Source organism: Sorex araneus, chromosome 6, assembly GCF_027595985.1.
Source record: "Sorex araneus isolate mSorAra2 chromosome 6, mSorAra2.pri, whole genome shotgun sequence".
Taxonomy (NCBI): Eukaryota; Metazoa; Chordata; class Mammalia; order Eulipotyphla; family Soricidae; genus Sorex; species Sorex araneus.
The window spans coordinates 150,425,858-150,497,946 of NC_073307.1; the positions used below are offsets into that span (position 1 = coordinate 150,425,858).

The 72,089-nt window shown below is 37.8% G+C and overlaps 4 protein-coding genes across 4 annotated transcripts; all 4 read left to right on the forward strand.

Annotated features, from left to right (window-relative positions):
* Nucleotides 1-8,874: 8,874 nt before the first annotated feature.
* On the forward strand, nt 8,875-9,804 carry LOC129405725 (olfactory receptor 4C15-like). The gene has a single exon (XM_055142909.1). The coding sequence runs from the start codon at nt 8,875-8,877 to the stop codon at nt 9,802-9,804; it is 930 nt and encodes a 309-aa protein (XP_054998884.1).
* Nucleotides 9,805-31,876: 22,072 nt separating this feature from the next.
* On the forward strand, nt 31,877-32,812 carry LOC101537431 (olfactory receptor 4C15-like). Its single transcript, XM_012935862.2, has one exon. The coding sequence runs from the start codon at nt 31,877-31,879 to the stop codon at nt 32,810-32,812; it is 936 nt and encodes a 311-aa protein (XP_012791316.2).
* Nucleotides 32,813-46,126: 13,314 nt separating this feature from the next.
* Nucleotides 46,127-47,062, forward strand: LOC101547555 (olfactory receptor 4C15-like). The gene has a single exon (XM_004622034.3). The coding sequence runs from the start codon at nt 46,127-46,129 to the stop codon at nt 47,060-47,062; it is 936 nt and encodes a 311-aa protein (XP_004622091.3).
* Nucleotides 47,063-65,013: 17,951 nt separating this feature from the next.
* On the forward strand, nt 65,014-65,949 carry LOC101547286 (olfactory receptor 4C15-like). The gene has a single exon (XM_004622033.2). It carries the CDS (start codon nt 65,014-65,016, stop codon nt 65,947-65,949), a length of 936 nt encoding a protein of 311 aa, XP_004622090.2.
* The last annotated feature ends 6,140 nt before the right edge of the window (nt 65,950-72,089 follow it).

Genomic DNA, 72,089 nt, shown 5'->3' on the forward strand with positions numbered 1-72,089 from the left:
AGCCCCACAAAGTGCTCAATATTATTGATGATTAAGGAAACATAACTTAAAACAACTATGAGTTATCACCACACACCACTGATAATTGTTGTAATAAGGACTCCAAAAACCATAAATTGTGGGGAGGTTAGAGAATGAAATTTCATTTACTGTGGAATGCATTGTGTGAAGTTCAGTCTTTATGGAAACAGTATACAGACTTCAGAGAAAACAAAATTAAGACTTTTATATGATTCAGTGATCCTACTCCAAGGTATCTATCCAAGTATCACAAAAACTTTATTGATAAAGATACACATAGAAATAGTTAATGATTACTGTTCAAACAGCTGAAACCTGGAAACAAATCTGAGTATTCAACCATAGATAGTTGGAAAAAAATTTGTAATCTATACATGCAACTGAATACTACTCATTTCTGAGTGAAGGAGATATCATACATATTATTGAACAAAAATGGAACTGGAGGTTGTCATTGCAAATGAATAGAGTCAGAAGGAGGAATACAAATACCAGACAATCTTGTCATGGGTGGAATCTAAACAAGCAAAGCAAGGGAATAGACAATGGCCAGTAGAAGCAAACACTTAGGTATTGCCAATGGACTTGAAAACAGAGTCTGTCAAATAAGGGGCAGTAGGATATAGGGACAGTGGTGGAGGGAATTTGACACTCTGGTGCTGTGTGTCATCCAGTAGCATTGCAAACATAAAACCATAATATTAATGCAGTTATAAATAATTAGATAGCACTGTAGCACTGTCGTCCCATTGTTCATGGATTTGCTCGAGTGGGCACCAGTAATATCTCCATTGTGAGACTTGTTAATGTTTTTGGCATATCGAATACACCATGGGTGACTTGCCAGGCTCTGCCATGTGGGTGGGATACTTTCAGTAGCTTGCTGGGCTCTCCAAGAGAGACAGAGGAATCAAACTCGTTTTGGCCGAATGCAAGGCAAATGCCTTACCCACTGTGCTATTGCTAGATATCATTTAAAATTTATTGATGAAAAAATTATATAGAAGCACTTGTATAAAATTTTAAAAGTACATAGATTATATCTTGAGACATCACTCAAATGTGATATATAAAGGAAAGTGAACGGAGAAAAGGGAGGCAATGGTCAATTAAAATCAGCACTGGAACTGTGAGAACAGGAGTGAGGTTACCCTGTCAGCATGGAGATAACTGGAGGCAGATCTGGCAGACTGGAAGTGAAATAAAGACAGTGGGTGAGGGGCTTCGATTACTTGGTGATGGAGGTGCTGTATTTTGTACACCTAAAGAAAACATATTGATGCCATTTCTAATGATGTTTCCTTAACAATAATGAACTATACAATTCTACAAAAGTCTCCCAAGTGGCTGTAACACATATATTTTCATAGGAAAGGTAAAAACACGTAGATCATGAGTTAGAGATACTACAGCAGGCAAGGTGCCTGCCTTGCATCTGGGCATACAGATTCAGTGCCCTGCACACAATGCTTCTCACAGTCCCACTAAGGAGTATTCCCTGAGTACAGAGCCAAGAGTAATCATGGAACACTGTCAGTGTTCCTCAAAAACAAAGCAGCAGAAATAATTAGGCTGTAGAAATAAGTATTACTCAGACTATTTCAAATGCCTTTTTACTGGAACACTAGTAGGGCTTTTAAGTTATTGGGACTAGAGCAAAAGCACAGTGGGTAGTGCATGTATCACTTGCTCATGGTGAACATGGGTTCCATTCCTCTGTCCCTCTTTGAGAGCCCGGCAAGCAACTGAGAGTATCCTGCCTGCCTGGCAGAGCCTGGCAAGCTATCGTGGCATATTTGATATACCAAAAAGAGGAACAAATGTCACAATGGAAACATTACTGGTGCCCGCTCGAGCAAATCGATGACAGTGCTACAGTAGTATCTTCCATGGATTCTGTCAGGCAAGTGTGATATTTCTATATTTTTAGGGTACCTTCTGAAAAACAGAGTATACTCTCCTGTAAAAAAACTAAACACGCTGAAGGGTGTGTACGCACGGGCTCTCTGGGCCGTTCTGTCTCACCGGCCCTGTTGGTGCCCTGGAGCCGCTGTGTATGGGCTGGATCTGACGGCGGTTGGCCAGGACCAGCGAGGGAAGAATGAGGACCAAGCTGGTTGCTGATTAGTTACCGTTTATTCAATTCACTCCTGTTTCTCACTGCTTCTTCTCTCCTGGCTCTTGATCTCTCCCCCTTCACTCTCTGTAGTCTCCTTCTTCCCTAGTCTCTTCCCCCTTCTTGTCTCTCTCCACCTTGCCCTCTAGGCTACACAGTCAGGTAGCAAAATCAACATAAGAAAGCCCTTCCTGGGGACTGGAGTGATAGCACAGCGGGTAGGGCGTCTGCTTTGCATGCGGCCGACCTGAGTTCAAATCCCAGCATCCCATATGGTCCCCTGAGCACCGCCAGGGGTGATTCCTGAGTGCACGAGCCAGGAGTGACCCCTGTGCATTGCTGGGTGTGACCCAAAAAGCAAAAAAAAAAAAAAAAAAAGAAAGAAAGAAAGCCCTTCCTGAGGGCTGGGCATTTCAATGTACCTCTTAAGGTTTTTCTCCTTTCCTTAGTCCAAGAACTCATTAACATCTTAATACTAGTTATTTTTGTATGGACACAGTAAGAAATACATTGAGGCTTGTAAGGCAGCTCTCCTGGGACCATCTTGCCACAGACTCAGACTGAAACACTCAGGCCACATTAAGCATTCCTAACCCTAGCAGGGTCCGGATCTAGTTATTACTTTTGGGGTCATGATAGCATTTGTCCATGACCAAGCTCTTAACTTGTAGTTAAGCATTAGGCACTTTGGCCAGGCCCATCTCGATGCCAGGGTAGCACACAATTCACCACTTGCCCTGGGTCTGTCCATTCCCTCATTGGGACTCTGCTTTTGGGGGTGCTAGGATGTAAGGGAAGCTGAGGCTTAGGTCCAGAGAACAGATGCCCAGAAGATAATTATCATGTAGAGTCAAAGGTCTCTCAGGTATAGCATTTGCTACTGTCTTCTTGTGTTCATACAAAAGGACGTGGCTCTGAATAAACTATTTAAAGGACTCAAGGAGAAGAGAAAAACAATGTTTATAAGTCAACAGAACACTAAGAAGGAAGTTACAAATAAACACAGAGGAAAGTTCTCAATAAACCTAAACTACCTGAGGCTGTTATCCTACACTTTCCCAACAATTAATAAGCTCTCCCAATAATTAGTTATCAAAATTCAGCTTTCTTATGCCTTCATTAGCTTCAGCATAAAGTTCTTTTGTGCTTAACCAAAGATTTATTATGTTAATGGAAATTACTTGTTCCTAATTGCTTAGGACACTGACATTAAATATTTCCTGGATTTCAGTCTAAGGAGTCATTCCACTCTTCTCCTATTATGGAAAATGTAAAAATAGATACCTTTTGTACAAAAAATTAGTTATAAACTCATTAGAATGTTCATTTAATGAAATGAATTGGTGTGCTAATGCAAGTTTTTCATTTAGTTGCACCACACATTCCATTAGAGTAAACAAACCAAGCACCATTCATTTCAAAACATTGAAAAGAGAAAAAAATATTTTATTGCCATGAAATTGTATCTTAGCATCAAATTTGTTGACTATAAAGGTGTGGGATTAAGAAAATAAGCATAATTATTTAAAATGCATTGTAGTACTGTAGCACTGGTTGTCCTGTTGTTCATCGATTTGCTCAAGTGGGCTCCAGTAATGTCTCCATTGTGATGATGTAGGCAGGTAGATAGGGAAAGGCCCTTGGCAATGAAAATTGAGATTTAACACTCTCTGGGAAGGGGACTCTTAAGATGTGCAGATTCAAGAAAACAAAAGACCCAGAAGAAACCATCAGCAGACCCTGAGGACAATAGACCCCTCCCCAGGGGGTTCCCCAAAGAAGGCCATCACCACTCCCAACCTCCCTGGTAACCTCCTTAGCAACGGACTTTTACCTGGGAAGAAGCCCCACGTGGGGGCAGGTTGGAGAAACCCTATAAAGGCCACCTTCAACAAAGGAAGTGCGCGCATATGCTGCCTGAGCCCATGTGCTGCTTGTGCCATGTGGCCGAGCACATGTGTCGCCCGCATCTCCCCCCTTGAGATGTGTACTTTCATGCTTTCGTGTCCAGTGCTAGGGTGTGTGTAGAGCTCTCTCCATCTTTGGAGGAGCCCGCGTTCTTTCTTGAGCGCGTTACTCCTACTGGTTTTCCTTTTCCACTTATCCCTTCCTCCTTCCCTAAGACCTTCTAAATAAAGTCTGTTACTTCACTGCTTGTCTACTCCTGAAATTCTTTTCCGCGAGCGAGACAAGAACCCAGTAACCCTGGGTCCCGGGCGTTTGAGGCGGTTGGAGAGAAAGTGACTGTCTTTCTCCTCCCCGCTTCACGAAAGTCACCCGTGGGGCCCACCGACATCAGTGAGACTTGTTACTGATTTTGGCATAACAAATATGCCACGGGTAGCTTGCCAGAATCTGCTGTGCAGTTGGGATACTCTCGGTAGCTTGCTGGGCTCTCTGAGATGGACGGAGGAATCAAACCTGGGTCGGTTGCATGCAAGGCAAATGCCCTACCCACTGTGTTATCGCTCCAGTCCAAAATACACATATTATATATTTATAACTCTATTATTCTTTCATTTACATAGATTAACACACTAAAACCTATTTTTCAGATTACAGTTGGATGCTAGGTCTTGTCCCAGAACTCTGCTCTGGCATTCTAAGTACCCAGATATTTTAGCCTTCACTGCACAGAGGCAAAATTCCATCTCTGGATGGCATATGTATTTCTATGTTCATTGCAGCACTGTTTACAATAGCCAGAATCTGGAAAAAACCAGAGTGCCCCAAAACAGATGACTGGTTAAAGAAACTCTGGTACATCTACACAATGGAATACTATGTAGCTGTCAGAAAACATGAAGTCATGAAATTTGCATATAAATGGATCAACATGGAAAGTATCATGTTGAGTGAAATGAGTCAGAAAGAAAGAGACAGACATAGAAAGATTGCACTCATATGTGGAATATAATGTAACTGAGAAGTACAAGTTGGCAATGATGCAACTTTTGGCAGATATCTCTCTGGACTTAGTTACTAAAATACTAAATTACAGAAACCCAAAACTGAGAGGCCGCTAAGTGTGGTCACTTGACCTCATACCTCTTCATCCTCAGCAATGGAAAACAAATTATCTAATGCTTCCTTTTCAGCAGGTCTGACTGTAGGGGAGAGACTCTCCAAACAATAATAGTGAGTTTTGTTGAAATATTGTATGCAATCAAAGTGAAAGTAAAGTGAAATTTATTAGTTACACAGGCGGGGGGGGCTAACGGTGGGGGGACTAGGGGTGTGGGGGGGTTAGCGGTGTGGGGGGGGCAGGGTGGAGCTATACTGGGATTCTTGGTGGTGGAATATGAGCACTGGTGAAGGGATGGGTATTCGAGCATTGTATAACTGAGATTTAAACCTGAAAACTTTGTAACTTTCCACATGGAGACTCAATAAAAAAAAATTAAAAAATAAAAAATAAATAAACTAAAAAAACAAAAAACAACAACAACAACAAAAAACAAAATTCCATCTCTGTATACTTAGTATTCTATTCCTGAAGGGGATAGAAGGATCTTCCAATAATACATAGGAACAAATACAAAAAGAATATAAAACAATCTAATTGGTGAGGGACATAAATATTTGGCAAACACTTAAGAGAACTAAAACAGAACTAACAGTCTTAGTTAGAGAACCATACTTCTGGGAAATTTCCAACCCTTGGGAAAACTAAAAGGCAATTCTATAGGTTACCAATGTCTCAGGGAAGTATCCTCTAATTCAAATGGGAACTCAATCAATGAGAAAACTGATTTCTTATTTCCTCCTTACCCAAACCATATTCAAAACAGTCCTGCACAAGCTGTAGGAAATATTGTCAGCTAGAGCGCCTCTTGCTCTGTCTCTGAGATGCAGAAAAAGACTTGGAAACAGCCTTCAGTTGTCACCCAATCTCTGAATATGTTTATTCACAGAGAGTAAGAGATTGCCAGCACAAGAACTTTCCATAAACTGACACATGGTAAGATCTGTGATTTGCACTCTTTCTTTTTTAAGGAAGATTTTCAAATTGCAAGTTAGATTTAAAAGTATAAATGATACAATGCAACTCTCATGTTTAATAGAATTTTATGTCTATCACTTAATTGTGAACAATTGGGCAAATCAAGTGAAATCTGTCTCAGGACTCTTCACTTTAAATAGGGATTATAATATTTACAAACTGAATAAAAGTGGAAATGTTACAAAAATTGTGCATCAGTATCAATAAGACTACCTTTAATTTACTTAAAACATTCAATAAATATCATGTACATTAAAAAATGTATTTGGAAGAGTGATTGAAATACTCCCTGTTTCAAAATATAAACCTACCTTTCTGATAATTTTCAGGTTTTAGTTAAATAATATGATGTGAAATCTATCATTTACACTATCTTGCCTTTGTGTTCATTAGTAATTTATTTGTTCTTTGCAATTCTTTCACTTTGCAGGCACCTAAGAAATCTTTCCCCACCATGGTGTTATATATTTCTGAGTCTGTATAATAAAGAATACTCATGTAGGGGCTTTTGATTCCATGTTTTAATTAAAACAGGCTTTGATATAGTGCATTCCACTTGTCATTCCCATGAAAACACTTGGCAAATGAAGCAAGAAGTGCATAAAACACATTAATAAGTTATATAACTCACAGAGCGGTATTTTCAATTAAAAATAATTTTAGGTCACTTTCTTTGAATTTATTTGATAATACAAATAGCTTTATAGATAATCTTCAGAGTTGATTAGGCATTTTATTTTTAATTTTCTTTTTTGCATTTTGGGTGACACCCGGAGATGCACAGGGGTCACTTTGGCTTTGCACTCAGGATTTACCCCTGGCGGTGCTCAGAGGACCATATGGGATGCTGGGAATCAAACCCGGGTTGGCCACATGCAAGGCAAACACCCTACCCACTGTGCTACTGCACCAGCCCCTGATCAGGCATTTTTACATGGCAGAATCTGAGATGTTTTTGTATTAGTTGAGTCTGTATCTCAATCTTAAAAAAAAATAAATGTGAAGTGAAACACAAAATAAGGGCTATGCATTTATCAAAATTTTATACGTGAATGTACTTTTCACATTCCATTGATAATAAGAACATTATTATTGAATGTTCAGTTATATTCTGAGAAAAAATATTCTGGAATCATAAATGAATAGAGACAATTTTCAGATGGTCAAATCAAGGATTAAGTCTAGTTTGGCATGAACATAAAAAAGACTTTGTTGATGCAAGTTATGATTTCTAGTTCTAGAAACAGGAGATTTATGGAGCATATTTTGGGAGTATACATTCCTTTGAAAGTCACTGATTTAATGTGACTGATATGAGTATTAGAGTACATGTAAATGCACTTAAAATGTCAGCATTCCTGTCATCCTATTGTTCATCGATTTACTCGAGCAGGCACTGATAATGTGTCTATTCCTCACAGACCTGAGATTTTAGCAGCCTCTCTTTATTCATCTTTCCCAAAGATTGGAGGCTTTCAGGGTCAGGGGAATGAGACCTATCGTTACTGTTTTTGGCATATCAAATACACCACGGGTAGCTTGCCAGGCTTTGCCCGTGCAGGTGGGATACTCTTGGTAGCTTGCCAGGCTCTCCAAGAAGTATGTATATATATAATGTACTGATACAAAATAGCAAAATACTTGTAATGAACATATTTTTTCCTATAACTTTGAATATTATGTAAACTTAAAATTAATATGTAAATTTCTTACATTTTTATTATTTAAACTCTTAGAATTAGTCCCTTTTTTGTATGTGAAAAGAGATAAGAAAATTGTGAAGCTAGTAGAGAAACAAGCATTCCAAGTTCACACCATAAGATAGGACTGAAGTCCAGAAAGTATGGGTGCAGGGAGCCCTGAGGCACCCTTAAAGCACCCAAGCAAGTTAAAAAGCTATATTTTCAAGACAGGAAAGTTCAAAACATCTTTTGGGACAAGCATGAACAGAATTAGAATTATACTTCCTCTAGGAGTGTACATAATCACAACTGATGTCAAAGAGAGTATAATGAATGGTTAGTTCTGGAGTCACGGCAATACTTCTTGTGGAAAGCTTACAACATTTTAAAACCATAGTATGATATTTTATATTATACAGGTACATTAATTGCATATATACAAAGTGATTGTAAGCTATATTTCATACTTCATAAATCCTATCTTCATAATCTGAAAGTTTAGTTAATGAAAAATATGAAGAATAGGTCAATAATCTGATTAAGAAAACGGGGGTTGCCTGTGATTTTAAAGAGCCTCTGAAACCTTTTCCCTTTCTTGATAAGACATCTCCTCATCAGGGACGTCATGAGACATGAGACATGTTTCTGCTGTCTGCTTTTATAAGGTGGTGCTCATCAAGACAAATTACTGCCTTTGATTCCTCAGAGCTCAAATATTGCTTCAGAATCCCTTTTAACATCTTACTCTAGGAACGATGACCAGGTGATCCGGGTTGGCAACTGAGATGAAATGACCTCCCCACTGTATCACATGTAGGTTTGTAACTACAGTAGCTCTGTATAATCCCACACTGTTTTATTACTCATTAAATACATTTTCCCTGAACTCATTACTATCACCTTTAACAAAATTCTATTGTGATTTCATTCATGAGGAAAAAAGTATCATATGAATGAAAAAAATCTTGAGTATGTCTATCATAATAAACTTGCCTATGTGACCTTTTTATTTTTATAATTGCAGATTCTAATGCGCATCAATATAGCTCTGAATGTGTTCCCTAGAAATCATGCAAAACCAAAGCTTTGTAACTGAGTTTGTCTTCCTGGGACTTTCACAGAATCCACATATTGGGAGAATTGTGTTCATTATATTTCTGTTCCTCTACATTGCAACAGTCTGTGGCAATCTGCTGATAGTGGTGACGGTCGTCAACTGTCCAGCACTCCTGGGCTCCCCAATGTACTTCTTCCTGGCTTATCTGTGCTTTTTGGAGGCATGTGTCACTTCTGTCAGTGCCCCCAAAATGATTATAGACTGTCTCTATGAGAAGAAAACCATCTCCTTTGGAGGGTGTATGACCCAGATCTTTGCTGCACACTTCTTTTCAGGGGCAGAGTTGCTTGTGCTCACAGCTATGGCCTTTGACAGGTATGTGGCCATCTGTAAACCCTTGCACTACACTACTATCATGAACCCAAGACTCTGTGGCATCCTGATTGGAGTAGCCTGGACAGGGGGCTTTCTGCATTCCATTATACAAATTCTCTTTACTTTTCAACTTCCTTTCTGTGGACCTAATGTCATTGATCACTTTATGTGTGACTTGTTCCCATTACTGAAGCTTGCCTGCACTGACTCACATGTCTTTGGCCTTTTTGTGGTGGCCAACAGTGGATTCTTCTGCATCCTGATCTTCTCTATGTTGCTTGTGTCATATGGGGTCATCCTGTTCTCCCTGAGAAACCACAGCACTGAAGGACAGAGGAAAGCCCTCTCCACCTGTGGGTCTCACATTACAGTTGTAATTTTGTTCTTTGTCCCTTGTATATTCGAATATGCACGGCCTCCAACTTCCTTCTCCTATGATAAACTAGTAGAGATGTTCTATACAGTGCTAACTCCCTTTCTCAATCCTTTGATTTATGCTTTCCGAAATAAGGAAGTGAAAAATGCCATGAGGAAACTGTGGAATAAATGAATGATTGCTTCTGTTGAAAAATAAAGTCTTAGAGCTTGAAAAAAATAAGAGTAAAGTATATTGGAAGGAAACTTTATGTGGAAAAACTATTTTAAAGAAGGCTTCGTAATGCAATTATGACAAAAAAGAGATTGAGAAAGTCTATTTTCAGATTTTGATTTTCTTAGATATCCAGATAAGCAACTCTTATCATTATAGTCAAAAGAAGAAACAATTTGCACTCTTCATTTAAATAAAATAATCAAAATAAAAGAGAAATACAGCTACTGCTATTCATATATTTATTTTGTTATATTTTGGCAAATTTATTTCTAATACTTGCATGGCAATCCTTTAGAAACACAATGATAATCGCCGTGCCACCATCAGGACACCAACCTCCATCAGGCCCACACTCAATTCCTTGTTTTTATCCTTCCCACCTGCCCCCTTAACAAACTCAATCCTACAGGTAGAGTTTTAGGCTCAATTATTATTGATCATTTTTTAAATCTCATTATATTTTTGCTCCCACATATGAGAGATTGGTTCTTCTATCCCTGTTTTCTCAGAGATTTTTCCTTTGCTAAATTTTGTGAGTACTATATAAATCTAGTGACACTAGCCCACACTCAGTGTATGCCGGATCTCTTGTGCAGATTTCTGCCACAAAGTAGCAGAATAGTCTCATGCTGGGAATTTCGAATCATAGGTTTTCTTTCTCTGCTGGAATCTTGGAGGACTTGCCCTCCAGTGTTGCTGCCACCTAGTGTTAACAGCTGCAGGTATAGGACCACTGTTGTGGTATCAGAGTACGTATGAGGTGTTCCTGTACTGGTGAATCGAGGAGTGCTCAACCACTGAAAGCTGACTCAGTATCTCTGACAGTGTCTGCGTACCTTTACTCTCAACTGTCTCCTGGAGAAAGATGACTTTGAAACAAACAATCTAATGTTCCAGAATCTGAAAAGACCTGGGCTTTGTCCATTGTTTTCTTGCACTGGAGTATGTGGTCTATGAATGAATGCAAAAACCACATGGTTGTTTCAGACTTGCTTTACATCATAGTACTTGTATATTCTTAGTTCTCTGCTTCTCTCCATATTTTTCTTCTTCTCTTACTGATGCTTGTATGGGATATCTGACTTAGATGCTGAAAACAAATAATGGGAAGGGGTCAGTTTTCAAATTTCTCTATCCTTCAACCATTGATAACAATCTGGCCTTCTTCATAGCTCTGATCTCAGGCAGATGGTTGTGAAATATCTGCAAGGGACAGGGGTTGATTCTTGATTTGTTACAAATCAGAACTCCGATAATTCTCCTTCAGTTTCCATGTTGTCTTTTAAAAAGATGGCTTCTTTGATTTTGCAATGGAATGTGCATGGTGGAGATGGGTGACTTTGAGCATTTTTGGCAGTAAAGAAATACTAAATTACCTAACTCTTTTCTATTCCCAGGTTGGACTGTCATTCCAGTTTTCATGGTCTCTGTCATTTAGCAGAGGGGCCTTGTTTCTACCTCTGCCTAGTCTCAACAAATTGTGTACCTTTATAGCTAATCTGGGGCAACATTTGGTTCTTGCTCTACAATTGACTCCATTTTCTATACCATACCATGTTTTTTTTTTTCATACAAGCCATTTTGTAGTACTTTTGATTTCTTATTTTTTTAAATTTTTATTTTATCACCATGTTGAAAGTTACAAAGTTCTCAGGTTTATGTCTCAGTTATACAATATTCAAACACCATCCCTTCACCAGTGCCCATATTCCACCACCCAAATCCCCAGTATACCCCCAGCCCCCGCCCGCCACCCCCAACTGTATAATTGATTAATTTCACTTCATTTTCCCTTTACCTTGATTACGTTCCATATTTCAACACAAAACTCACTATTGTTGTGGGAGTTTTACCCCCAAACTAGACAGCCCTACTAAGGAAGCATTTGATAATTAGTTTTCCATTAAAAGATTGTATGTTTTCAGTTTTTAGAAAAGGTCGCGCGGCCGCATTAGCGGCTGCGTGGTTCGGATGTGTCCCAGTCCCGCATCCCGGAGCCGTGTTAGTTGCTGCTCAGTGTCGCCAGGGCTCCATCTGGAGAAGGTGTGGTGGCTGCACCTCCTCCGTCCGGATCCCCGGTGTTGCTGGCCCCGATTCAGGTCCGGAGCATTCTCCGGGCTGCATTGCTCAGCAGAATGCCTGGCTGCTTCTCTGTTAGATGTGGCAAGATGGCCGTAATTTTGATTTCTAATAAATATTGTTATTGAAATATTACAGGAATAAACTAAAGTATATATTTTAAATGTCAATTTTTAATTAATTGGAGTAGATTTAAGTTTGCAAAAAAATGGAATAGATTCCAAGGAATGGCATCACGTTACCCAAAAAGTTAATAACCCAAACAGCACATTATAGTAACAAAGTTGTAGAAGAGATATAAATAAAATCTCAGATCACTTTATGATCATGTCAGATTAATGACATGCCTATTAAATACTGATCTAAAGAAGAAAAATACTTACTGTTAAAAAATCAATTATTATTAAACTAATTATGGAAGATATAGGGCATGTAAATATAAGCCTCCTTCCTGAATATTAAGAATTAATATGACTATTTTTTTCTTTCTGGGTCACACCTGGTGATGCACAGGGGTTATTCTTAGCTCTGCAGTCAGGAATTACTCTTGCCAGTGCTTGGGGGTCCATATGGGATCCTGGGAATCAAACCTGGGTTGGTTGATAGCAAATGCCCTACCCTCTGTGCTAACGCTCCAGCCCCAGATTAATATGACTTAAGTGACTGTTCTATCCAAAGTACGAAACAGATCCAGTGACTGTCCAGTAAACTCCCATGACATTCTTCAAAGACATGAATCTAAAATTTCTAAAATTTGTACAGAGCTATCAAGTATGGGAGGCATTATATAACTTAAATTTCATCTATACTATAAAGGTGCAATAAGCATAATTATCTTATACTGGATAAATACAGACTCTCAAGCCAATTCAGTAGCCAAAAGATAAATCTTCAGATGTGTGTACATTTAATTTATTTAAAAAATTTAAATATATTTTGATTGAGGTAACACTATGGTTGACAAAATGGGATAGTATGATCAGGTTACTAGAATTATTTGTTCTGTGAAATTGGTATTTATGTATTCTTTGAATAAGGACAAAACTATGTCTTTGGGGGCCAGAGTGATAGCACAGTGGGTAGGGCAGCAGGTAGGGCATTTGCCTTGCACTCAGTCAACCCGGACTCGATTCCCAGCATCCCATATGCCCCCCCCCAGCACCGCTAGGGGTAATTCCTAAGTGCAGAGCCAGGAATAAGCCCTGTGCAACACCAGGTGTGACCCTCGCCCCCACCCCCCATAAAAAATATGTCTTTGTGTGACTTTCCTGGCTTTTGCATAGTTCCTTTTGCCTTAGAGTAATTTACTACATGCTCTTTTGCTGTCATAGCAACATCCTGGGATCTGGGTAAAGAGAAAGGCTGTGTCCTCTGCACATTAAGAAACAGAAGCACAAAAAGTGCTCGTGATCTGCTTTAGGTCACCATCTTGGTAATGATATAACTGGAAAAAATACTGAAAACTCGCAACTTTTCACCTAATCCTGCTATTTTAAAAACTATTCTGTTTAAAAATAATTTAAGGCACTTGATAATGATGATAGCACAGAGGATAGGGCATTTGCCTTGCATGCGGCCAACCCGGGTTTGATTCCTTTCTCTCTCTCGGAGAACCTGGCAAGCTACCGAGAGTATTCTGCCTGTACAGCAGAGCCTGGCAAGCTGCCATGGCATATTCGATATGCCAAAAACAGTAACAACAAGTCTCACAATGAAGATGTTACTGGTGCCCGCTCGGGCAAATCTATGAACAACAGGATGACAATGCTACAGTGCTTTGAGGTACTGTTATTTACAATACCATAAATGACAGTTTCATGTGTACAGCATTCCAACACCACACCCTCACCATAGTACCTATTCTCCTGCCCAAAGTTCCCAATGTCTCCTCCTTTCTAGCACTCTCTTAATACACATAATCAGTTCTGTGCACCAACTTCCAGTTCCCTTGGCTTTGGACTTTTGTTGCTACATCACCATGTATGTTTATGTCACACAAAGGAGAGAGATCATTTGTATCATGATCTGACTCCTTTACTCAGAATGATATACACTAGTCTACCTACATTGCAGAAAACTGCATAATTTTGATCTTTCTTAGAGCTGCATGATACCTCATTGAGTAAAGATGCCACTGCATCTTGATCCACTTCAGTGGTTCATTTGTGCTGTCCCCATATCTTGACTATTGTACTAAGCAGTGTAATGAACACAGTTGTGCATATATCCTTTTACGTGTTTTTGTGCTTGGAGACGAAAATGGAACTTCTATGTTGCTTGGGAGTCATTGTTGGGAGAAAAGCCCCTTTTGGTCTGCTTTGAAGTGTAACACCAATCCTTGGGCTCAGCCACACCTTTTGGTCTGCTTTGAAGGGAAGCCTCTTGCAACACTTACTTATCTCAGGTCGACCTTACCTGGGACAGGATGTTTCTAGCAATTGTGGGTGAAAATGTGACCCTATATATAGAAAACATGCTTGTTCTGATCACCCTGTGTACGTGACCAGTTTCACTCTCCCACCACCCTCCTCAATCTATATAAAAGTTTGATCTCTCTCAATAAAGTAGAACTGCTTCACAGGACCCACACTGTGCCTGTGTGCTTATTTCTCATTTCTCTGTGTAGGAGGTGGTGGCCAGGTTTTCTCAGACCCCTGCCCTTAGCTGGAGGGAAGCTCAACCCTGCCCTCAGGACCCTGAGCAGTGGCCACTTGCTGGACGAGAGAGCGTGCTGAACAGAGGGCAGGAGAAGCCCTCAAGATCTGGTGCCCAACGTGGGGCTGGGGCCACCTATCATCTTCTATCATCTTCTTGATTGGGCACACTTACAGAAATACCTCATGGATTTCCTATTTCTGCAATGGATCATAAGCTTCTTCCAGGGAATAATCGGTTTCTCAAGGCATTCCTTAAGTGTCTCGAGGACACAAATTACTTTTCTGTCATCTCTGATGTATGTTTTTCATTCTTTGCTCCTATTATCTGGACTATTTTGATGATCTTCCTTTTAATTGCTATTATCTACAAATCTTTCACTGGTCTTCCCTTTTTCTCTTTCTGGAGTCAACCCCACAACACTGACCCCTAATAAGTGGGCATGGGTCAAGCACTTAAAAGCCACTAGGGTGTTCACCTCGAGAAGTCTCCCGTGATAACATGAGGGGGTCTCAGAAGTGTCTCCCAGTTAAAGACCCTGCCCCTGCAGAGGACAAACTGCACATCGATTAGGTCACTTGTCTCTAAGCACCACATACTTCCCCTACATTTTGGCCTTTGATTGTGGAAGGGTGACCTTCTTCTCCTTGACACTTGCACCTATACTCTGTTCTGTCTTCATCATGGGAAATTCTCTCCATGGGGTTAGACACTCTGCCCTTAAGGCGTTTAGATAACTCTTACAAAGTCAGGGCCTTGATCTCTCTGATGAGCAGGTTATTGAGGTCTGGGAAGTCCTGTGTGTCCCAGTAGGAGACCTCTTTGCACGGAAAAGAAAAAAAAATACTAAAAGGCAGGTAATAAGTGTGTCACTAAGGCAGCCTATCTCCATGTCTGATAAGAAATACTAGCTCCCTGCCTCAAAACTAGCCCTAATCAATAAAAACGGTAGCATCTGACCATCTTAGCTTTCAACAACTTTGTCATAGTTTATTTTGCCGGCTTATGTCAACAAAAGTGCTTTCTTGATGCATTTTTTTTTATAACAAGCAGGAAGCTGGCTGGTTAGATTGGGAAACAAAGGGGCCAACTCCCATAAATAGCTTGGCCCTGGGGACTGCCCCTTCCATTCTAAGTCCATATTAGTTTTCTTCCTGCCATTTTTGAAGGGTCAGATCGATTGATCAACTGTATACATGTGCATATTTACGTGTGGCGCTTTTGGCCAGTCTTTTGTCTGTCTGCCTGTCTGTCTGTTTCTGTGGAATACTTGAGTGTTAGAGTCAGTTTGAAGTCAGTCGTAAAAATTCTTAGACCTGGGCAAGCAAAATCATCAAAAAAGGTCAGAATGACATGCAGCCCAGCAATTTAAAAGATCTAGGCATTTTTGGAACTTGTTAGACCAGGTTTAAACAAAGATTTCTAATAATAATGTGACTCCTACAGAGAAATTTAAATTATCAATCTAAATTTATTATTGGAAGAATATTAATAGTTATTAACAGCTGTAAATTTTTAGAATTTCAAGATTTCTACTATCTAGGAAAAGCTACAGAACTAGAGCCAGAAACTAAAGTGAGAGAAGAGTTCAGAGAAGGCAAGGCTTTATCTTACTAGCCTCAGACAATTTTAATGAAAACTTAAGGTCACTTAACAAACAACATAGGTACAGAAGCCTATGAAATAAAGTTTCCTTATGCTTTCATAAATTTTGACACTATCGCAGCAATATGGGGAGATGCCATCGTTGACAACATCGACAAGGAATATGGTCGACTGGTTCAGCACCTCCATGATTGTGCGAGGAATACCGAGAGAAAGTCACAAAAAGACGCCCGTCTTCAGAAACTCTTGAGCTCATTCACCAATGTAGTTTGGCATGAGCCTCAGGCAATCACAAGCTAATGTCCGAGCTCACAAAGCTGTGCAGAGACGCTATAAAGGAGATATAAAACTCTTCTCTTCTCAAAGAGAGAAGAGCAGCAGTGTTGGTCAAAGTGGCAGAAGCCAGGAAAAGTATTTGCAATGCCCTCCTGACCTTTGCCAACTATAAGACCAAGATGACTACACTCTGACATCCTGATGGATCTATCACATCTTCCAGATGGGCAATTGAAAAGGTTATCCATAACTTCTACTTGGAATTCTTTGATAGCCACGTCCACCTGCCCACATACCAAATTCCACAGGATGATATGTCCTTCCCAGCGTTCTCCCTTCTGAAATCTGATGTGCCATTTCATTGGTAAAGAAGTATGCAGCACCTGGTCCAAACAACGTCAGACCTGAACACCTAAAGAATCTGCCGCCAGTACTCATCAACACACTGGTTCAGCTCTTCACATGCTACCTGTCTGAAGGCAAGGTTCTGTCCCAATGGAAAACCAGCAGGACCATTGGGAAGGGAGATTCCCACTACAAGAAGGGAGATATCATGACATCTGCAACTATCACCCAATCTGCCTGTTGTTCATCGTCTACAAGCTATTCCCTCAAGTTATCCAGAATAGGATTGGCAGAATACTAGATGAAGGACAACCATGCAAGCAAGCTAGGTTCCAAAAAGGATTCAGCATGATTGACCATATCCAACATGATGACTAAGCTCCTTGAGGTCTTGTGAGAGTTCAAGATGCCGCTCTGTCTAACTTTCATTGATTTAAAGAGGGCCTTTGATTCTGTTGAGACTGAAGTAGTCATCAAAGCCCTAGTCAAACAAACTCAGTACATCAGGATACTCCATGATCTGTATTACAAATTCACCACCAGGATCTCATCATTCTACAAGGAAGTGATCATCGACATAAAGGCAGTACCATTTCACCAAAACTCTTCAGTGCAAACCTTGAGAACGTCATACGGTGACTGGAATGGGAAGGAATAGGAGTGAAGGTACATGGTCTGCAACTATAAACACCTCTGCTTCACTGATGAAATCATTCTAATGACACCAAACAGTAGCCAAGCAGCACGAATGCTGGCTGACTTAGACCGTGAGTGTGGAAAGGTCAGACTACAGCTGAACCTCACAAAGATAATGTTCATGAGAAATGACTAGTTTCTGACGTTCCATTTGCTGTCAATGGAATGAACGTCTTCGAATGCAGCAGTTATGTATACCTGGGTCGAGAACGCAATATGACAAAGGACTGGCACCTGAGCTGCGCAGGAGGAAGAGAGCAGCGTGGAATGCCTTCAAAAGCATCGAAGATGTAGTAAAGAGCATGAAGAACCTCCAGCTCCGGGCACATCCTTTTGATTACATTGTTTTTCCTGCACTAACATATGCCTCAGAGACCTGGACCCCACAAAAACAGGATAAAAATGCTATTGGGGTTTCCCAAAGAGAAATCAAAAGAGCCATGTTTGGAATATCATGTTTCATTCAAGTGAGAGAAGGAATCTAAAGTTTCGAACTTCATCGATGATCGAGAATCAGGGACGCTGTCTCATTTGCTAAGGTGTCAAAAATCAGATGGACTGGACACATAATGTGATTTGGAGATGACTGCTGGACTAGAGCTGTTACCAACCGGATTCCAAGGGATGTCAAAAGACCGAGTGGCCAGGGCCAGAGAGATAGCACAGTGGGTAGGGAGTTTGCCTTGCATGTGGCCAACCTGGGTTCAATCCCCAGCACCCCATATGGTCCCTCGAGCACTGCCAGGAGTAATTTCTGAGCGCAGAGCCAGGAGTAACCCCTGAGCATCACTGGGTGTGACCGAAAAAGCAAAAAAAAATAAAAATAAAAAATAAAAGAACGTGTGGCCGCCCACCTACTAGATGGTCAGACTTCTTTCTCAAGACATGAAAGAACTGTTTCAGGCTCTCTGTGTTCCTGGAGCAAGTAAACACTATTGGGCTACACTAGCACGTGGCAGGGATGAATGGAGATGTTACCGGTGCCCGCTCGAGTAAATTGATAAGCAACAGAATGACAAGTGATACAAGTTATATCCTTCTGAAATTGTTAAAGGTTTTCTCATGTTTCTTAGAAATTGATGGTTCAAAGGTCAGCAAAACCCTTCAGGATATTGAAGCTAATGGTATCTTCAAAGAGGACACAGAACTAAGCAATCAAGTAGAAACAGAGATAAACTAAGAAGCTTCTGCTCTGCAAAAGACACAGTGACCAGAATACAAAGGCAATCTACAGAATGGGAAAGGATATTCACCCAATACCCATCTGATAAAGAGTTGATATCAAGGGTATATAAAGCACTGGTTGAACTCTACAAGAAGAAAACATCCAACCCCATCAGAAAATGGGCAGGATAAATGAACAGAAACTTTTCCAAGGAATAGATGCAAATGGATAAAAGGTACATGAAAAAATGCTCTGCATCACTGATCATCAGGGAGGTGCAGATCAAAACAACCAGGAGATACCACCTCACACCACAGAGAACAGCACACATCCAAAAGAACAAAAGCAACCGCTGTTGGAGAGGATGTGGGGAGAAAGGGACCTTCCTGCACTGCTGGTGGGAATACCGACTGGTCCAGCCCCTTTGGAAACCAATATGGACGCTTTTCAAAAAATTAGAAATTGAGCTTCCATTTGATCCAGCAATACCACTTCTGCAATATATCCTGGAGAAACAAAAAAGTATAGTTGAAATGACATCTGTACTTATATGTTCATCGAAGCACTGTTTACAATGGCCAGAACCTGGATAAAACCCCAGTGCCCAAGAACAGGTGACTGGTTAAAGAAACTTTGGTACATCTATACAATGGAATACTATGCAGCTGTTAGAAAAGATGAAGTCATGAAATTTGCATGTAAGTGAATCAACATGGAAAGTATCATGCTAAGTGAAATGAGCCAGAAAGAGAGGAACAGACATAGAAAGATTGCACTCATTTGTGGAATATAAAATAACAGAGTAGGAGACTAATACCCAAGAATAGTAGTATATAATACCAGGAGGTTGACTCCATAGCTTGGAACTTGGCCTCACATGCTGGGGGAAAGTCATACTCAAATGGAGAAGGGAACACCAAATAAAATGTGATTGGAAATCCCTTTTGGTAAAGGAAATGTGTGCTAAAAGTGGACTAGTGACCGAACATGATGGCCACTCAATACCCCTATTGCAGACCACAACAGCCAGAAGGACAGAGAGAGAGAGAGAACAAATTGGAATGCCCTGCCACAGAGGTGGGGTGGGGTTGGGGGGATGGGACTGGGGGGTGGGAGGGATAGTGCATTCATTGGTAGTGGAGAATGGACACTGGTGGAGGGATGGGCTCCCGAACACTTCATGAGAGAAAAATAAGCACGAAATGTATGAATCTGTAGCTATACCCTCACTGTGACTCACTAAATAAAAATAACAATAAAAAGAATGTTATCATACAAATATAAAAAAAATTGAATGCCTTTTGAATTAAGTATATCCATACAACAAAATATGTATTTGTGGTAAAAGGAATTTCGAGGTTAAAGCATTCTTGCAGAAGAGTTTTGTCTCAAGAATTATGAAAGGAAATGGGAGATAAAATAGAAAACTAGAAGGTACTTCATACTGAGACAAATTCAGACAATCTAAAACTTTACTCCTCCTTTGGTTTTATTGTTTGACTTTTCATGATTGTTTAAAATTCAAGTTTGAACTGCACATATGATTATTTGAGTTGTATTCTGGAGAGGAAAATAATATTGAGATTAAATTCATTTAATAATAAAATGAAATCAAATACAAAATGCAGTCCACTGAAAGTAATGAAGTGAGCAAAGATTGAAGAGAAACATAGGTAAGTAAAATGTATAAATCTTGAGAATATATTAACCCTCTTTTATCTATGTTTTCTTACAGTTTGGGATTTTATGTTTTAAAATCTTTAATAGTGAGCATTGTTAACCTTTTGAATATCAACATGGAACTAAATGTATTAGACATCTTGTTAAATTGTACATTCGATCTCTACAGATCTTAGTTTCTTTGGACTAGGACCCACAGCAAATGGTTGTATTGTATCTCATTGTGAGTAATGTGAAATGTTTGCTTTTCTCTTCTTTGGCTCCCAGTATGCTTGATGTTTTATGGCACTATGTTGGTTTGCATAAATCCAGATAAGTCTTTCTTCTCTGTAATTGGGTCTATCCCCCATGCAGACAGAAAGATCAGCTATGGGACCCCAAAGCCCTCTTCCAGGAAAATGGTCAAGGGGTTGGTCTAAACAACAGTAACATGTATTTAACAGGTACTGTTTCAAGTACCCTACAAACCTCAGGGGGTTGCTAGAGGCAAGTAAGATCAAGGAAATACTGGAAATCATCTCTGAAAATCTGGAAATCTGCAATGACTGACTGAGCTTGGGCCCTATTATTAGAGTCAAACAAAACAAAACAAAACAAAACAAAAACAGCAACAATGAATAACTGGGAAGCAGGATCTCTCCTAACCCTGAAGAAGGGATGGGATGGACTTCTTTCGGCCTCTCTGGAAAATGAGACCCAAGGCCACATCCAGTTCAACCTGAAAGGCTCGAGGCCATGTCCAGTTCATCTTGGGTCCTGATCATTGCATCTCATTGCTAAGCCTGGGTTACTCTGACGTGCCAGATAAAAATTAATTCCATTATTGGTGTGTCTCCAGTCTTTAGTTAACTCCTAGGACTTCTCAGTAATGGGGTACCCCAAGTGGAGAGTTCTCCGATTTTGCTATATTTGTGTAAATGAATGAGCCAGGTTTGTTAAGCCATCTGGCAATTTTAAAATGAAGGTGGAGAGAAAACCATGTTTCTGTAACTTTCTTTTTACAAGAATCAGATTCTAATTCTACAGAGGTGATTGAATAAGTGTATTCTACTCTTGACTTAAAAGGTATCCACTTTGGGTAGCACTGTCTGTAGCACTGTCCTCCCATGTTTCATCGATTTGCTCGAGCAGGCACCAGTAATGTCTCCATTGTGTGACTTGAGTTACTGCTTTTGGCATATTGAATATGCTATGGGGAGCTTGCCCGGCTCTGCCGTGTTGGTGGGATACTCTTGGTAGCTTGCTGGGCTCTCCTAGAGGGACTGAGGAATCAAACCCAGGTAGGCCGCGTACAAGGCAAACGCCCTACCTGCTATCACTCTAGCCCTTTGGGTAATTTGGGGGTACCCCTTTGGGTAATTCAGATAGAACCTGTTTCGCTGACTGTAAAGTTAGCAGCCTAGTCGTTGGGACTCAATGTTGTACATGCTATCACTAGCCTGACCAGGGAACTGAGAGCCAGAGCTTTACTAGGGTGGTAACCTAAGACAGGCCTGACCCCTGTTTTGGGACCTGAGGCTGCTGGATATGTCCTCCACAGCCTTGCATTCCCACCTCCTATAAAACAAAAAGGGGAGAAGTTTCAAGAAAAGCCCCTTTTGGTCTGCTTTGAAGTGTAACACTAATCCCTGGGCTCAGCAACACCTTTAGGTCTGCTTTCAAGAGAAGCCTCTTGCAAAGCCTACTTATCTCAGGTCGACCTTACCTGGGGACAGGATGTTTCTGGCGAGTGTGTGGTGAAGGTGTGACCCTATCGATAGAAAGCATGTTTGTTCTGATCACCCTGTGTACGTGACCAGTTGTACTCTCCCACCACCCTCTTCAACCTATATAAAGGATTGATGTCTCTCAAAAATGTGGAACTGCTTTACAGGACCCCCACAGTGCTTATTTCTCATTTCTCTGTGGAGGAGGCAGTGGCAAGATTTGCTCAGACCCCTCCCCTTAGCTGGAGGGAAGCTCAGCCCTGTCCTCAGGATCCTGTGTGGTGACCACTTGCTAGATGAGGGAGCGTGCTGAACAGAGGCCAGGAGAAGACCTCAGCAAGTTATATTCTTCCTCTTTAAGGTAAGCTCTCCATACTGCTTTCATTAGGGATTGAAACAGATTACATTCTCACCAACAGTGATTGAGGATGCTTCTCTCAACTCAACACAGTCAATCATTATTGCTTCCAGACCATTTTTTTCTTTTTAGGTCCCACCCAGCGATGCATAGGGGTTACTCCTGGCTTTGTACTCATGAATTACTCCTGTCAATGCTCAGAGGACCATATGGGATGCTGGGAATCGAACCTGGGTCGGGCAGTGTGCAAGGCAAATGCCCTACCCGCTGTGCTATTGCTCCAGTTCCTGTTTCCAGACTTTTTAATGAGAGAATGGTATGCAGATTGGCTTGAGAGGTTTCTTATTGTTGTACTGTTTTGCATTTCCATATTCTTAAGTTATAATGAGCATTTGAAAATACTTTTTGGCCATCTGACTGTCTACTTTTGGGTGTGTCTTCATCCAATTTTGGGTGGCAATTTTTGTTGTTGAGCTTGTGAGTGCAGAATAGATCTCGGATGTTAGTCCTTTATGAATGTATTGTGTGTTCTCCCATTAATTAAGCCTTTTTCTTGTAGCTTGAGTTTCAACTGTTGTGAAAAACCTTTCATTTGATGTAGTGTCATTTGTTTTTGTTTTGTTTTGTTTTTTTGCTTTTTGGGTCACACCTGGCGATGCACAGGGGTTACTCCTGGCTATGCACTCAGGAATCACCCCTGGCCGTGCTCAGGGGACCATATGGGATGCTGGGATTTGAACCCGGGTCGGCCGCGTGCAAGGCAAACGCCCTACCCGCTGTGCTATCTCTCCAGCCCCGTGTCATTTGTTTTTATTGTCTTTGCTTCTGTAGCCACTCGCTGAAGACATTTTGAGTTTATTTCTTGGAGACTTTTAGGTTAACTGTCTATGAAAAAGTGAGTTGCATTAAGTGGAACAAGGATTGTTGTCCAGTGAATGTTGCTGGAAGAGAACCTTAGCTTCGCATGAAAGGAAAGACAGGACCACTTTCTCCACCATATATGATAACTGAAAATGAATTAAAGTTCAATACAAAATTTTGGTAGGACTCACAAAATGTAACACCAAAAAGCAGATAAACACAAATGTTGAAGGAGGAGCTTAACAGACAATTTTCTCCAAAGAGGCATACAGATGTCTAATAATCATATGTAAGAAGTGTGTCCTACCATGATGAGAGATAGTACAGTGGATAGAACACATGGCTGGCCTGTTCCTGACTGTTTAATCCCTAGCAACACATGACCTCCTGAGCATCACTAGGTTTAGCCCCGCTGCTCGTAGAACCACTGAATAACCCCCAGAAGGCAGGGAATGAGAAGTGTACACCCTCAGCCCCTAGAAGGGAACCAATTGTTCATTTGTGCAAGTATTGCAGAAAGTTTCCTCCAGAATCTCTGAGATCTGCCTACTCTTCTCCTACTAACATTTTAATTATCATTTGTGATCAAGGAAAGAAACTGAAATGGAGTTATTGCCTCAAACCAGTAAGAATGGTTATATAAAAATATCTGGAAACCACAGTGTTGGTCAAAGTATAGTGAGAATGAACATTCATTTGCTGTTGATGGCACTGTATATGGCTTAGTCTTTAGAGAAAAAGCATGCAGACTTCTCAATAAATAGAAATAGAACTTCAGTATAATCCAGTGAGCTCACTCTTAGCTGTCTATAAAGAAATTAAAAAAACCATTATGCATACATGCACACACATATATCTATATAAACACAAAGATGTTCTTTGAGTACTATTTATGATAAACTAAACCTGGAATCAATCCAAGTGCCCAACCACAGATATATGGTTAAAAATGTGTATATATTGTAATATATACACAAAATTGAATACTACTTAACTATGAGAAAAGATGAAATCAAACTTTAATGGTACTGCAGGCTGTCAATGCAAGTGAAGTTAGAAAAAGAAAGACAAATATCAGTCTTGCTCATGTGTATAGTCTGAACAAGCAAAGGAAGAGAATAGACAATGGCAAATGGAAGCAAATGCTTAGATATTGCCAATAGAACTTAAACTAAGTCTGAAATTATATCTTAGCTTTAAAGTTTTATGAGGGTGGGGAGGAGTGATAGTATAGCAGATAGGGCATTTGCTTTACATGTGGCTGACCTGGGTTCTATCCGAAGCATCCCATATAGTTCCCCAGAAATCAGGAATAATTCCTGAGTGCATGCTAAGAATAACTCCTGAGCATCACTGGATGTAACCCAAAAAACAAAAATTATATATAAGTAAAATAAAGATAAAGTTGATGATGAGTCATGAACCGAGAATTACAAAGGATATTTACTTAATACATACTCCTTATACTTATAACTTTTACTATTATTTAATAAACACAAATGAGCACATTAATCCCCATATTTTACATTGCAGAACACTGCTCTGACATTATTTTAAAATGCAGATATTAGATTATTTATCACAAAGAGATTATATTCCACCTCTGTATATCCAATATTCTTTCATTAAGGAAATAAAATAATTTTCAAACAGAAGCAAAGAGCAGATCCAAACATGATTAAAAAACTTTAATTGAACAAGTATGTATGGAGTTTGCTAACAATTGAGAAAATAAATGCACAGTTAAAGATCTTAGAAAATCATGCAAATGGGCAATTTCCAACCCTCGGCAGGTTGACAGACAGCGGGTAGGGCGTTTGCTTTGCATGTGACTGACCTGGGTTCATTTTCTCCATCCCTCTCGGAGAGTTCAGCAAGCTATCAAGAGTATCCTGCCATCACAGCAGAGCCTGGCAAGTTCCCTGTTGCGTATCTGATATGGCAAACACAGTAACAACAAGTCTCACAATGGAGATGATACTGGTGCCTGCTCAAGCAAATTGATGAACAGTGGTATGATGGTGCTACAGTGCTGCATGGTATCTCAGGGAAGCATCATTGAATTCCAGTAGGAACTCAGCTAAGAAGAAAACTTTGATATCTTATTTTCCTCTTCTCCAAACTATGCTCAGTAAATGCTGCACAAGCATTAAGATACATTCTTTGCATCATCACCTAAAGATGTGCTTCCTTTTTTTCTCTGAGATATAGAAACAGGACATGGGAAAAATCTTTCCTTCATGGCCAGCCTCTAGATATACATTTACTCACAGAGAATCTGTCAGCACCAAACAGTTCAGTATACTGACTCATGGTAAGAATCATATTAATCCTTTTGTATTTTAAGAATTTTAAGCTGTATTTAAAACTATCAGTGTTATAACCCAGACCTCAAGTTTAATAGATTAGGTCTATCACTTAACTATGAATACTTGGGTTGATTACATAACCTTTCTCACTCAGCTTCTTTATTTATTATAAAATTGTATGTATAGTGTCAATAAGATATTTGAAATACATGAAACCCTTAACAAATATGAGGAACTAGAAGAAAGTCATTTGTTTGAGTATTTAAAATACTTGTTATTTCAAAAGCTAAACCTACGTGTGTGTAGTTATGTTTATTTTCTAGTTAAATAAAATTTAGGTGGGGCTGGAGCAATAGCACAGCGGGTAGGGCGTTTGCCTTGCACGCGGCCGACCCGGGTTCGATTCCCAGCATCCCATATGGTCCCCTGAGCACTGCCAGGAGTAATTCCTGAATGCAGAGCCAGGAGTCACCCCTGTGCATCGCCAGGTGTGACCCAAAAAGCAAAAAATAATAATTAAATTAAATTAAATTTAAAAAAAAATAATAAAATAAAATTTAGGTAAAAATGTCGCATATGTACCACTTTGTCTTTGTCTTCATCAGTACTTATTTATCCTGATCTTATTCTGACTTATAATCAATTGTTTTGCAAATAAATTCTAAGAAATAAAAATGGGAGGCATCACATTCCCTAACATTAAAATATATTGTAAAGTTTTATTATCAAAACAGTGTGGCACTATAATAAAAATAGAGAGACTAGTGGAATAGAATCGAAATACAAGAGGTAAATTCTCAGATGTATGGATAGTTAACTTTCAGGAGAGGGTATAATTGCATTAAGTTTTGATTCCACCATATATTACATCAGTGTAAACAGATAAGGAATTTTTTTGTTACAAAACATTGAAAAACATAAAAGTATTTTATTGTGTAGAAAATGTTAGCTTTCAAGATCTGTAGTTTGATGATCAGAACTGAGAATAGCAGTATATTCAATAAATACATACATCTTATAAAAATTTACAACTTTCAATATACTTTAGTCAACATGGTTTAGTGCACTAATAACAACATTTTCATATTACATATTGATGCTGGATCTAATATAAGAACTTTGGTATGACATTTGTACAAGTACACAAAAGTTTCATGCTTTACCACACAGAGAAAAAACTATCTTACATCTCTGTATACCCAGTATTCTATTCCTGAAGATAATGAAAGTATCTTTTCAGAAACACAGGTGCATATACAAACATGATAAAAAAATAATATAATTGATCAGGGACAAAATATTTTGCAAACACTTGAGAAAACCAAATTAGAATGAAAAGTCTTTGAAAATCATACAGGTGGGGAATTCCCAACTCTGGGGAGAACTGAGAGTCAATTCTATTGATTCCTGATGTCTCAGGGAAACATCCTTTAATTCCAGTGGGAAATCAGCGAAGGAGAAAACTTTGATTTCTTATTCCCCACTTCCCCAAATTATGTTCAATACAGTGGTGCAGAAGCAATAGGAATAATTCTCTGCATCATCACCCAGAAATGCTCTTTATCTGTCTCTGAGATGTAGAAACGCAAGTTGGGAACACCCTTCACTTTATAGCCAGTCTCTGAATACACGTTTATCTACAGAAAATAAGAGATTGCCAGCACCAGAAATTTCAATAAGCCGAGTTATGGTAAGAGTAATAATAAGCGTTTTTTATTTAAAGAGAAAATTTCATATTGCAATTTAGGACGAAAAGCTATACATATTATCATGAAGACCTCAAGTTTAATAGAATTAAGTTTATCACTTAACTATGAATAATTGGACTAAAAACATAACTTTTCTGCCTCAGGATTATTCTGTTTAAGTTTGGACTATATTCTTTTAAATCTTCAGTAATTTGGAAAAGAAAAAATTTATTTCTAGTCTCAATAAGACATTAAGCACTCAATAAATAACAGATACTAGAAGGCAAACATTTGCTAGAGTGTTTCAAATACTTGTTATTTCAAGACCTAAACCTTTATGTAGCTATCTTCACTTTCAAATTAAATATGAATTAGATAAAATGTCTTATATGCACAACTTGGCCTTTGCCTCGATTAGTACTTTATATTTACTGTAATTCTCTCATTTATCAAAACCCCCTCCAAAAATCTTTCCCACTCCGGTGTTTTAGATTTCTGAAGTTGAATAATAAGGAGTAATAATGTTGGAGTATGTGATTCACTGTTGTTTATATTTCAGGAGTTTTTCATATAGAACATCACACTTTATTTCCTTAGAAAATGTCCTGGCAAACAGGATTGTGAAGTACATGAAACGCAATAATATGTTATATAAATCACAGAACGAAAGTCTTTCACTTACAAGTAAATCAAGAAAACTTTCTTTGAATGCACCTGTTGATACATATAGTTTTATATTTATGCCTCAGAGTTGATCAGGTATATTAAAGTATCAAAATCTCTGTGTTAATTTTGCATTAGCTGTGTCTTTTTCTATATGCTCAAAATGAACTAAATCCTAGAAAAGCAAAAAAAAAGTATCATATTCATTAAAAATATAGAGTTGGACACAAATAAGGGATTTTAACATTCCATTAATATTAAGAATATAATAATGAAAATATGTAGGTAAATGTGCAGAGCTATATTCTGAGATATCTGAAAATTATAAAATTCCCAAATAAGAAAGTAAATATTTAAGTCTAGACAGACATGAATTGTTGCTTAGAAACTTGGATCCTTGTTCCTTCCTGGGTTGAGAAACATCTGTTCTCTGTTTGAAGTAATTATATAAAGGAATGAGTTTTTGACAGGTAAATTTGGATAATAATAAATAAGATTGGTAGCTGTTTAGGCAATAGTGCTTCACTAATTATTTTGCTGGTACTACTTATAAGTCGTGATAGTATTTTATAGTATTACTTTTTTATGATTGCTGGAGCAATAGTGAAGCAGGTAGGATGTTTGCCTTGCACGCGGTGAACCTGGGTTCGATTCCTCCACCCCTCTAGGAGAGCCCGGCAAGCTACTGAGAGGATCTTATCTGCACAGCAGAGCTTGTGGCCATCGTGCTCAGTCTATAGTCTACTCTCAGCACACATCCACCCTCCTGAGTGGGTGGATCCTCCAAAGCTTCCTTTACTTGGTGATCCCTACTCTATTTGAGCTGCTTTGCCCCCCTACCTCCCCAGCATGAGGCCAGCTTCTGAGCTGTGGAGCAGTCCTCCTATTCCTTCTCTCTATCCTTCTTCTATCCTTGGTGTTAATCCCCCAGTCTGTTACTTTATATTCTACAAATGAGTGCAGTCCTTCTACGTCTATCCCTCTATCTCTGACTCATTTCACTTAGCATGATACTCTCCATTTGATCCACTTATATGCAAATTTCATCACTTCAGCTTTTCTAACAGCACCTGCATCATTTCCCCCCCCCACCCCCAATACACTCACTTGCGGACTGGAGCAATAACACAGCGGGTACGGCGTTTGCCTAGCATGCGGCCGACCCGGGTTCGATTACTCCATCCCTCTTGTAGAGCCTGAAAAGCTACAAAGAGTATCCCGCCTACACAGCAGAGCCTGGCTAGCTATCCTTAGCATATTTGATATGCCAAAAACAGTGACAAGTCTCACAATGGAGGTGTTACTGGTGCCTGCTCATGGGAGGACACTGCTACAGTGCTACCTTTTTTTTTTTTTAATTTTATTTATTTTTAATTAGAGAATCCCGTGAGGGTACAGTTACAGATTTATACACTTTTGTGCTTATACTTCCCTCATACAAAGTTCGGGAACCCATCCCTTCACCAGTGCCCATTCTCCACCACCCGTAAACCCAGCATCCCTCCCACCCTCCCCAATCCCATCTCCCTCCCACCCCACCCTGCCACTGTGGCAAGGCATTCCCTTCTGTTCTCTCTCTCTAATTAGCTGTTGTGGTTTGCAATAAAGGTGTTGAGTGGCCGCTGTGCTCAGTCTCTAGCCCTCATTCAGCCCGCAACTCCCTTCCCCCACATGGCCTTCGACTACAATGTAGTTGGTGATCGTTTCTCTGAGTTGACCTTTCCCCGGAACGTGAGGCCAGCCTCGAAGCCATGGAGTCAACCTCCTGGTACTTATTTCTACAGTTCTTGGGTGATAGTCTCCCACTCTGTTATTCTATATACCATAGATGAGTGCAATCTTTCTATGTCTGTCTCTCTCTTTCTGACTCATTTCACTCAGCATGAAACTTTTCATGCCCATCCACTTAACTACAAAATTCTTGACCTCCTTTTTTCTAACAGCTGCATAGTATTCCATTGTATAGATGTACCAAAGTTTCCTCAACCAGTCATCCGTTCTGGGGCATTCGGGTTTTTTCCAGATTCTGGCTATTGTAAACAGTGCTGCGATGAACATACATGTGCAGATGTTGTTTCGATTGTACTTTTTTGCCTCTCTGGGATATATTCCCAGCAGTGGTATTGCTGGGTCAAATGGGAATTCAATATCTAATTTTTTGAGAATCGTCCAAATTGTTTTCCAGAAGGGCTGAACGAGTCGGCATTCCCACCAGCAGTGAAGAAGGGTCCCTTTCTCCCCACATCCTCTCCAACAGCGGTTGCTTTTGTTTTTTTGGATGTGTGCTAGTCTCTGTGGTGTGAGGTGGTATCTCATGGTTGTTTTGATCTGCATCTCTCTGATGATTAGTGATGCAGAGCACTTTTTCATGTGCCTTTTGGCCATTCGTATTTCTTCCTTGGTAAAGTTTCTGTTCATTTCTTCGCCCCATTTTTTGATGGGGTTGGATGTTTTCTTCTTGTAGAGTTCAACCAGTGCTTTATATACCATTGATATCAACCCCTTATCTGATGGGTATTGTGTAAATATCCTTTCCCATTCTGTGGATAGTCTTTGGATTCTGGTCAATGTATCTCTTGCGGTGCAGAAGTGCTACCTTTTTTGAAAGGTAGTACTGTATCACTGTATCTCACTGCATCACAATGATATACACAGTTACAAGATTGTTCATGCTTGGGTTTCAGTTATATTATTTTCCAGCATCCATCTCTTCACTTTACCAGTGTACATTTTCTACCAACAATGTCCCCAGTTTCCCTTCCCACTGCCACTTTCTCTCTGTCTCTCTCTCCTCTCTCTCTCTCTCTCTCTCTCTCTGTATTTCCTTCCTTTTGGTCATTGTGGTTTGCAATACAGATACTGAAAGATTATTTTTCTATATTCTTTTGTCTACTTTTAACACTCAGTTCTTTTCCACAGAGATCAACTTCCAACTGTGATGGTCACTGGTCTCTTCTCTATTCTACCTGGTCTTTGCCCTTTTCTCCCCCCTCCACCACCCCACCACATACACACACATTTGTGGTAAGCTTCCAACCGTTGACCACTCTTCCTGGACCCTTTTTATTTGACCATGGATATTATTCTTATACTATTTCTTTTATGTCTCACAAATGAGTGCAGTCATTCTATCTCTGCTTGTCGATGGATGGACATGGAGAATATCATGCTGAGTGAAATAAGTGAGAAGAAAAGGGGTAGATATAATAATTTTATTAATATTTGTAATATGTTTACCTTAAAATTTTAATTTTAAAATAATAAAAAATAAACCAACATATACTGATTTGTTATGTGTTTGTACACATGTAGAGTTCAACATTTGAGGAAAGAGGTTCCTTTTAATATGACCTGAGTAATTCATCTTAAAGGTCCTTCACTTCAAAAAATACCAGGAATTACTCTGTGCTTTCTGTGGTTTTGAAATGCCTCTGAAGCCTTTTTTTTTCACCGTTTTCTAGAGAAGGCTTTCTCCTGATCAGGGACTTCCTGGCATCTGATGCCTGCTGTTACAAGGTGACGCTCATTATGACCAATGAACAGCCGTCCTCAGCTCCTCAGAATTAGAACGTGGCTGCAGAATCCCTGTGAGCAACTTAATCGGGGGAACCATGATTAAGTGATCTAGGTTGACAACGGGGATAAAATTGCCTCCTAACCTTTCACACGTGGGTTTGCTCCTCTACAGAAGTTCACGCTATCATCGTTCTTATACTATTTTGCTACTTAGTAACCTCACTTCCCAGAAACTCTCACTATCACCTGTAACAATTTTTTGCTCTAATCATTTCAATCATAACTGAAGCATAAAATATAAAGTACAGCATGGATGAATAAGTGAGTGGATGACTGTGACAATAAACCTGTCTGGTGTAACCTTTTCATTCTTATAATTGCAGATGCTAATGTTCAGTGTAGTAGCTTGGAGTGCTTCCTGGTAGATCATGCAAAACCAAAGCTTTGTAACCGAGTTTGTTCTCCTGGGACTTTCAGAGAAACCACATGTACAGAAAATTGTGTTCATTATATTTCTGTTCATCTACATTGCAACGGTCTGTGGCAATCTGCTGATAGTGGCGACCATCATCAGCAGTCCAGCACTCATGGGATCCCCGATGTACTTCTTCCTGGTTTTCCTGTCCTTACTGGATGCATGTTTCACCTCTGTGAGTGCCCCCAAAATGATCGTAGACTGTCTCTATGAGAAGAAAACCATCTCCTTTGGAGGATGTATGACCCAGATCTTTGCTGTGCACTTCTTCTCAGGGGCAGAGGTGATTGTCCTCACAGCCATGGCCTATGACCGGTACGTGGCCATCTGCAAACCCTTGCACTACACTTCTATCATGAACTCAAGGCTCTGTGGCATTTTGATTGGAGTAGCCTGGACAGGGGGCTTTCTGCATTCCATTATACAAATTCTCTTTATTTTTCAACTTCCTTTCTGTGGCCCCAATATCATTGATCACTTTATGTGTGACTTGTACCAAATACTGAAACTTGCCTGCACTGATACTTATATCTTTGGCCTTTTGGTGGTGGCCAACAGTGGATTCTTCTGCATCCTGATCTTTTCCATGTTGCTTGTGTCCTACAGTGTCATCTTGTTCTCCCTGAGAAACCACAGCACTGAAGGACAGAGGAAAGCCCTCTCCACCTGTGGAGCTCACGTCGCTGTTGTGGTTTTGTTCTTTGTTCCATGTATAGTTGAATATGCGCGGCCTCCAGCTTCTTATTACTTTGACAAAATAATGGAGATATTCTGCAGTGTTCTAACTCCTTTACTTAATCCTTTGATTTATGCTTTCAGAAACAAGGAAGTGAAAAATGCCATGAAGAATCTGTGGAATAAAGTAATGGTTGTTTCGGTTGAAAAATAAAGCCTTATGGTTTGAAGAAAAATAAAATTAATTGTAAAAGAATAGATTAACTAGAAGTCTTCTTTCTTTAATTTTTTCTTTCTGGGTCACATTCAGCAATGCTCAGGGGTTACTCCTGGCTCTTCATTCAGGAATTACTCTGGTGGTGCTGTGGGACTATATAGGATGCCGGGGATCGAACCTGGCTCAGCTGGGATCAAGGCAAACGCCCTACCCGCTGTACTATCTCTCCAGCCCAGACTTCTTTATTTGAAAGGTCGTTTTTACATAGGTCTTGTCATGCAAAAAAATTTATTAACTTGAGATTCAGGAAATATATGTTCACTCTAGGTGTTTTCTAGATTCTGAAAAGTCACTCATCAATAGTTAAATGATGGGTCAATTCACATTCTTTTTAGAATCCAATGATGAAAAAAAGAAATATATAGAAGAGGTAATTTAAAATGATTCAAATCCCTTTATATCAGACCTAAATCAATAAATTATATTGACAAAAGACAAAACTATGAACATTTATCTCAGGGGAACATTACAGGCATCAGTACACTCATACAAAATCATAAACAAAAGCTGCTACATCAAACTAAAAAGTTTCAGAACTCAAAAAGCTGCTAGAGCTAAAATAATTTACTGAATTGGGTGATGGTTTCCTTCACAAAACCTCTGACAAATGTTTACTAGCCAAGATATATAGAGAATAATGACAGAATCTGAAAAGAATGATTCTCCCATATGAAAAAATGTTCTATACCATGCCAAGAGGTATTATTGTGGTTAGGGCAAAAGGCTGGCATGTTCCTGATTTTTCTGGGGGGGGTACACCCGGCGATGAACAGGGGTTACTCCTGGCTCTACACTCAGGAATTACCTCTAGCAGTGCTCAGGGAACCATATGGGATGGTTGGAATCAAATCTAGGTGGGCCGTGTACAAGGCAAACTCCCTACCTGCTGTACTATTGCTCCAGCCCTCTCCTGATTTTTTAATCCCTGGCAACACATGGACTCCTGAGCATCATTCAGCGTTCACCTAGAGGTTTCCAGAACCACTGAATGTTGCCATGGAGACCTTCAAGCACCACAGGCCTGACTAATCCTCAGCATGGCCAGACCTGAGGAGCACAATATCCTAAACCCCCTACTCAAAAGCTGAGTTGGATAAAAACATCAAAAAATTGCACCCAGGACTTTGGAGTTCTGCCTACCATCTACATATGTATTACATATGTATATATGTCATGGAATATTTCTCAAATATCAGAAAAATAAATTCTGTTGCTTTCAATAATCTGAATGAAATTGGAGGATACCAGGTTAAGAAAATTCGTCAGAAGAAGAAAAATAAATTTGAGTTCCCATTCATATCCAAAATGTAAATTATAAATGAGAGATAGGCAATGGACAATGGACATTTAAAAGAAACTCTGGAACTCTGATTTACTGCCCCGTCCTGAAAGGAAACAATTATCTGCATTCTATTTCTCTATGGGAATTAAATGCATTTAATTTTTGTAACCATCAATTACTGTTTTTGGCATACCAAATATGACACAGGTAGCTTCCAGGCTCTGCTGTGTGGGCAGGATACTCTTGGTAACTGCCAGGCTCTCTGAGATGGATGGAGGCTTTTAGGGCGGCCTCCAATTGCCCTTACAGGTGTTCCCATGGTTCACACCATATTTGGACCTCATCAAATATGGTGCATAAAGACAGGGGTTCAGCAGGGTGATATCATTTCACTGAAACTCTTCAGTGCCACTCTCGATAACATCATGCAATGACTGGAATGGGAAGTAATGGGAGTGAAGATAGATGGTCGCCAACTGTACCATCTCCGCTTCCTTGATGACATTGTTCTAATAACACCAAACATTAGCCAAGCGGCACAAATGCTAGCAGACTTTGACCGAGAGTGTGGAAATGTCAAACTGCAGCTGAATCTCACCAAAACAATGTTCATGAAAAATGAACTAATCCCTGATGTTCGATTTGCTCTCAATGGAACGAACATCTCCGAATGTAGCAACTATGTGTACTTGGGTTGAGAACTCAACATGCTGAAAGACTTGGTGTCAGAACTGCACAGGAAGAAGAGAGCAGTGTGGAACACCTTCAAGAGCGTCAAAAAGTGGTTAAGATGACAAAGAAGCTCCAGCTCCAGGCACATCTTTTAGACTCTACCGTTTTTCCTACACTAACATATGCCTCAGAGACCTGGGCCCTAAGAAAACAGGATTAGAACGTTATTCAGTTGTCCCAAAGAGAAATCGAAAGAGATATGCTAGGAGTGTCACGTCTCACTCAAGTGAGAGAAAAAAATCCAGAGTTCTGACCTCCATCAACAGTCAAGAATCAGGGACAATGTCTCATTTGGCAAGGCATCAAAAATCAGATGGGCCTGACATGTAATGCAATTTAGACAACTGCTAGACTAGAGCTGTTACCGACTGGATTCCACGGGACGTCAAAAGACTGTGTGGCCGCTCACCTACAAGATGGTCAGACTTATTCGTCAAAACCCTAAACAAATGGTTTGAGGCCTTTCGTGTTCCTGGAGTGAGCAGATATCATTGGGCTACACTAGCAAGCGGCAGGGACGAATGAAGATGTTACTGGCGCCCACTCTAGCAAATCGAAGATCAACAGGATGACAAGTGATACAAGTGAACCATTAATTAATTGAGTCTTTATAGTTTTAAGATATTATTTGATTTCCATTTGGAGCTGGAGGTTAATACAATGTCTCTTGTTCTTTAGTCTAAACTAATATTCGGAACAATCCTAATGTTTTATTTGAAGACTAGCTGTCTTTAGGTAAGTGGACAATTGAGTTAGGAAAGGTTGAAGTTTTTCTACTAAAAAAATTCCAATATAACTTTCTCATTGTATACTTGAGCGATTCCTGAGTTCAGTTAGGATTAAACCTCGAATGTCATGACTGTGGGCAAAAAAAACAAAAGCCAAAATATAACCTCCTGTGTCCTAAATAGCAATGAGGCAAGTTAATGGCCATAATAGTTAAAATAGAAAAACTAAGTCTTAGAGGGAAATTTTTTTTAAATGAGTGGATCATAGGTCCAGACATTAAATTATACTACAAAGTTATAGTTATCAAAACTCTGTGGTCCTGGAATAGAACAGAGAGGTTAGCAGAATATAATCGAGTTCCCTAGGTAAATGCTCATATTTATGGACACTTAATTTTTCGAAGAGGGGTTAGGTGCATTAAACTTTAATTCTCCCACATTCGATTGGGAGTAAACACCAGAGAACTTTCATTATAAAGCATTAAAAGAGAAAAATGTTTTATTGTCTAAAAAGTATATATTACTTTTGAAGTTCTGCAGAATGAAGATTATGAACTGAGAATAATAGAAATTATTAATATAATGTATACTCCTTATCAAAATTTCTAGTTTTATTACTATTAAACATGAAATAGCACAGTAATAACTCTTTCACATTACAGATTGATTATAGAGCCTTATCTCAGAATTCTGACCTGTCACTTTTATAAGCAAGCAGAAGTTTTATCCTTTATCACAAAAATTATATTACATCTCCATATGTCCAATATTTTATTCCTTGGGGTAAGAAAAGCATATTCATATGGAAATACAAGCACAGATATACATATGCTATAAAACTATAATTGCTCAGGGAAATAAGATTTTACCAGCACTTGAGAAAACCAAAACAGGCAAAAGTCTTTGAAATCATACAAGTGGGAAATTCCCAACCTTAGGGAGAATTAAGATGCAATTCTATAGGTTCATGATGTCTCAGGGAAACATCCCTCAGTTCCAGTGGGAAATCAACCGAAAAGGAAACTTTGATTTCTTATTCCCTCCTTCCCCAAACCATGTTCAAGACAGTGCTGCACAAGCAGTAGGCAACATTCTCTTCATCTTCAGCTAGAGTTGCTCTTCCTCTTTCTCTCTGATGTAGGAAGAAGATGTGGACCCAACAGTCACTTGTTGGTCACTTAATGGAGAATTAGAGATTGCCAGAACCAGAACTTTCAATCAGCTGACACATGGTAAGATTCATAATTACACTTTTGTATTTTATGGAAGAAATTCAAATTGAAGATTAGAACTTAAAACTGTAAATGCTAATGAATGTATAATAAAACTGTAAATGCTCAAGTTTAATAGAACTTTAGGTTATAAAATTAGGCTGTAAGATACAAAAACTATAGCTTAACTGGGAATGCTGGGCTAATACATAAACTTTCTGTCTCAGGATTGTTCACTTTGAATAGAGATTATAATCTTTATAAACTCAAGGAAAACATTGTAGCATTTTGCGTTTAGTATCAATAAGACAACATTTGAGATGCTTTAAGCGTTCAATAAATATTGCTTACAAGAAGGAAAACTTTTGGCGGAGTGATTGAAATAATTGCTATTTCAAAAGCGTACACCTGCTTTCTATACTTATGTTCATTTTCGAGTTAAATGCAAATTAGGTAAAATGTAGCATATTCATCACTTTGCCTTTGTCTCAGCAGTACTTTTTCTTTCTGAATTTCTCATGTCTCTGGCATCCAAAAAATATTTCTTCCTACACTGATAATTTAGATACTTGAGGCTCTGTAATAAAGATTTTTAATTAGAAGCTTGTGATTCAGTGTTGCTTATAATTTAGAGCGTTTTTTTTATTTTTTTATTGAATCTCTGCAAGACAGACTCTTACAAAGCTGTACATGACTAGGTTTCAAATATACAGTGTTCCTTCCCTCCACCAGTGTAAATTTCCCAGCACCTGTGTCCTCAATTTCCCTCCTATCACCCCACAATCCCCACTACAATTTAGAGTTTTGATATAGAACTAGCACTTAACATACAAAAGCTCTAAAAAATGGGACAGGGAAGTCAAAAAAATGCAGTAAGTTATGTAAGTTACAGTGCAGTCTGTTTCAATTCAAAGGAAATTAACTTATTTTTGTATGCATTTGATAATACAAAAAGCTGAGTACTTATACCTCAGAATCAAGCAGGTATATTTAAATAACTGAATCTTTCAGCTGTTTTTGAATCAGCTGTATCTCATCTTAATTTAAAATAAGGTAAGTATCTAGCAAAACATTAAATAAAGGTAGTTCACTCATCAAAATTATAGAGATGGAAAATAGTATATTACACATTCCATTGATGCTAAGAACATAATAGTTGAAATTGAAAGGTAAATTATCCAAGCTACATTCAATATTAAAATAGTAAGAAATCTCAAAATAATAGAGTTATGAGATGATTATAAGTCAATGATGCATTAATCTAGTCTAAATGCATAAGTCTAGTTAGACGTAAAAATTTCTTTGAGTCAAGTTGTAAAACTGGATTAAAATGCAATTTATGTATGGAAGTTGTGGGGGAGATATTAATAGTGTTCAATTCTATGATTTTGAATACACCCTTTAATAGGACTCATACATGTGTATCAGTACATTGTAAATACACTTAATTTTTACTGTGGATATAAAATAAAAATAAGTTGATTCCAGTGAAACTGTAATATTTTATCTAGTGCTGAATGTATTATATAGCAAAAATTAATACATGAATTTGTATTATTTGGGGGATTTGAATTAAGGATTACTTTTTTATGGAAAATTGGATAATAAATTATGGAATGCCAGGGAAGCAAACTGTCCAATTTCATAACCTTAAGAAATAGCCAGTGGGGGCCCTAGTGATAGTACAGCTGATAAGGAGCTAGTCTTGCTCACGCTGACTTGGGTTCCATCCCCTGTATGACACACAGTCCCCAGAGCACCACCGGGAGTAATATCCAGTGCAGAGCCTGGAATAACTTCTGTGTATCTTTAGATATCCCCCACTGTCCAAAAGGGGAAAAATTAATAGCCAGATTCCAGAGATCATGGCCTCAGGGATCCCTGAGCCACCCTGAAGGCACTCCCAGCTCATTATAAACACGGTTTTGAAGGTAGCCAAAATTAGAGAATCTTCTAGGAGTGCACGAGTTGAATAAATTTCTTTCTCTAGGGGTATATAGATTTATAATTGATATCAAAGGGAATATAAAAATGATTAGAGTTTCACAAAATTCCTTGTGGAATGTTTGTGATATTTAAAATCTTCAGCACAAGATTTTGTATTTAGCACAGGATAAGCACATTAGTTTCAGCTCTAAAATTTTATTTTACTTGGTAGACAACTGGATGATTCATAACCACTATATCCTTCCTTTGAATATTATTGGTGTGGAATAAATGAACTTTAGGTTAATAATGTGATTAAATTAAGAACACTGTAATCTCAGCCAACTGATAGTACATTAGGTGAGATGCCTGTCTTTCACACAGTCAACCCTGGTTATATTCAGGCACTAAATCTGGTGCCCCGAGTTCCACCACGATTGATTCCTGGCACAGAGCCAGGAGAAAGTAAGTGCTAAACACTGCTGGGTTTATATTGGCGAATGTGCATTGCTATATGCATCGCTTAATAAAAATGATGACTCCAATAGTTAATACTTTCTTTTTACTTATGCACACTAAATACTAAATGTGAATAAAGAATATTATTTGACTCTTGTGCATTGGTTACATATTTTGAATATGTAACCACTGTATAGAGAGAAAACCAAGAGTGTTTCTTTAGTAACACAGGACTATCAGCAGACAAATTCAATAATAAGGTAATTAATTCAAAACCATTTTAATTATTAAGGTCTTATTTGATTAATTTAATAAAATTAGCATATTTATAAAACTATGACATGAACTTTAACTTTATACTTGTAAATGAATTGCCTGATTATTTTCACACCATTACATTTTTTTACTGCTATATCTTTTCTATTTGAAACTCAGTTAAGCAGTGCCTTGCATTTTTGTCATTTGCATTGGTTCTTAACTATTAAAGGAAGATATTTATGTGGGTAAAATGTCTGACCTCCTAAGTGAGAAAAAAAAATTTCTATCAGTAAAGGCACAGTATCATAATCTACAGTTTTGTATTGTCCCGGTAGAAAAATAACTGAAAATCATTCTTGTTAGAATCTGTTGAGACATGCAGGTAATTGGTGAACACACGTGCTTTGCAAGAGAGTAAATTTCAAATAGTTATACTTCATGAAATTGTACTAAATCAAATTGAAGAAAATTTTACATGTAATTAATAAGTAGTGAGTAAAACTTCAAGATTCAGCTATATTCAACATATTGCTCTATTTGTTACTCTGTAGTTTCATTGCATCTTTAACCTCTCTATGTGATTATAAACAGAACAATAATCCATTCTCTGAATTTCTTGCTGAGAAAGAAGGATTCTTGTTCCTGTGAAGGTTGATTTCATGATTTCATATTTTCTTATAATTCCATTACATATATGTACAATTTTTTTATCTAGTCATCTGATCTTGGACTCTGAGTTGTTTCCAGAGTTTGGCTGTTGTGAATTTAGCTGAAACTTATATAGGAGTGCAATGTCTTTTCTGATTTTTTTTTTATTGTGGGGTTGATGTCAAGAAGTGGGATTTCTGGTTCATATAGTAGCTTGATTCCTAGTTTTTCAAGGAATATCCTCATTCTTTTACAAAAATGTTGAACCAGTAAATGTTTCCACTAACAGTAAATGAGGTTACTGTTTTGTTTCCCCTCATGTCTACAACAGTGCTGGTTATTTTTGTTTTTTGTGATGTGTGGCAGTTTCACTGGTCTGAGATGATATCTCATTGTTGTTCTTATTTGCATTTTTCTGATAGTAAGTGATGTATATGCTTTTTGGCCATATGCATGTCTCTTTTGAGAGTGTCTGTCTGTATCCCATATTCCATTTTCTTGTGTCATTATTTTATTCCTGTAGAAATCAACCACAGCTTTATATATTGTGATATTAATCATCTGATTAGTAGTGGGAAAAATTCTATGTTTGTGGATTGTCTTCTTATTCTTGTCCTTGTTTCTTTTGTGGTGAGAAGTTTCTCAGTTTGATGGCCACATTTGTGCGTCTTTGCTTCTGTTTACCAATGGTATTGAGTCATTGAAAATAGCATTTGCTTCCATGCCATGAACTGTTCTACCTATGTTTCTTCAATGTAATTGACGGACCGGGTCTGATATCAATGTCTTTAATCTGTTTTAATTTGACATTGTGCAAGGTGTGATCAATCGGTTATCCCAACACCATTTGCTAAAGAGACTTTTCTTGTTCTACTTCATGTCCTTTTTATCTCTTCATAAACATTAAGTGTCCTTATATTAAGGATCTGTCCTTGGACTTTCTATTTTTAAATATTTTTTATTGAATCACCCTGTGAAAAGTTACAAAGCTTTCAAGCTTAAGTCTCAGTCATACAATGATCAAACACCTTCACCAGTGCACAAGTTCCACCACCAAGAACCTCAGTATACCTCCCACCCCACCCCCACCCCCCACCTGTGTGGCTGATGATTTTCACTTCACTTTCTCTTTACTTTGATTACATTCAATATCTCAATAGAAAACTCACTATTATTATTTGGAATTTTCCCCCAACAATCAGATTTGCCAAAAAGGTATCATTAGATAATTTGTTTTCCATTGCTGAGAATGAAGAGCATATGAGGTTTTGGATTTTGGTATTTTAGTAATTAAGTCCTGACAAATTTCTGCCAGAAATCGCATCACTGCAAGCTCCTACCTCTGTTTAGTGGGCCTTATAAGATAGTGGTCACCACACCACTGCCGAGGAAAAAAAGGCCTAGAGAGAAAAACCTTTCCCCTCCCGGGACAGCATGGGGCTGTAGCTTAGTTCACAGTCTAGAGGCATTTCTGCAAGAAGTCGCTGGGTGCCAACAGTAGTTAATTGGCCTCAGGGATCATGGGTGTTTAGGAACAAAGAGGCTGCTCGTGTGCGGCCGCTTGGGATCACATCTGGGCGGAGAGTGGCCTGTCTTTGGACTTTCAGTCTGTAACATTGACCTCAGGGTCTGTCCTTAGTTCAGTACCATACTGTTTTGATGACTGTAGCTTTATCACCCAGTTGGAAGCTAGGGAAAGTGAAGTCTCCTATATTTCTTTTAACCTAGGTTTTCTTAGGTTTATTAAGGAGACTCATTTTTCCATGTGAATTTCAGGCATGTTTAATCTATAAACATAGATTATATATTAAAGTATATTGTTAAATGTCGTTAAAAGTGTCATGGGTATTTTTATTAGAACTGCATTGTATCTGCAGTGTTCTGGGAAGATTGTCACTTTGCCAAATGTTGATACTTTTTATCCATGAAGATGGGATGTTTCTATTTCCCTGTGTCCTTTTTATTTCATTTGTAATGACTTATAGTTTTCTCTACTAATTCTTTTACCTCTTTTCTTAAGTTGAGTCCCAGGTACTAGATTTTCTGAGGAAAAACTGCTGAATGGGATTAATTTTTTAACCTCTCTCTCCTTTGTTTTATAATTTGTATTGAAAAAAGCCATGGGTTGTCCATTGATTTGTAGTCTACTATTCAACTGTATAAATATCCTTTTTCTGGGAATTTCTTCGTAGAGTCTTTAGAATTTTCAAAGTGTAGTTTCATGTCTCTGCAAACAGTGAGTCTGACTTCTTTTCTAATATGAATGCCTTCAATATCTCTTTCTCGTATAATTGCTATGGCAAGGGCTTCCAGAACTAAATTAAATGTAGTGATGAGAGTAGGCATCCTTGTCTTATGACTGACTTTAGAGGGAAGGTTTCCAATTTATCACTATCAAGTACAATATTTCCTGTGAGCTTATGGTAATTGGCTTTAATTATATTGAAAGTTATTTCTCCTTCCACTTTATTGAGTTCACATCATGAATGGTGTTTTACCTTTTTGAATAAGCATTCTCTTGCATCTATTGATACTATTAGATGATTAATTTTGTTACATTGATGTAGTTTATTATCTTGATTGACTTGAGTACATTAATCCATGAATCTTACTTGGTCACGGTGAATGATCTTTCTGATATACTTTATATTTGGTTGGCTAATATTTTTGTTGTGAATCTTCACATTTATGTTCATCAGGCATATAGTTTTCCCTTTTGTGATGTCTCTTCCTGCTTTTGATATCAGAGTTATGTTTGCCTCAATGAAACTGGGAGGATTCCTGCTTTTACAACTTCCTGAAAGAGCCTGAAAAGAATTGGGAATAAGTCTTTTTTTCAATGATTTGTACTGAAATTCAAGTAGAGCATATCAAATTAGATGGGAAAGTAACATCGGAACCAACTACATTCAACAAACAAAAGTAACATAGAAGACTGAACTAGCAACAAACAGGTTAGTAAATCTTGAGAGAAGGACTTAACAACTCCATGATAAGACATAATTATTTTCACATAAAAATTGTTTTGATATTGGAGGTTTGTTATCTAATCAATTTTAATTCCAGATTTGTATGGACAGTTTTAGCATTTTGTCTATATTTAAAAATAAATAAGTACATTTAAAAATTAAGGTATGGAAAATTTTACTAGTGAATTTATCTAGAACTGGCCTTTTTTGCGGGGCTGGGAGGAAGTTTATTGCCCTTTCAATTTCATTAATAGTAATTGATGGCAAAGGCCTTCCACTGAGTTTTCAGGTTCTCTGACCTCTTTATTTCTGTCACTTCTGTTCACAGTTTTAAATATCTGTTTTAATGTTTTCTTCGAGCTCATTAAATATCCTCAACATGTCCTAGCTATAGTCCTTATCTGAGAGGTTCAACAAGTGATTGAGTTGTCAACACTACTATCTTCATTAAGTATGTTTGATGTTATTTGTATGCTGCTTCCTCGTTGTATCTCTTGCAGTCTAGGGTTGAGTCTCTCTAATTCATCACTTGTTCTCTTCTGCCAGGGTGCTCTCTAGAGAATTAATATCTTCTGTTATCCCAGAGACTTCCCTGTTGGAGCTATTTCAACATCTTTGGTTGTCACTCACCCATTGTTTAGAATTTTGTGCAAGGATCCCAGGAAGACTTTTAGTGTCATTGACCATTCCACTACAGCTGTAGTTTAGGGTTCTGTGATTTCTCACTAACATTGTTACCTTTGTTCATTTTTGTGGGAATAGGTGATGGAGGCTATTATGTACATCTCACTGTCCCTATCTGTGTTTTGCAGCCTCATCTAGATAATGTGCCATTCATGGACAGTGACCCTGCTTTATGCATGTGTTCTCTTGTTATCCCACACAGCATGTAAGCAGAGTAATGCTCAGAAAAGGCTCCTCTGAGTGCAATCATTATAGGAAAGCCGGTCAAAAGAATAAATAGCAAATTTACATCATATACTCTTAATGTGATGTAATTTAGACACAATAATAATTTCTTTATATTTCCTTAAACAGGACTCCCCATATTTATAGTAAAGTATTAATAATTTCTTCCCTGATGACATTACTAGTTCATTTTTTCACATTCACTAATATTTTTGCCTCTCTGTTTCTTTAATATTAGTTATCTCATGATATTATATTCCCGACATTTATTTTTTTATTCTTGGCAGTATTTATTACACTGTTGCATAGTACCATTTTTGTTCTTTGCAACTATCTGCATATTTTAGGGTATGCTTTTCAATGGTTTAGAGTACTTAACCTTAATTGTTAATTTACAAGCTTTCTGTCACAGTTTTTGAAAAAAATTTATTGAATCAGCATGAGATATTACAAGCTTGGGTTTCATGTTTGGGTTAGAATCTCACAATGATCAAACAGCTATTCCTTCACCAGTGCACATTCCCCACCAACAATATCCTGGGTATTCCTCCTCTTTCCCATCCTCTCCCTGCCTTTATGGCAGACAATATTCCCCCATACTCTCTCTCTACTTTGGGGCATTATAGAATCTACCAAATTCCCATGGCAAGTATCATTCTCAATGGGAAAAACTGAAAGCCTTCCTTCTAAGATCGGGCACAAGGCAAGGTTGCCCGCTTTTGCCACTCCTATTTGATATAGCACTGGAAGTCCTGGCCATAAAAGTTAGACAAGAAAAAGATATCAAGGGCATACAGATAGGCAAGGAAGAGATAAAGTTATCACTGATTGCAGATGATCTGATACTCTACTTGGAACCCGCTAAAGACTCTACAGAAAAGCTCCTAAAATAATAAGTCGATATAGTAAAGTGGCAGGCTACAAAATTAACCCAAAAGTCCATGTATTTCTTATATACAAATAATGAAAGAGAAGAAAGAGACATTAAAAAAAAATCCCGCTCACAATAGTACCTCAGAAAATCTAGTACCTTGGAATCAGCTTAACCAAAGAGGTGAAGGACCTATACAAGGAAAATTGCAAAGCAGTACTTCAAGAAATAAAGAAGGACCCTAGGATATGGAGGCAGTTTTTTCTTCATAGAACTCATGCCTTGTCTATAATGAGTGCTGGTAAATACAAAAATGAATTGGTTGCTTTACCCATTTGATGATATTTTAAGTTTATTTTGCATCTCAGTTATGTACACCACACATTCTAAAAAAATAAGTTTCCCATCAAATCAGCCATGCACAGACCGCGGTTCTGTGTGTCGGCTGCTCCACGGTCCTCTGCCAGCCCACGGGTGGGAAAGCAAGGCTTACAGAAGGATGCTCCTTCAGACGGAAGCAGCACTAAACGATCCCTGAATCAGATGAACGGGAAACCATCCCAACAAACACATTTTTTTCCTTTTTGGGTCACACCCAGTGATGCTCAGGGGTCACTCCTGGATCTGCATTCAGGAATTTCTCCTGGCGGTGCTCAGGGAACAATATGAGATGCTGGGAATCAAACCCTGTTTGGCCACGTGCAAGGCAAAAGCCCCACCCGCTTTGCTATCACTCCAGCTCCAAGAGCTGTGGTCTTAAAGTGCCACTGACATCTTTTTCTGTTTGTGGATAAGACATTCTTATGATTAGGGACATCTCGCATCTCTATGCCTATTATTACAAGATGATGCCCAACATGACAAGTAAATTGATGTCCTGATTCCTCAGAACTAAGATATTGCTTCAAAATCTCTTTTAACAACTTACTGTAGGAAACAAAAAAGTAAGTCAGGCTGAAAACTGAAATAAAATATGTTCCCAATCCTGTAACACAGGGGTTTGTTCCTCTAGAGAAGCTCTTTATCTAGCACGATTTCTTGATTTAATAAGTGAAATTTTCCTGATCTCACACTGGTGTTTTTAAGAATATCCTGCTTTCTTTATTTCAAAAATGAACTAAACACATAATGGAAAATACCGCCTGGATGGACAAACTTGTGAGTGCCTAGGATGATAAATCTATCCGATGTAACCTTTTCATTTTTATTGCAGGTTGTGATGATCAGTGTGGCAGCTCTGAGTATTTTCTGGAAAATCATGCAAAATCAAAGCTTTGTCACTGAGTTTGTTCTCCTTGGGATTTCACAGAATCCAGATGTTCAGAAAATTGCATTTGTTATATTTCTTTTAGTCTACATTGCAACTATCTGTGGCAACCTGCTGATTGTGGCAGCCATCATCAGCAATCCAGCGCTCGTGGGCTCCCCAATGTACTTCTTCCTGGTTTTTCTATCGTTACTGGATGCATGCCTCACCTCAGTTATTGCCCCGAAAATGATCGTAGACTGTCTCTATGAGAAGAAAACCATCTCCTATGGAGGTTGCATGATGCAGGTCTTTACTGGACACTTATTTTCTGGAGCAGAGGTGATTGTCCTCACAGCCATGGCCTATGACAGGTATGTGGCCATCTGCAAACCCCTGCACTACACTTCTATCATGAACTCAAGGCTCTGTGGCATTCTGATTGGAGTAGCCTGGGCAGGGGGCCTTCTGCATTCCATTATACAGCTTCTCTTTACTTTACAACTTCCTTTTTGTGGTCCCAATGTTATTGATCACTTTATTTGTGAATTGTACCCCTTATTGGAGCTTGCCTGCACTGATACTTATGCCTTTGGCCTTATGATAGTGGCCAACAGTGGATTCTTTTGCATCCTAATCTTCTTCATGTTGCTTGTGTCCTATAGTGTCATCTTATTCTCCCTGAGAAACCACAGCGCTGAAGGACAGAGGAAAGCTCTTTCCACCTGTGGATCTCATGTTGCTGTTGTGGTTTTGTTCTTTATTCCATGTATATTTGAGTATGCGCGGCCTCCAGTTTCTTATTCCTTTGACAAAATCGTGGAAATATTCTGCACTATCCTAACTCCTTTACTCAATCCTTTGATTTATGCTTTCAGAAATAAGGAGGTGAAAATTGCCATTAGCAAACTGTGCAGCCGGTTAATGATTGTTTCTGTTGAAAAATAAAGTCTTAATGTTTGTAAAAAAAGGTTAGATGTAACTTTATTACATCAGAGTGATCTATGAGTACAAAGTGAGGAGTAAAACCTCAGAACTCTCATGTATGTTTCTGCCCTTCCTCTCAAATCACACAAAATGTAAAAGAAAATAATAAATTGAAATATTCCCCAAAAAGTTGCCGATTGATTTTAGGCATTAATATGTTTTGAAATGCCAATTACACATTTTCTTGAAATTAGAAAGAAACATTATATTTCTGAGACAGCAAAAACTTCTTGTCAGGCACCACGTTCCCAATATCTTTGCAGATGTATTGATTTTAGTTCTGCATGTTCTCTATTAACTCTAAATTATGGGATTTATTGCAGTGAGAGTGAGTTTAATTCATACATAGATGTATTTTTATCTATTTATATACTCATTATCCTTGATGTGTTTAGGTGTAACTTTCTGTCACACAGAAATATTCAGAGTCCGATTTTATCTCCAGTTTGGTGTGATTTTAGACTAAGAATGTAAAATAATATTATATATATATTTATATATATTTGCTTTTTGGGTTACACCTGGCAATGCACAGGGGCCACTCCTGGCTCTGCACTCAGGAATTACTCCTAGCAGTGCTCAGGGGACCATATGGGATGCTGGGAATCGAATCTGGGTTAGCTGCGTGTAAGGCAAATGCCCTACACGCTGTGCTATTGCTGCCCCCCAAAAATACCTTTTTTTAAAACCAGTAACTTCTCTGTTAATTCATTATCACCCAACGTTCCGTTTCTGTGATAAGAAAGCTTTGTTGAAATGTTTTTGCATAACATTTAGGTCATTTATTAAACAATCTAAGCATGGTGAATTTATACGGTCTATGGCATGGTGATTTTCCTCATCCTGCCTTTTTTAAAATGTGGGAGCATCACTGTATTACTGTAATCCCATTGATCATGATTGCTGAAGTGTGTGCCAGTAACTTGTCCATTTGTCCTACCTCTGATATTTGAGCAGACTCTCTTTACTCGTTCTTCCCAGTGGTGCCGCAATGGAATCTCTTTCAGGGTCAGGGGAATGAGATTCATCATTTTTCCTGTATTTGGCATAATGATTTTACCATGGAGAGCTTGCCAGGCTCTGCCTTGTGGCAGAATGCTCTCCGTAACTTGCCAAGTTCTCTGAGAGGCAGAACTAGGCTATAAGATGTCAGAGTACTGCTATTTATTTAGTCATTGATTAAACTGATTGAGTTGGGCATGAACTCCACATTACTTTTTTATTCAGTATGTTAATTTAATTTTATCACTATTAGTTTTTGAATCACTATGATACAGTTACAAAGCTTCCCTGTTTGAGTTTGTCATACAACGATTGATCACCCAAACCTCCATCAGTGCACATCTTCCACCACCAAGAACTCAAGTATCACCCCAATCCCACCCCTCCATCCGGCCTCTATCGCAGACAATCTCCCCCTTACTCTCTTTTGTATTGCTTTTTATGAATAGCATAAGAGGTTGTGTGGCCACAAGTTTGGCCACGTGCTCCTGTAACTAGTGTTTGTAGAAATCTCTGCAGCAAGATGCTCAATGCGGAGATGCTTGGTGTGACTCCAGATCAAGGACATTAAGGAGCATATACAGCAGCCAGAGGCAGTTTGTGGGTGTGACCTCCAAGTCCCATAATCATGTCTCTTCTGTATAATAATTCAGCTTTCATACTGTCAGTAAGCCTTGTGGAGAAAGAAGTAGTGTGAATTCTTTTCATAAGCACCCCTCACATTATTGCTCTCATCTTGTTCTTATTGATGTGTATTCAGATGCATTTATTCTCAAAATGAAAAGGTAGCCGTGTATTTCATTCTTGGGCTATCCTCACTCAACTCTCTGATTTACAGTCAGATAAGTGTAAAAGAGAAAAGCGTCATCAGAATTATGGATTTCCAAACACACAAAGTGGATTTTCTTTCCTCTATTTAACATAAAGAGTTGGCATTATTCATTGAAATAAGGGGAATATTTTGGACATTATTATTGTTTGAGCAACATATGAATATCTAAACACCTGTGTTTAACAAACAGGGAGTTAAACATTTATGTTTAACAAAATTTATCTAAAAAGGGTTATTATTAACTCCTTATTAAAATAATGACAATAATAAAACCTGTAATAATTTTTTCAGATTTATGTTATAGTATCAAATTAATGCATTGTGTGTAAAGAGAGCTATAGTGCAATTAACATTTCTACTAGACATGTTAGGTACATGGACCCTAATTCATAGTAAACCACATCACTATTCTAGATATTTATCAAAGTGAAATTCAAAGTTTAGGAATATAAAACAAATGATATTGAGAAAATTTTTATAAAATACTAAACATATTTTAAGCATAGAATTAGAATTCAAGATGAATAGAAAAATTTCTAGTAAATCTTCCTGATCACTGTTTAAACTAAAAAACATTAGGAACTGTGGATCAAATTATATACACTTTATACAGTGATTAGTATTTCTCCAGATGATTTTTTGTTGTTTGAGGGGCTCAAATGGCAACACTTATGGTTTACTTCTGGCTTTACACTCAGAAATTATTCCTAGTGATACTTGAGGGGACCATATTGAACCATATACTAGGAATTTAGAAACACAGGTCATAGAAAAGAGCTTGGTGTGGTGTTCATTTTGAGTCAGCATTCCAGAATTAGCAGCCGAAGCTCTGCTACTTAGTCTTATTTTTCAACTGTCATCTTCATAAATGTGTCCTGTATCAGGAATATTCTCAGTGCTAACTTATGAGAAATTTCAAATAAAGAGAAATCATACTTGTACCTAATTGCTTAGGTCAGAAAAGCAAAATATTTTGGCTTTTATCAGAATTATTCTAACTCTCCATCTTCTATTGGGATTTGTATAAACAATATATTGGTAAATTAAAATATAAGGACTTATCATCTCTCTAGGAAAGCCATTTTCTGATGGTACTAGGTGAAATAAGATGGCCAAGTTTTGATTTAGAATTTATTATTATTTTACTATATTTTTAATTTTAATTTTAAGTTTTTTATTGAATTGCCGTGAAAAAAGGCACAAAGATTTCAGGTTTCAGTCTCAATCATACAATGATCAAACCCCCAACCATTCACCAGTGAACATGTTCCACCACCAATAACCCCAGGATACCTCCCATCCCACCAACCCCCAACTTGTTTGGCTAATGATCTTCCTTTTAATCTATATATACTTTGATTACATTCAATATTTCAACAGAAAACTTACTATTATTATTTGTAATTTCTCCCCAATAATCAGACCTGATGAAAAGGCATCATTTGATAATTTGTTTTCTATTGCTGAGAATGAAGAGTATATGAGGTCGCATGGCCGCTGTTGTGGTTGTGTGATTTTGGATTTCTGGTATTTTAGTAATTATGTCCAGAGAAATTTCTGCCAGAAGTCACGTTACTGTAAGCTTTAACTCCACTAAGTGGGCTGTATAAGATGGCAGCCGCCACACTGCGGCTGCTGGCATTGCCATGGAAAGAAAAGGCTGAGTGTGAAGAACCTTTCCCTCCCAGGGCAGCATGGGGTCGTAGGTCACTTCACAGTCTAGAAGCATTTCTGTAAGAAGCCGCTGGGTGCCAAAGTAGTTAGTAGGCTTCCGGGATCATGGTCTTTTAGGAGCAGAGGAGCTGTTTGTGTGCGGCCACTCAGGGATTCTTCTGGGCAGAGAGCCTGATTTTGATTCTAATCACACTCTACTTTCCATAAGAATAAATTGACCTCATGTCTTTCTTTCCCAAAATTGATAAAACAAAATTCCTATTTCTAAAAAAGTACGTCTTAAATTTAATGTTGTGGGATGTCAGTGTCAAGAACCGTGAGGTGTCAAGAACACAGAGCATGGGCTACAGAGATCGTACAGGAGGCAGGAATCCAGGCTAGATAGATCCCTGAGTACAGATGAGTACAGAACCAGAAATGAACCCTGAGCACTATCAAGTGCAGTCCAGGTATTAAAAACAAACAGGGAATAATAGAAAATAAACAATAAATCAACACATTCTTTTTTGGTGGGGAAAGTCACACCTGGAAATGCACAGGAGTTACTCCTGGCTCTGCACTGAGAATTACTCCTGGCAGTGCTCTTGAGACCATATGGGATGCTGGGAATAAAGCTCTGGTCAGCTGCCTTCAAAGAAATGCCCTACCCACTGTGTTTTCACTCCAGCATTCTTGCATGTGCTTAAATATAACAATTGTTATTTTAATAACATGTGCTTCTGATATATTTCAATGTTGTTTTTTATTGTCACCTGCTTATGCTGACGTAAGAACTCAGTCTGGAGAGTCGATAAATACACAGAAGGCACATCTATGTCCCAAAAAGACACTATATATCATTCCTTGGCACCCAGTCTTTTCTTCCTGAAGGATATGCAGGGAATGAGATAAATCTCAACAAGAAAATCAAGAATACTTAAAAAGTGTGCAAAGAATAAAAAGAAAAATTTAATTAAGATCATACAAGTTCATCAAAACCAAAATTCTCAGTCTTAGAAAACCATACTGCTAGGAAATTCCCAACTGAAGTGGGGGGGTGGGGAAAGAGAGGAAATTTTATAGGATCCTAGTCTCATGTGTAGATGTACCAAAGTTTCTTTAATAAGTCATCCATTCTCCGGCACTTGGGTTCTTTTAAAATACTGGCTATTGTCAACAGTGCTGCAATAAGCATACATCCAGATGTATTTTTAAATGCAACTCAATTTACTTGGGTGTCTGTAAAATTTCAAAACATATATAAATATTTATATATTTATAAAAATTTATAAATATATTTTTTTTGCTTTTTGGGTCACACCCAGCGATGCTTAGGGGTTACTCCTGGCTTTGCACTCAGGAATTACTCCTGGAGGTGCTTGGGGGACCATATGGGATGCCGGGGATCGAACCCGGGTCGGCCGCGTGCAAGGCAAATGCCCTACCCGCTGTGCTATCGCTCCGGCCCCAAAATTTATAAATATTTTATAAAAATAGTTTTATGTTTTTAGATTAAGTAAATATTATAATTACCATGCACATTTCTTAGTTTTGTTTTATCTTTATTTTTTATTTCTTTATGTTTTCCTTTTTATTTAATTTGTTATTTTATAATTTTAAAATTAAAGCACAGTTATTCACAAAATTATTTATAGTTGAGTTTAAGAAATACAACATTGCAGCTCAGATACTACAACCAGTTCTAACTTTCCTCCACCAATTTTCCTAAGTTCCCTCGCATATAACTCCCAACCCTGCACTCTGCCCTTCTAACAGGCACCTTTCTAAGTCTGGTTGTTAAAGTTTGGGTCTCTTAACTTCAGTGCTCTGAACATTTGATATTTGGCTTTATTATTCCTCAAAATAAACTTTCAACGTAATCCTCTGACCTGGGCCCCATTGCTCCTTTTAATAAATGAGGATTCCAAATAAATGGTTGAATTAGATCCATGATACATGAAGTACTGAAAAACTAGCTAGCTATTTTTTAAGTAGATAGACATTCTTCTGACTGTCACCATTGTATTTTTGTGTGATATTTCACTATTTAACAAGTATGTGATTTTGTATCTATATGATTACAGAGACACAAAATACATTTTAGTATGAATGAATCAAATTGTAGGTACTATAATAAAGTTAGCACAATGTCCATTATTTATTTCTATAATTGCAGATCATGTATTATTACCATGATAGTTTTAAGCATTTGAGTCTCTTGACTTCAGTTGCCTGAGGCTTGTGAATGAGCTCCAGAGTTTCTGAAGATAGGCATCGATTTGTGGCTTTATCACTCTTGGCATTCTTCGTGCAGTCATGGAGGTGCTGAAACAGTTGATCATATTCCTTGTCGATGTTGTCAAGGATGGCATCTTAACACGTTGTCGCAATAGTGTCAAAGAGCTCCCAGTTGGTGGTCATTCTGGGAGATCTCTTAAATGTAAACTTTGAAGACCTTTCTCCCCTCTCTGTGAAGTAGCATTTTTCACTAAGGAGATGGTGGTCCAATCCCCTTTGAAATTTTGAGAAAACAGTGACATCAGTAAGGTAAAACCTTCAATTGAATATGATGTGGTCAATTTCATCGGGAGACTCCCATGTCCAGCTTTTAGATTCAGCCTTCTGGAACTGTGTGTTACTATGGATGGTCTTGGTCGAAATGATTAATTCAGACAGTCTCTCACCCTGTTTAGGCCATGGGTCCCAATATGGGGTTCTTCGGGAGACCTCATTTGTATCTTGGCATGAAAATCATCAACAATGATCTTATAGAAGGTGTGGTCTTCTTTATAGAACTTCTCTAGCTCCATGTAGAACTTCTCAATTTCTTCTTCATTGGATTTAGATGTTGGTTCGTAGATGATGAAGATAGAAACTACAGGCATTGAGGCACATGTATTCAACTGTAATCATCTGATTCAGATTGTTAGGCATTCGAATGAATCAATGCTTATGGCCGGCTTCATGTTGATAAGGACACCAATGCCACCGACGCTTCTGTTGTCTCATGCTCTGAGGAATAGTTCTTCTCCACTTTCGAAAACTGTGTGTTGTGATCGATGTCGCCTTATTCAGTCAGACCAATGATGTTGTAGTTGATTTTCTGTGCTTGCACCATCAGGTCCTGGATAGATGCTTCCGATTCCAGTGTAGGTGCATTGAAAGTTCAGACAGTCATTTTAGTCCATCTTTGTTTTGGCAGTCTAGTTCGTCCCTGAGATTTTTTCAGCCTCTCCTTGCTCATCTTTCATGACGCTGTTGTATTGAGGGCTCTTTGGGTGTTAGGAGAGTGAGCCCCATTGTTGTTACTGTTTTAGGCATATCAAATATGCCACGGGTAGCTTGTTAGGCGCTGCCGTGCGGGAAGGGTACTCTCGGTAGCTGTCTGGGCTCTCAGAGAGGGTGGAGGCTTTTAGGGCGGCCTCCAATTGCCCTTAGACATGTTCACATGGTTCACACTATATTTGAACCCCATCAAATATGGTGTGGGAATTATGAAAAATGGGTATTAAGTGTCTTACGGTATGTCAGGAGAGCAGCCTGGAGCGTGGCGGTGGCTGGGTAGTGGAGGTAGTGGGGGGTTGGCATTAAGGTATTTATCTGGCTTCAGTAGGGTGGGGCATCTGGATTAGACCCCTCCCTAAGGTGCCAGGGATTGGAGCAGGCAGACAGAGGATCTTGTTTCCGGGTCTGGTTGAGTCTGGAGTCCAAGGTCACGAAGTTCTGCTTATCTGGTTCTGTGTGACTTCACTCGTCCATGATGTTCAGCACTAGGGTCCAGAGAGCGGCCTGGAACATGGCAGTGGCTGGGTAGTGGGTAGTGGTACTCTATGACTACCACAAGATATTTGATGGGGTTCAAAGTAGTAAGACACCAATCTTAGAGATAATACATATATATAGCACTGTAGCACTGTTGTCCCATTGTTCATCAATTTGCTCCAGCGGGCACCATTAATGTCTCCATTGTGAGACTTGTTATTGTTTTTAGCATTCAAATATGCCATAGGTAGCTTATCAGGCTCTGCCTTGTGGGCAGGATTTTCTCAGTAGCTTGCCAGATTCTCCAAGAGGGATGGAGGAATCTAACCCAGGTGGGCTGCATGCAAGGCAATCGCTCTACCTGCTATGCTATTGCTCAGCCCGTATATATATATATATATATATATATATATATATATGTGTGTATGTGTGTGTGTATACATTACAGATGTAAAAGCACACAAGGTTCAACTTTTAAAAACACTTAATGATCTTATAGAAGTTCTAAATGGTCCCTGTCAAAATAGAACAATTTTCATTCCCTTTCCTCTAAGGATCCTTTTGTGTAGCATTTTCAGCGGCTTTTCTTTTTTTTTTTTTCATAACTAACAATACAGTATGTATTATTTTTGTTCTGCTTTGGGGCAGGAATTGGGTTTCAGGATGGAAAAATCTGAAACATGCTGATGGGAAGGTGTAATTGTTGTGGAATTGGTGTTTGAATATTAAATGTAATCAAATGTTGTTCACTACCTAATCAATAAAATATCAGAAAGAAAAAGAAAAAAAAATTGTTCCATTCAGTAAATTGAGGGAAACTGAAGGATACCACAGTAAGAAAATCCATCAAATAAGAAACACAAATTTGAAATCTCATTCATATGAAATATGTAAATTAAAAATGAACTAGAGGCAATAGACAAGGAATATTTAAAAGGAACTACAGAACTCTGATTTACCATCCCTCTCCAGAAAGAAAATAATGATTTCTATTTCATTTTTCTGTAGAAACTAAGTGTATTTAAGTTTTGTAACGATCAATTGAGTCTTTACAATTTTAATACATTATAATCATATCATTTGGAGCTGGAGTTTAATATAGCATCTCTTTTTTTTAGTCTAAACTAATATTTGGAATAATCCTTATGTTTTATTTGAAGATTAGTTTTATTTAGGTGAATGGACAATTCGATTAGTAAAGTTTCTAGTATTTCTGTTAAAATAAATCAAGTATAACTTTCTCATTTTATTCTTGAGTGATTCCTGAGTTCAGTCATTATTAAACTCTGAACATCAGGCTGTGGGCAAAAGACCAAAAACAAAAATATAATCTCATGTATCCTAAATAATAGTGAGGCAAATTAATGGCCATCATAGTTAAAACAGAAAAAAATTTACTTGCAAACAATTTTTTTAAAAGTGGGTTGGTCGGGGCTGGAGGGATAGCACAGCGGGTAGGGCGTTTGCCTTGCACGCGGCCGACCCGGGTTCGAATCCCAGCATCCCATATGGTCCCCTGAGCACCACCAGGGGTAATTCCTGAGTGCATGAGCCAGGAATGACCCCTGTGCATTGCCGGGTGTGACCCAAAAAGCAAAAAAAAAAAAAAAAAAGTGGGTTGGTCATGTTCCTGAAATTTAATTATACTATAAAGTTAGAGTTATCAACACTGTGGTTCTGGAATAAAAACAGAGAGACCAGCGGCATATAATCAAGATCCCAGTGGTAAATTCTCATATTTATCAGAGTTAATTTTCAAAAGAGGGACTAGATCATTAAACTTTAATTCTAGCACACTTAAATGGAAATAAACACCAGATAAATTCATTATAACGCATTGAGAAGAATAATGTTTTATTGTCTAATAAAAGTATATTGCATTTTTAAAGTTCTGCAGGATTAAAATCATAAAAAGAATAATAGAGGTTATTAATTTAATACATACTCCTTATCAAAATGTCTAGCTTATATTATTACAAAATAAACATGAAATGGCACACTACAAACTATATTTCATATTACAGGTTGATTATGGTGCCTTATCTCAGAATACTACCCTATCATTGTTATGAGCACATAGAAGTTTTATCCTTTACCACAAAAACAATATTCCATCTCCATGTCACAAATATTTTATTTCAGAAGGTAATGAAAGCATCTTCAAATAGAAACACAAGCACAGATACCTATATGCTTTAAAAATATAATTGCTCAGGGACAAAATATTTTGCCAACACTTAAACCAAAATGATTAAAAGTCTTTGAGATAATACAGGTGGGAAATTCCCAACCTTGGGGACAATTGAGATGCAATTCTATAGGTTCATGATGTCTCAGGGAAACATCCCTCAATTCCAGTGGGAAATCAATTGAAAAGGAACCTTTGATTTCTTATTCCCTCCTTCCAAAAACCATGTTTATCACAGTGCTGCACAAGCAGTAGAGAACATTCTCTGCATCTTCAACTAGAGTGGCTCTTCCTCGTCTCTCTGATGAAGAAATAAGATGTGGACCCAACAGTTACTTGTTGGTCAGTTCATCGAAAATTAGAGATTGCCAGGACCAGAGCATTCAATAGACTGAAACATGGTAGGATTCATAATTACACTTTTTAATTTTAAAGAAGAATTTCAAATTGAAAATTAGGACTTAAAATCATAGATGGTATTATCCAATCATCAAGTTTAATAGAATTTTAGTTTCTAAAATTAGGTTGTAAGACATAAAATACTACAGCTTAACTGTTCACTGGGCTGCTCACATGACCTTTCTGTCTCAGGATTTTCACTTTAAATAGAGATTATAATCTTTATAAACTCAAGGAAAACATTGTGACATAATAACATTTAGCATCAATAAGACAACATTCGAGATGCTTTAAGCACTCAATAACTATTTCGTATAAGAAGGAAATCTTTTGGTGGAGTGATTGAAAAAACTGTTATTTCAAATCCTTAAACTTTAAATCTGTTTTCTACACTTATGTTCATTTTCAAGTTCAATGCAAGTTAGGTAAAATGTAACATTCATCACTTTGCCTTTGTCTCAGCTGTACTTTATGTTTTCTGGATTTCTCATGTCACAGGAATGCCAAAAAATCTCTCCCTACAGTGATGTTTGCACTGGAGCAATAGCACAGCGGGTAGGGTGTTTGCCTTGCATGCAGTAGAGAGAGTTTCGATTCCTTGGTCCCTCTCAGAGAGCCAGGCAAGCTACAAAAAATATCCTGTCAGAGAGCCAGGCAAGCTACAGTGGCGTATTCGGTGCCAAAAAGAGTAACAGCAAGTCTCACAATGGAGATATTACTGGTGCCTACTTGAACAAATCTATGAACAATGGGACTTCGGTGACAGTGATAGATCAAAGGGAATAGAAACATATTTAGAGTTCCATAAAATTCTTCGTGGAATGTTTGTGATATTTAAAACTTTAGCATAAGATTTTGTGTTTAGTGCAGGACTAGCATGCTAGTTTCAGCTCTGCAAAATTGTTTTACCATGTAGAAAATTTGATGATTCATTAGCACTATGACATTCCTTTGAATATTTTGGGGAAGGCATAAATGAATTTTACGTTAGTCATGTGATTAAGAACACTTTATATTATTCTCGGCCAAGTGATAGCACAGCAGGTAAGATGCATGTCTTTAACACAGCCAACACTCATTTTATCCAGGCATCCAAATTGGTGCTAGAGAGTTCCCCCAGGATTGAGTCCTGGCACAGAGCCACGAATATCTAAGTGCTGAACACTGCTGAATGTGGTGTCCGCAACCAAATCCAAACTTGATCAGCTGGTATAGAGATTTTTATTATTGATTATATAATATATTAATTTAATTATATTGTCATGTGTGCATTGCTATATACATTGCGTAATAAAAATGATGGCTTCAATATTTAACAATATCTTCTGACTTATGCATGCTAAGTACAAATATGCATAAGAATATTATTTGACTTGTGGATTGGGCAGTTTGAGATATGTTACCACTGTTTAGAAGAGGACACCAAGACTAAGTGTTTCTTCAATGTCATATGGTAATCAGCAAACAAATTAAATAATGCAATAATTAATTCAAATTAATTATTATAGTGATTAAGGTCTTATTTTATTAATTAAATCAAATAATTTTATTTGTCAAACTATGACATGAACACTAATATCAAATTTGTGAATGAATAGCCTGATTTTTTCACACCATTATATTTTTTTACTGCTATATATATCATTTATATTTGAAACTCAATTACACAGTGCCCTACACTTTTGTCAGTTGCCTTGGTTCTTAACTGTTATTTATTTTATAGCCATCTCTTCTCTTTTGACACTAGGATAAAATGATATTTTTTTCCCTTTCAATATAAGTTTGACTCATGGAACAATGTTGGATTTTATTTATATTCTTGCTGTCTTGGAGACAATTGTAGCAAGATACAGAGGTCATTGTGCAGAAATTGATTAACTGAATTAAAGTTAAACAATAATCAGAATGGGTAGGGTTTTTATCAACGTTATGAATTTGGGGGAGTTCATTTTATATTATAATTTATATTTATAGAATAAATTTTATTTGTACTGTAATCCTCACAGTTTCCTACATATTAAATAAAGAGCAAATGCATATGCCAGTATCATAAAATCTGTGTTCATTTCGCTATTAAAGGCAGCTGAGGATAAAACTGTTGTCCACAGTTATACCTGGAAATGAAATGAGAAATTGAAATAATTGAAATAATTATTGAAATAATTTCCTGGATGATTAATGGACAATGTTTCTCTGGGTAAAATGGCTGACTTTCTACATGAGAAACAATAGAAACTTCAACCAGTGAAGGAACAGTATCACAAGGTACACTTTTATGTTGTCCTTGTAGAAAAATAATTTGAAATCATCCTTAACATAATCTGTTGATACATTCAGGTAATTGGTGAACACATGTACTATGCAAGAGATTAAATTTAAAATAGTTATATCTAAGGAAATTGTACGAAATAAAATTGGAGCACATTTTACAAGTAATTAATAAGTAGTGAGTAAAAACTCAAGATTCAAGGTATATTCACCATATTGCTGTATTTCTTACTATGTAATTTTGTTGCATCTTTAACCTCTATATGTGGATTAGAAACAGGAAAGTCGTCCATTCTCTGAATTTCTTGCTGAGAAATAAGGATGCCTGTTCCTGTCTGGGTTGATCCAATAGGCAAGAACTGGCTATGTAAAGAACGCAAAGGTCTAGGTTTAAATTCCATATCAACATCTATTATTAATTTGAAATAATACTTTAAGTGATAATTATCCACAGTTAAATATGTATAAGAGATATTGCAATGGTAGTTTACTAGGCAATAATTCTTCAATAATTATTTTACTGCTATTATTGAACTTACAAATGAGGACAACACTTGGTAGTAGTATAATTTTAAGTAGGCTGTTTTTAAGTTTTAAATAAAACAGTATGTAATTCATGCAAAGATTTTATGTTTTAATTTAATTTAATTTTATTTGCGGTACCACAGTTTATTACCCTTCATGATAGGATTTCATGCATAACACAACCCTCACCAACCTTCCCTTGACCCCACCTGCCATGTCCACTTCCTTCCCATCAGTTCCCCAGTGTCAACCCCTTCCTAGCTAATTCCTCTGCCCCTTTCACGTGATTTTTCGTTGGTGGCCCACTACCAAAAATCAATTCTTATTTTATCCCATTGAGTATTTTTTATATCCCTACAGTGCTTCTTTATATCCCGTATATAAGAGAAATAATTGAGTCAGTCCTTTTCCTTTCGAGTTACTTCAGTCAACATGATTCCCTCTAGATCCATCATGTAGCAGCAAATTTCATGATTTCATCTTTTCTTATAATTCCATTATGTATACGTCCTATGATTTCTTTATCTAGTCATCTGATCTTGGACTGTGAGTTGTTTCCAGAAGTTGGTTATTGTGAATTTGGCTGAAATGAACAAATATAGAAGGGCAAATTTTCTAAATGTGTTTTTTTCTTTTGGTATCGGGATTGATGTCAAGGATGAGGAGTTGCTGAATCATATAGTGGACTGATGCGTTGTTTTTTGAAGTGTGTCTGCTGTATTGTTTTCCAAAAATGATGGACCAGAAATGTTCCTACTAATGGTGAATTTCATTCTCACATCTACAGCATTATTGTTTATTTTTGTTTCTTTGTAATATGTTACAGTTTCAATGGTCTGATATGACATATCATTGTTGTTTTTTATTTGTATTTTCCTGATAATAAATGATATTTATATGTGTATGCATATATGTACATATATGTATATACATATATATACTTTTTGGCCATCTGTATGTCTCTGTTGAGAGTTACTGTATATATACTTCTATTCCATTTTCTTGAGTCATTTCTTGTTTTGTTCTTGTAAAATTCAACCAGAGCTTTTTATAATGTGATAGTAATCATCTGTCTGATACCTAGTTGGAAACTATTTTTTCTATGTCTATTGGTTGTCTTCTTACTCTTGTTATTGTTTTTTTTTTTGTGCTGCAGATCTTCTTAGTATGATGGTCACATTTATTTATATTTGATTCTGTTTACTTGGCCAATGGTACTGAATCATTGAAGAGAGCATCTGCTTCCATGCCAAAATGTTCCACCTATGTTTTCTTCAATGTAATTGAAAGAGAAGGTCAGATATCAATGTATTTAATCCGCTTTGATTTGACACTGTGCAGGGTGTGATCAATGGTATTCCAAAACCATTTTCTATAGAGACATTTCTTGCTCCACTTAATGTCCCCGCTCCCCTCTTTTTATAAACATTTAATGTCCCTTACACCTGAGCATCTGTCTCTGGACTTTCAATTCTGCAACCCTGACCTGAGTGTCTATCCTTTTTTTTTTTGATGATTATAGATTTATCACACAGTTTGAAGTTCAGGAAATTGAAGTCTGCTAACATTTTTTTACCCTTAGGTAAAAAAAGATTTAATAAACCTAAGATTTCTTAGGTTTATTAAAGGGACTTATTATTCTGTGTGAAATTCAGGCATGTTTAATCTATAAACAGAGATTACAGCACTGCACTGTAGCACTGTTGTCCAGTTGTTTATCAATTTGCTGGAGCATGCACCAGTTAAGTCTCCATTGTGAGACTTGCTGTTGCTGTTTTTGACATATCCTAAACCTCCCAGGATACACTCAGTAGCATTCCAGGCTCTCAGAGAGAGATGGAGGAATCGAATCCAGGTCGGCCACAGGCTATTGTTCCAGTTCAAACATAGATTATACATTAAAATATATTTTTAAATATCTTTAAAAGTGTCATGGGTATTTTTATTTGAACTAATTTGTATATGCAGTGTTCTGGGAAGATTGCCACTTTGACAAATGTTGATACTTCCTATACATGAAGAGGGGATGTCCATTTCCTCCTGTCTTTATGTTTTATTTTATAATAACATGGTTTTGTTCTATGTAAGTCTTTAACTTCTTTTGTTAACTTGATTCCCAGGTAGTAGATTTTCTGAAGAACAACTGCGCTAAATGGGATTAACTTTTTAAACTCTCTCTCATTTGTTTTACTACTTGCATGCAAAAAGAAGCCATTGTTTGTCCATTGATTTTTTAGTTTGCTACTCAGTGGTATAAATATACAGTTTTTAGGGTTTTTTTTTTTTCTAGAGTCTTTAGAATTTTCAAAGTGTAGTTGCATGTCTCTGCAAACACTGAGCCTGACATCTTTTATAGTCTGAATGCCTTCAATATCTGTTTCTTGCCTAATTGCTATGGCTTGGACTTTTGGAACTAAATTAAATAGTAGTGATGAGAGTGGACATCCTTGTGTTGTGACTGACTTTATAGGGAAGGTTTACAATTTTTCAGGATCGTGCACAATATTTGCTGTGAGCATGTGGTAATTGGCTTTAACTGTATTGAAAATTCTTTCACTTTCCACTTTATTGAGTTCACATTATGAATGGGTTTGCACCTTTTTGAATGTTTTCTCTGCATCTATTGATATTACTAGATGACTATTTTTTCTTATATTGATGGTGCTTATTATGTTGATTGAATTGAGTATATTAAACCATGAATCTTATTTGATCATGGTGAATGATATTTCCAAAATTCTTTGTACTTGGTTGGCTAATATTTTGTTGAAAATCTTTGCATGTATGTTCAAGAGGGGTATAGCTTTCCCTTTTTGTGATATCTCTCTCTCCTTTTATGCTATGGTTACTTTTGCCTCATTGAAATTGGGAGCATTCCTGCTTCTACAACTTCCTGAAGGAGCCTGGAAATAATTGGGAGCAGGTTTTTTTTTAATGGTTTCTATTGATATTCAAATAGAAACACAGCAAAATAGATGGCAAAGTAAGATCAGAAAAAACTAAATTCAAAAAAAAAATAACATAGAAGACTGACCTAGCAACAAACAGCTTAGTAAATCTTTAGACAAGGACTTAACACTTAACCACTCCATGAAAAGACATAATTGTTTTCACATAAAAATTGATTTTCATAAAAACATTTATTTTTGATATTAGAGCTTTTTTATCCATTTAATTTTAATACTAGATTTGTTTGGACAGTTGATGATTTGTTAATATTTAAAAATAAATAAATCTGATAAATTAAGGTAAGGAAAAACTTGCTAGTGAATTTATCTAGGACTAGAATATTTGGAGGGCTGGGAACAAGTTGATTACCCTTTCAATTTCATCAATAGTTATTGATGACATGGCCTTCCACTGAGTTTTCATGTTCTGTAATCTCTTTCTTTGTGTCACTTCTGTTTATAGTTTCAAATGTCTGTTTTCATGCTTTCTTAATCTTGCCCCACTATTTCTTTGAGCTCATTAAAGGTCGTCAACATATTCTAGCTACAATCCTTATGTGAGAGGTTCCTCTTCTGATTGAGTTGTCCAGGCTACTATCTTCATTTCGAAAGTGTGGTGGTATTTCTATGCTGCTTATGTATTGTTTCTGTTGCTATCTAGATTTGAGTCTTTCTAATTCATCACCTGTGCTCTCCTGCCAGGGCACTCTCTAGAGTAGCCAGAGAATTAATAAACTCAGTTATCCTAGAGAGTCTCTTGCCCACACACCTGGCTGTCTTCCCTGGGGCCCCTCTGAGGGGATGGTCTCCAGCTTCCCTCCCCACCCCGAACAGAGCTCCCGGCAGCCGAAGACCACCAGAACCTAGCTACAGCCATGCTCGAGACTCCTCTCCACATGTTCGGACAAGCCTTGTAGCCTACTTCTACCTCTGGGAGAAACGGGCAAGCTTCTGAGAGTTTCCCGCCCACATGGGACAGCCTTGCAAGTTTCCCATGGTGTATTCATATGCTAAATCCAGTAACAAGCTGGATCTCATTCCCCTGACCCTGAAAGAGTCTCCAGAGGGACATTGTTTGGAGGTCCAAGTTAAGACAGACTTCTAAGATCTCAGGGAAAGGACGAATGGAGATTTACTGAGCCTGCTGGAGAAATCAACGATTAACGGAGATTTCGTGATTCGTGATCCTAGAGAGATACTTCCCTGTTGGAACTATTCCAACATCTTTGGTTGTCACTCAGCAGTTGTTTAGAATTTTGTGCAAGGATTTCAGGGAGACTTTCAGTGTCTTTGGGTATGTCACTACTTCAGCTGTACTTTAGGGGTTTAGGATTTCTTACTGCCATGGTTACCTTCATTCATTTTTTGTGTGTGGAAATAGGAGATCAAGGGTAGTATCAAGCTAAGGCTAGAGTTAGTGTGGTAGGGTAGGAGGCTGCCAAACCACTCCAGTGCAAGTTTAGTGAAAATGTCCCATTTGTCCCCTTGGGATATAAGGGAGTGAAAAAATAGTCTGTAACTAAAGAAGCAACTTCAAGCTTCTGTGGGTTGTGTGCATGCCAGCAGGCCAATGGATTTTGTACAGCACTTTATATAACAGCCTTGGAGCAGAAAGGGAGACTCCTGGCCTGCTGCATAAGCCAGTGTATGGCTTCTGCTGGATTGAGAGTTCTCACCTGTTTGGTAATCTGTTTTGTATATTTATAGAACTCAACATTTTTAATAGAAGTTCCCTCTATTGTTCTTCCCATATGGCCTGATTAATTTATCTTAAAGGTCCTATCACTCAGACTAATCCCGAAATTGTTGTGAAGATTGTGATTTTAAATGGCCACTGACATCTTTTTCCATTTGTGGATAAAAAATTCTTCTGATCAGGGACATCTCACATGTGTTTGCCTATTATTACAACTTGATGCTGAACATGACAAGTAAATTGAAGACCTGATGCCTCAGAACCAATATATGGCTTCAAAGTCTCCTTTAACAACTTTCTCTAGGATACTATGACTAAGTAATCTATGATAGTAAGTGAAACAAAATAGGTTCCCACTCATATCACATCTGGGTTTGTTCCTCTAGAGATGCTCTCTCTCTAGCACTATTTTATATCTTAAAAAGTGAATTTTTCCCTATCTTACATGATTTTTTTTCAGAACATTCTGGTATTTTTTTGTTTTGGTTTCAAAATTAAAAGAAGCACAGAATAGAAAGAACCACATGGAAGAACAAAATTTTGGGTGCTTATAATAATAAACTTATCTGATGTAACCTTGTCAGTTTTATTGCAGGTTGGGATGGTCAGTGTGGCAGCTCTGAGTGTTTCTGGAAAATCATGAAAAATCAAAGCTTTGTCACTGAGTTTGTCCTCCTGGGATTGTCACAGAATCCAGATGTTCAGAAAATTGTATTTGTCATATTTTTGTTTGTCTACATTGCAACCATCTGTAGCAACCTGCTGATTGTGGCAGCCATCATCAGCAATCCAGCGCTCATGGGCTCCCCAATGTACTTCTTCCTGGTTTTTCTATCGTTCCTGGATGCAATTATTATCTCAGTAATTTGCCCTAAAATGATCACAGACTGTCTCTCTGAAAAGAAAACCATCTCCTATGAAGGTTGTATGGTGCAGATATTTACTCAACACTTTTTTTCTGGAGCAGAGTTGATTGTCCTCACAGCCATGGCCTATGACAGGTATGTGGCCATCTGCAAACCCTTGCACTACACTTCTATCATGAACCCAAGGCTCTGTGGCATTCTGATTGGAGTAGCCTGGGCAGGGGGCTTTCTGCATTCCATTATACAGATTCTATTTACTATACAAGTTCCTTTCTGTGGTCCGAATGTTATTGATCACTTTATTTGTGAATTGTACCCATTACTGAAACTTGCCTGCACTGATACCTATGGCTTTGGCCTTATGATAGTGGCCAACAGTGGATTCTTTTGCTTCCTAATCTTCTTCATGTTACTAGTGTCCTATGGGGTCATCTTGTTCTCCCTGAGAAACCACAGCACTGAAGGACAGAGGAAAGCCCTCTCCACCTGTGGATCTCATGTTGCTGTTGTGGTTTTGTTCTTTATTCCATGTATATTTGAGTATGCACGACCTCCAGTTTCTTTCTCCTTTGACAAAATTGTGGGAATATTCTACACTATCTTAACTCCTTTACTCAATCCTTTGATTTATGCTTTCAGAAATAAGGAGGTGAAAAATGCCATTAGCAAACTGTGCAGCAGGTTAATGATTGTTTCTGGTGCAAAATAAAGTCTCAATATTTTGGGAAAAAAAAGGTTAAATGCAACTTTATTGCATCAGAGTGATCTCTGAGTCCAAAGTGAGGAACAAACCCTCAGACCATTCACATGTTTCTGCCCCTCCCCCCAAATCACACAAAATGTAAAAGAAAACAATAAATTAAATTATTCTGAAAAAGTTCCCTGATGATTTAAGACATTATATTTTTTGAAATGCCAATTAAATTTCTTAGTGAAATTTTAAAGAAACATTAGACTTCTGAGATAGAAAACACTTCTTGTCTGGTACCACTTTTCCAATTTCTTTGCAGGTGCATTGATTTTAGTTCTCCATGTTCTATATTCACTGTAAATAACGAGCTTTATTGCAGTGTGAGTGAGTTAAATTCATACATAGATATATTTTTGTTTATCCATATACTCCTTGTCTTCGATGCATTCAGATGAGTCAGATTGTATCTATTGTTTGGTGTGATTTTAGATTAAGAATGTTAAATAATTCATCTTTTAAATCAGTTACTTCTCTGTGAATTCATTATTACCCAAAGTTCCTTTTTGTATGATAAGTAAGCTTTGTTGAAATATTCTTGCATAATAATTAGGTCATTTTCATAGGATCTAAGCATGGTGAATTTATAGGGGCTATTGTATGGTAAATTTCCTCATCCTGCTTTTTCTTTTTAATGTGGAATCATCACTGTATCACTGTAATCCGCTTGATCATTGATTTGCTCGAGCAGGTACCAGTAACGTGTCCATTCATCCTAGCTCTGAAAATTTAGTAGCCTCTCTTTTCTCGTTTTTCCCAGTGGTGCAGCAATGAAGGCTCTTTCAGGGTAAGGGGAATGAGACCCATCATTTGTACTGTATTTGCCATGCCAAATACACTACGGAGAGCTTGCCAGGCTCTCCCTTGCCCACAGAATGCTCTCGGTACCTTACCAAGTTCTTTTTTTTAAAAAAAAAATTTAATTTTATTGAACCATAGAAGAAAATGTAGGCAGAACTCTCCATAACATTGAAGTTAAAAGCATCTTTAAGGACGAAACATCTCTGACCATGCAAGTGGAAGCAAATATAAACAAATGGGACTGCATCAAACTAAGAAGCTTCTGCACTTCAAAGAAACAGTGACCAAGTTCTCTGAGAGGGAGAGCTAGGCAATAAGATGTCAGTGGACTGCTATTTATTCAGTCGTTGATTAAACTGATTGAATTGTCATGAACTCCTCATTACTTTTTTTAGTCAGTGTATTAAATTTATTTTATTTTTTTATTCACTTGTATCACTTATAGTCCTGTTGATCTTCTATTTGCTCGAGAGGGTGCCAGTAACGTCTCCATTTGTCCCTCTTGAGAGCTAGTGTAGCCCAATGACACCTGCTTGCTCCAGGAACAGGAAGAGCCTCAAATCGTTCATTCAGAGATTTGACAAAGAAATCTAACCATCTAGTTGGTGGGCGGCCACGATGTATTCTGACTTCTCTTGGAATCCAGTCGGTAATAGCTCTAGTCCAATGGTCGTCTCTGAATCGCAATACTTTACTGGCCCATCTGATTTTTGATACCTTGGCAAATGAGACAGCATTCCTGATTTTTGACCTTCGACGGAGGTCAGAACTCCAGATTCCTTCTCTCACTTGAGTGAGACATGATATTCCCAGCACAGCTCTTTTGATTTTCTTTGGGATACCCTAATAGCATTCTCATCCTGTTTGCGTAGGGCCCAGGTTTCTGAGGCATATGTTAGTGCAGGAAGAACGGTGGAATCGAAAAGATGTGCCCAGAGTAAGAGGTTTTTCGTTCTCTTAACCACCTCTTAGAGGCTCTTGAATGCATTCCACGCTGCTCTCTTCCTCCTGCGCAGTTCTGGCACCACGTTGTTCCTCATGTTGATATCTCGACCTAGGTACACATAGGTGCTGCAATCGGAGATGTTTGTTCCATTGAGAACAAATGGATCTTCAGGGACCAGTTCATTTTTCATGAACATCATCTTGTTGAGATTCAGCTGCAATCCGACCTATACACAGTCGAGTTCGAAGTCGGTTAGCATTTGTGCCACTTGGCTAATGTTTGGCATTATGAGAACGATGTCATCAGCAAAGTGGAGGTGGTTTAATTGCCGACCATCTGTCTTCACTCCCATAACTTCCCATTCCAGTCGTTGCATGGTGTTCTCAAGGGCGGCACTGAACAGTTTTGGTGAAATGGTATCACCCTGCCGCACCCCTCTCATTACATCAATGATTTTTTTTATTTTTAAATCATTATGTTATTATTATTATTAGTTTTTGAATCACCATGATATAGTTACAAAGCTTCCCTGTTTGAGTTTCAGTCATACAACTATTGATCACCCAAACCTCCACCAGTGCACATCTTCCAACGCCAAAGCCTCAAGTATCCTCCATAACTCCCCGGTCCATCTAGCCTCTAAGGCAGACAATCTCCCCCATACTTTATTTTGTATTGCTTGTTATGAATAGCATAAGTTGTTGTGTGCCGCAAGTTTGTCCGCCTGCTCCTGTAAGTACTGTTTTTAGAAATCTCTGCAGCGAGCTGCTCAGTTTGCAGATGCTTTTGTATGTCTTCGGATCATGGTCATTAAGGACCATATATGTCAACCAGAGGCAGTTTGTGGGTGTGACCTTCAGGTCCCATAATCATGTGTTTTCTGTATAATAATTAAGCTTTCATAATATTAGTAAGCATTGTGGAGAGGGAAGTAGTATGAATTTTTTTCATAATCACCCTCACAGTTTGCTCTCATCTTGTTCTTTTTTGATGTGTATTCAGATGCATCTATTCTCCAAATGAAAAAGTAGCAGTATATCTATTCATGGGCTACCCTCACTCAACCTTCTGAATCACAGTCAGATAAGTGTAAAAGAGGAAAGCACCATCAGTATTATAGTTTTCCAAACATACACAGTGGATTTTCTTTCCTCTATTTAACATAGAGAGTTTGCATTTTCCATTGAATTAAGGACAATATTTTGGGCATTATCATTATTTGAGCAACATATGCATATCTAAACGTTTTTATTCTTAACTACTTATTAAAATAGTGACTTATAAAACCTATAACACTTTTTTAAAATGTGTGTTATAATTGCAAATTAATATATTGAGAGTAAAGAGGGCTATATTTCAATTAAATTTTCTAGTAAGCACGGAATACATGGATCCTTCTTCATAGTAAACCAAATCACTATTGTAGATATTTATCAAAGTGAAATTCAAAGCTTAGGAATATAAAACAAATGATATTAAGAAAATTTTGATAAAAAAATAAACCGAGCCTAGCATAGAATTAGAATGCAAGATGGATAGAAAAATTTCTGGACAATCTTCCTGATAATTATTTAAACTAAAAAACAATAGGAACTGTCGATTAAATTTTATACACTTTATACAATGATTAGCATTTCTCTAGATGATTTTTTGTTGTTTGAGGGGTTCAAATGGCAAAGCTTATAGAATACTTCTGGCTTTGAACTCAGGAATTATTCCTAGTGATAGTTGGGGGGACCATATCGAACCCTATACTAGGAATTGATTGAAGTGGTATCAGTCTCTTTTATAACAAGATCCCTACTTGCTGTACTATCCATCTGTTTCTTTCTAGAAACTTTCTTACCTGAATACAAAGGCAATAACAATAACCAGAGAAGGTGCAAACATCTATTTAATGATATTTTTGATAGAATTTCATAAAATTTGTATTTGTTTTATTAGTTGAACCTTCTTCCATTATTGCTACTAATGAAATTACAAACAGCATTTGGTTTACTAAAGGAAAAGTTTAATTTAATTTATTTATTTACTTATTTAAAAAAATTGTTTTATTAAATCACCATGTGGAAAATTGTAATGCTTTCTGGCTTAAGTCTCAGTTATACAATGGTGAAGCAACCATCCCTTTACTAGTGCCCATATTCCACCACCAATAAAAAACAAAAACAAAACAAAACAAAAAAAACAAAACCCCAGTGCATCTCCTATCCCGCCCTGAGGGCCCCCTTTTATAATCACATTTAAAAGGTGCCGGTAAAGATGGCAGGCCGGGCTGGGGTAGGTAGATAGGTAGGAAATCTGGGCACGTGATGGAGGGAAGTTGACATTGGTGGAAGTCTTGGTGACAAAATATCGTGTGTCAAAAACCCAATTAAGAATAACCTTGCAATCACGTTGCTAAAATAAAATAAAATTTTGAAAAAAAAAAGATTTTTATAGTTTTTTGATAAGTTTATTATTAGTTCTATTGTTGCCATTCAAGTATGGCACTTTTCAAAATGGAATTTAAAAATTATTGAATGACTGTGAGTTACAGTTACAAATCTTTCATGATTGGGAATCAGTCATACTAAAATTGAACAACCATCCCTCCACCAGTGTACGTTTTTTACCTCCAATGTTACCAATATCCCTCCTGCCATCCCCAACCCAATATACCTCCTGCTTCTGTGGAAGGTACATTCCTTCTAATTAACTCTCTACTTTTGGGAATTACAGTTTTCAATACAGATATTGAAAGGCTGTCATGTTTGGTCCTTTATCTACTTTCAGCACACATCTCCTATCCCAAGAGATCTGTCCAACTTAGTAGTCCCTTCTCCATCCCAACTGCCTCTTCCCCCAGCACATTTTGCTGGGTTCCAAACCACAAGGCAATTCTCTTGGCTCTTGTCTTTACTGTCCTTAGGTGTTAGTGTCCTATTATGGTATTTTATATTCCACATATGAGTGCAGACATCCTATGTCTGTCTCTCTCTTTCTGACTCATTTCACTCAGCATGGTAATCTCCATGTCCATCCACTTATAGGCAAATTTCATGACATCATCTTTTCTAACTCTCTCACTGTTAGCATTGTTGTCCCATTGTTCATCTATTTGCTTGAGCAGGTACCAGTAACCTCTCCATTGTGAGACTTGTTACTGTGTTTTTGGCATTTCAAGTATGCCACGGGTAGCTTCTCAGGCTCTGCCATGTGGGTGGGATACTCTCTTGGTAGCTTCCCAGGCTCTCCAAGAGGGATGAAGGAATCTAACCTAGGCCGACCCGGTACAAGACAAATGCCCTACTCACTGTACTATTTCTCCAGTATGTTCTAACAGCTGCATAATATTCCACTGTGTAGATATACCAAAGTTTCTTTAACTAGTCATCTGTTCTCAGGCATGTGGGTTGTTTTTTAATTCTGGCTATTGTCAACAGTGCTGCAATAAACATACATCAAAATGTATTTTTAAATGCAACTCAAATTACTTGGGTGTGAGTAAAATTTCGAAATATACATGTTTTAGGAAATTAGTTTTAAGTTTTTAGGTTAAGTAAATATTATAATTACCATGCACATTTCTTACTTTTTGTTTTATTTTAATAGTTTATTTCATTGTTTTCCTTTTAATTTAATTTATTGTTTTATTTTCTTTTTACAGTAAAGCCCAATTATTAACAAAATTATTTATACTTTAGTTTTAGAAATACATTATTGCAGCTCTGATGCTACCACCAGTTTTAACATTCCTCCACCAATTTTCCCAAGTTCCCTCCCATATCACTCCCACCCTTCTACCCTGCCTTTCCAACAGGCACCTTTCTAAGTTCGGTTGTTAAAGTTTGGGGCTCTTAGCTTCAGTGCTCTGGACATTTGATACTTGGCTTTATCATTCCTCAACATAACCTTTACACTGAATCCTCTGACCTGGGCCCCATTGCTCTTTTTAATAAATGAGGATTACAAATAATGGTTGAATTAGATCCCTGATACATGAAGTACTGAAAAACTAGCTAGTTATTTTTTACATAGATAGACATTCTTCTGACTGTCACCATTGTATTTTTGTGTGATATTTCACTCTTTAACAATTATGTGATTATGTATCTATATGATGACAGAGACAATATATACATTTTCATATGAATTAATCAAACTTTAGATACTATGATAAAAGTAGCACAATGTCCATTATTTATTTCTATAATTGCAGATCATGTATGATTACCATGACAGCTTTGAGGATTTGAGTGTCTTGACTTCAGTTGCCTGAGGCTTGCGAATGAGCTCCAGAGTTTGTGAAGATAGGCATCTATTTGTGGCTTTCTCCCTCTCGGCATTCTTCTCTCAGTCATAGAGGTGCTGA

Coding starts and splice junctions, on each gene's coding strand:
- LOC129405725 (XM_055142909.1), top strand. CDS start 8,875: ATGTGTTCCCTAGAAATCATGCAAAACCAAAGCTTTGTAACTGAGTTT.
- LOC101537431 (XM_012935862.2), top strand. CDS start 31,877: ATGCAAAACCAAAGCTTTGTAACCGAGTTTGTTCTCCTGGGACTTTCA.
- LOC101547555 (XM_004622034.3), top strand. CDS start 46,127: ATGCAAAATCAAAGCTTTGTCACTGAGTTTGTTCTCCTTGGGATTTCA.
- LOC101547286 (XM_004622033.2), top strand. CDS start 65,014: ATGAAAAATCAAAGCTTTGTCACTGAGTTTGTCCTCCTGGGATTGTCA.